Below are 72089 nucleotides of genomic sequence, written 5' to 3' on the forward strand. Positions count from 1 at the left end.
AAGTTGGGTGCCTCAACAAAAGGGTTTAAGTTTAGTCCCTCGGGAAAGAATTTATGTTTAGTCTCTTAGGCATCACTTTAAGTTATGTTGTCATACCCCAAAATTTAACCGATACAACCGACGTACATCAATCCATCAAGACTATTAAAATAAGGGTCATGGGGTTTAACATCTCTATTGTTAAACCCAATCTCTTATAAGGGTGTATTTAAAAATTAGGAGGTCTATTGGGCTTGACATTCCAATTGTCAAGCCCATTCTTAAATTACTTCCCAAAATTCAGAATAATGGGGGTGCATTGTGTAGAATTTCTTTTTAAAGCCCAATGTGAATTTAGGCCCATCAAACTTGATTTTAATTTTTGATATTTTTCTAACTAATATGTACCACTAATTATATTCAAATAGATTTCGTTTTTTATTTATTTATATAAAACTTGTTTTTAAATTTATTTTATATACAAGTTATATGTAAATTTTTATCTTTATTCTATTTGTTGGTTAAGTATTGTTATAAAAAAAAAATTTATATTAATATAACTATTAATCATTATTATTGTTTAAATCAATTTATTAATTATTTTTATTTTTTGAAGGCGTTGACCGAGTCAACTAAGGAAACTAGGGTTTCCTGTTCACTGTCTTCCTCACGCCGTTGCGGCCTGTGCAACAACTAACCCTAATTCCAAGTGAGATCCAAAGCCCAGTCAAATGAGATTGAAACAAATCAGAAACGAATCAAATCAAACAAATAACAAATCAAATATTTTAATGAATGTATGAATCAATTACAATACGGATCAAATCTAATCAAATCTAATCATCTAATCATCTAACCTAACCCTATATAAACTAAGACCTAATCTAACAGAAGGGGATGAAAAAGTAGAGTCCTAATCTAACACAGAAACGAAAATTGGAGAAGCCTTCAATCTTCATCCTCCTTGCACCACTGTGACGAACCTGCAAACATAAGAATAGGAAGAAGGATTAGCAAATTGGGAGGGAGCTTACACGTTCCTGAATTCAAGACAAAAGGTATATATCGAACTTAGCTTAGGGTTTTTATGCATGTTGTTGTTTCGATTGCGTTTCTGGGCTTAAAGTAAGGTTAGGGTTCTTAATTGTTAGGGTTAGGGTTCTTGAAATTGTTGTGGTAGGGTTAGGGTTCTTTAACTTTGGGGTTAGGGTTCTTAAACGTTTGAATTTCTGGATTTTCTGGAGATAGAAATTGAGATTCACGGTTGAAGTTCAACCGGAAACTGGGGAGTGACGGCGGTTTAGGGTGGGGTAAACGGCGGGGCGAGGTTGTTGCTGGGTTTGAGGGGGTGAGGGTCACGGTGGTGGCGGTGGGTTTTCTGAGCTTGTTTAAGAGAGAAACGAGAGAGAGAGAGAGAGAGAGAGAGAGAGAGAGAGAGAGAGAGAGAGAGGCAAGAGAGAGAAAAAGAAAAGGAAAATGAATTAGAGTTTGGAGAGATTGAGAGATGACTCTCTCTTAGCCGTTGGACTCGCGCCATGTGGCCTTCTGATGGCCACGTGGTTTGCAGAAGGACTTTGATCCTATGCACAACTCTTACCATGTTCCTTCACCCAGGGCAGCATACAGACCATCAGATGGTGAGATCCCAGATCAAACGATCACCAACCTCGCAGTCACATTGTAACACCATACGCACACCCACACAATATCGAAACGGACTCCAAAGCCTTTTAGGCATGTGATCGGTAAAACAGCAAGTGTACTATTTTGCCTCTGTAGTAATAAAGAAGAAATTCCCCAAATGTCGAATCTCAAGGACTGCTTGACGATACAGAGTTTTATCAGTATTTCCATTAAACAAAAGTTATAAGAGGTTTGGTTTAGTTTTGAATAAAAAGCAATTACAGTAAATAATTAAAGTACGAATGAATTAGACAGATATGAGTAGGATGCTAGGGATGGTGAATGATTTGATCATGCAACAAATATAACTATATCTTGCATTAATGGTTTGTCCAATTGACTATCAGTTCTTAAGGTTTATTATTCCCAAGTCCTCAGGTAATAATTCTTTAATCCCTCAACCTAATCACTATGTCCATAAAAATTATGGTTGAGATTAAGCTTTCCAATACCAAGAGTATTATGATTATTGAAGGGTATTCTTAGTCCTAGGTAATATCTACTAAAATATGTTCTCAGACAGATCACGAACAACAGCTGGTCCGGCTTAATTGTATCACACAAAATCAATTTCCGTTTTTCTGACCGAAAAAGCAATAAGACAGTAAGAGAACAAATCAATGTAGAACAAACCAAACTATCATTGCAAAAATATAAATTTATTCATTACAGATAAAAATCAAGGTCACCCCCCTAGCATTGGGGGGTTTAGCTACTCATAACAATAACAAAAATCATAGTTTTTATTGCAGAAATTACAGATAAATGAAGGAATCAGATCTTCAATGGCAAAAGCTCATGGAATTCTTCACTCCTTGCATCAATCTTGAATTCTCTAGCCTCTCTAATGTATTTTCGCACCCAAAATTGTCCAACCCTTGTTCAGAAGCATTCTCCTCCTTTTATTTCTGCCTGACTGGGCTTTTCAGCAAGAAAGCCTAACTTTTCACGTTTGGTGCTTCGACACGCGACCTGGGACGCGTCCTGGCAAGGGAAGGTATTTCTAGTACAGTTCTGGTCTTCTAGACGCGTGTGGGCATGCATCTAGGTCAGTGACACGCGTCTGGATGCGCGTGTAGGCCGAGGGGATGATTACTTGCTCCTTCCATGGCCTGAGACGCGTTTAGGGACGCGTTTAGGCAGCCTTCTGCATTTTCTTTGGTTCACACGCGTCTGGGGACGCGTTTTCCCAGTTGGCCTGATATTCCAAGCTCAAACGCGTCTGGAAACGCGTTTGGCTAGTTGTTGTGCTTTTCTCCAGTTTTTCACTTTTTCGCACTGATTTTCTCTACTTCATTCATCTGAGTCTTCAAACACTGAAACACATAATCAAAGCATAAAATGCGGAAAAAGGAAATAAAATACTAAATAAAATAACTTAAAGATAACTAAAAACAACGGTAAAAACATATGTAAAAACCACTGATCAAACTCCCCCAAACTTAAACCGTTGCTTGACCTCAAGCGACAATTACAAGAGTTAATGACCTTCAAGGCACACCGGTGTTCATACGTGAGATTTCTGTTTGTATTGATCAAGAAACAGTTGGTCCGGCATTCACATGACGCGACGAATTTCTGCTAGAACATTAAACCTTAAGCCCCCTTTTGGACACTTCTCCAACTAAGCTTTGCACTTAAGTCTCTTTCCGATTTTTCCTCCTCTTTCATTCGGACAATCACATTAAGGCATTGTATTTCTTATAATAATCATCACATGCATGAGACAAATCAAAGCTTTTTATTTTCTTTTCTTGGCACCAAACGAGCAGCATTTGCTACCTTTTTATTACCGATGAAATTTTCAAACTTTGCAGTTATATATTGTCCTTTCGGACGACGTTTGGGGATCAACCTCCTTTGGGATGAATAACCGGGTGAGGGTTACCCAACTTAGCGAGCCAGTTGCCTTTTACCGCCTTTTAATCATTTGGTGCCAACTTTGTATATTTTTCTCAACCAGTCATCTTGCACGTGAATCTGAGTTATGCCAGACTGTATCAATAAACTACTGGAGGAGTACTTCTCAGGAGACAAGTACTATTGTGCAAATCTACACGTTAGACTCGTATTCTTTTAGGGACCAAGGTTTTTTAAATAAACCTCTTCTTGTCACATTATTCCGAACTTCCTGTCCTCAAACAATCCTCCCTTCATCTCTATATACTATTTCCGATCACTCTTTAAGATCAAAATTCTTCAAAAATTAAAAATTTCAGTCAAAATTTGGGACAAATATGATTTTGTAGGTCTTACACATATTTAGCAGCAATATAAATTAAAATACAAAGAGTAAAACCTCCCCCAAACTTGAACGAAACATTGGCCTCAATGTTTTAGAACAAGCCCGAGAGAGGTGACTCACAGTGGGTAATGCACTCCATGGCTTCCACTTGAAATGCCCCTTTTATTTCCTGAAATAAAATAAACAGAAAGACAAAGTAATTATTAAAAGTATGGGTTTCCTCCCACGAAGCGCTCCGTTTAACGTCGCATGGCTCGACGGTCCATTACCCTTTATTATGGAGGGTATTTTCTCTTCCACACCTGGTTGCTTTTCACCTCCGCAACCAAGAACTCATGAAGATGAAAAGCGTGGACAACTTTTCTCTTCAATTCACTTCCCACATTTTCTTCTAACCCTGCTCTCTCTCTTCCACCTTCTTCTTGACTTCCTTAGCCTTCTTAGGACTTTTGATAGCTCCATGAGTTAGTTCCACCCGAGAGGCTATGCTTGAAACTTTTTCTTGGAGATGCTTAGGGTTTTTTTCTTTTTTCTCACTTTCTGTCATGCCAACAGAAGTTTGACCATTTAAAACCGCCCTATGTTTCTTAACTCCTAACATCTTCAAGGTTACTTCTTCATCAAATGATTTCAGCGTTAGTGTCCCTTTTTCAATGTCAAAATTGCACGGCCTGTTGACAAAAATGGTCTCCCAAGAAGGATAGGAGTTTCTTCGTCTTCCGGAATGTCCATGATGTGGAAGTCAATAGGGAATACAAACTTATCAACCTCCACTACCCCATATGATTTCTTAATGGTGTGATCGGCGAACCTTAACTTTGTCTTACTTTCACCAATCTTTTCCAATTCAAGCTTTTTGAAAATGGACAATGGCATTAAACTCTCACTAGAACCAGAATCGATGAGTACCTTTTTTAATGTTATATTCTTGATATTGCATGGTATCGCCACCGCTCCAGGGTCTTTCCTCTTGATAGGGATCTTTCTTGCTGATGAGACTATACCACACTTCTCAGTTTCAATTTTTGGTTCTCCTCCCAGGGATCTCTTTTTCGCCGTCACCTCCTTCATAAATTTCCTATACAAGGGCATGTGCTCAAGTGCTTCGAAGAAGGGTAGATTTACCTCTGACTTTTTGAACAAGGCAGTAAACTTCTCAAAGTCTTTCTCTTTTGAATCCTTCTTTGTTACTCTAGAAGGGAAAGGTAGTTTGATCACCAGTTCAACATCTTTCTTATTTTTTTCTTCAAATGGTTTAACCGGTGGTACTAGAGCTGTCAAAATGGGCTACCCGGCCCTAAACGGGCCGGCCCATGCGGGCCTCGGGCTTTTCAGGGCCGGGCCCAAAAAACCCGTTTTTAAATGGGCTCCATTTTTACTACCCAGGCCCAGCCTTGTCTGGGCTGCGGGCTACCCGGCCCTAAATGGGCCTCGGCCCTAAACGGGCCTATTTCTTAAAAAAAAAAATTTCTCCTTATTTTTCTAATAACCATACAATTGCATGCAATAATAATTATATATATATATATATATATATATATATATTTAAGATTACGATTTCTAAGTAATCTATATAAGTTACAATTAAAATGTAAAACAACATATTAATTTAATTTCAACAATTCAAAATACATTATAAATTATATTTAATTTTGCACACAAAATTAAATAACTTGTTCCAACAAATTTTAAAATATAAATATTCATGACAATTATAATTTTATAACAATCATAACAACACACTGTTATAAAATTTTATAACAATTATAATTAGATTGATGAGATATTATTTTATAGCAAATTGTTAAATCTCATTTCAACCTTATTTAAACCTCATTTCAACCATAAAAAATTACATCATAACTCTATCCTTACATCATAACTTTTTAAATCTCATTTCAACCTTATTTTTAATTAGAATATATCATGGTGTCTTTTCTATACTATCTACATAATTATATTAGGATGAAACCTTTTAGTTTGAAATTAAGTCAAACCATCAACTTTTGTTTGATATTTATACCTTTATAATACTAAAAATAAATTAAAATACAAAATAAGCAAATTGTTTATAGCATACCTTTATGAATTAGGAAAGGATAATTTCTAGTTATATTAAAAAATTTAATTTTTTTCGGGCCGGCGGGCTACCCATGGCCCATACGGGCCGGCCCATATTTTTTATGGCTTTTTAGGGCCGGGCTTAAAAAGGCCCGAATGTAAATGGGCTCGAAAAATAAGGCCCAAGCCCTAATTATTTTCGGGCCTGGTGGGCCGACCCATGGGCTTCGGCCCATTTTGACAGCTCTAGGTGGTACCATAACTTCTGGCTCTTTCGGATTCTCTCTTATTTCCACATCCACCTCTATTACCATGGGGTCATCTATTTCCTCTTTTTCTTTTTCAGATTCTGCCACTTTTTTGCTCCTTGTTGTAACTGCATTAATCTTCTCTTGGTCTTTCGGATTTTTCACAGTTGAGCTCGGAAAGGCACCTTATGCCTGTAGAGTGAGGTGCTGTGCTATTTGACCCACTTGAACTTCCAGATTTTTGATTGACGATGTCGTGTTCCTATGGTTGTTTCTTGTCTCTTATTAAAACTGAGAGCATTGTCCAGCCAATCTCTCGATAGCTAATTCCCACTCCGCCTTCTGGCGGCCTTGTTGTTGTTGTTGATCTTTCCAAGCGAAGTTGGGATGATTCTTCCACCCTGGATTATAGGTTTTATAATACGGATTGTTTTGCCTCAAGAATTTTATTTCTTCAATCTATTTTGGAGTAGCAACACAGCATACAGTTTGGTGAGGACCATGGAAAATTTCACAACTTAGAGGTTGAGCTTGTGGAACTTGAGCCACCTGTTGTGTACCTATGTTCATAGTTTTTAGTCTCTTTTCAACTTCTGCAGCTATAGCATCTTCAACCCTAATTTTTGAAGTTTCCAGCTTAAGATTAATGATTCCTTCCGGTTTGCTAGCACACCTGTCGTATAGCTCCAAATGCTCATTTGCAGCTATTGCTTCAATGATTTTTATGATGCCGGAGGCTGTTGTAAAATTTGTTGAGCCTCTAGCTGCTGTATCAATCAACTGCTTTGTTTTCATTCTGAGCCCATTGACAAATACTTGCATCTGTTCAGTCTTGTCCATATTATGAGTGGGACATGCTACTAGAATTCTTTTGAATCTTTTGTAGGCATCTCCTAAGGGCTCACCCTCTTTCTGCTTGAAGTTTAAGATGTCATACCTCTTCCTTATCAATACAGATGCGGGAAAATATTCATTCAAGAAAGCTTTTTCCATCTCTTCCCATGATGTAATGCTGCCCGCTGGAAGAGAATAAAACCACTCTTCTGCTTCTTCTGCGAAGGTGAATGGGAACATTCTCAGCTTCTTTGCTTCTTCTATATGACCTTCAATTTTTAAAGTTGTACTCATGGTCAGAAACCTCTGTAGGTGCTTGTTTGCATCTTCATTAACCTTTCCGGTGAAAAGTTTTCTTTCAAGCTGATTTTTCGTGCTCGGATGCAACTGAAAGTTGGCAGCATTCACCCGTTGGTTGACAATAGTTAGTCTACCCCCCGGCGTGTTTGTAGCACCATAGTCTCCAAGAAGTCTCTCCGGTGGTGGTACCTCTCCCATGATCTCTTCTTCACTTTCGGTGTCTTAACCAGAATGAACAGTAACCACTTCTTCCTCAGATTCAAATTTAGCTTGACGAGCTTGTCTGCCCCTTGCGTGCAAAGTCCTTTCAATTTCTGCGTCAAAGATAAATTCAGCTGAGGCCTTACCTCGCATAAACAGATTAGACAATTATCATAATAAGGAACAAAAGTAAAAATATGCTGAAAATAAAATTTTAGTCGCAGAGCAACAAAATTCTAATTGAAAAAAATCTAAAAACTCTATAATCTTCGGCAGACCCCGGCAACAGCGCCAAAAACTTGATCGGTAAAATAGCAAGTGTACTAATTTGCCTCTGCAGTAATAAAGAGGAAATACCCCGAATGCCGAATCTCAAGGACTGCTTGCCGATACAGAGTTTTATCAGTATTTCAATTAAACAAAAGTTATAAGAGGTTTGGTTTGGTTTTGAATAAAAAGCAATTACAGTAAATAATTAAAGTACGGATGAATTAGACAGATATGAGTATGGTGCTAGGGATGGTGAATGATTTGATCATGCAACAAATATAACTATATCTTGCAACAATGGTTTGTCCAATTGACTATCAGTTCTTAAGTTTTATTATTCCCAAGTCCTCAGGTAATAATTCTTTAATTCCTCAACCTAATCACTATGTCCATAGAAATTACGGTTGACATTAAGCTTTCCAATACCAAGAGTATTCTGATTATTGAAGGGTATTCCTAGTCCTAGGTAATATCTACTAAAATATGTTCTCAGATCAAGAACAACAGCTGGTCCGGCTTAATTGTATCACACAAAATCAATTTCCGTTTGTCCGACAGAAAAAGCAATAAGACAGTAAGAGAACAAATAAATGTAGAACAAACCAAATTATCATTGCAAAAATATAAATTTATTCATTACAGATCAAAATCAAGGTCACTCCCTAGCATTGGGGGGTTTAGCTACTCATAACAATAACAAAAATCATAGTTTTGATTGCAGACATTACAGATAAATGAAGGAATCAGATCTTCAATGGCAAAAGCTCATGGAATTCTTCATTCCTTGCATCAATCTTGAATTCTCTAGCCTCTCTAATGTAATTTTGCACCCAAAACTATCCATCCCTTGTTCAAAAGCATTCTCCTCCTTTTATTTCTGTCTGACTGGGCTTTTCAGCAAGAAAGCCCAAATTTTCACGTGGGCACGCGTTTAGTGCCGTGACACGCGTCCTGGGACGCGTCCTGGCAGGGGAAGGTATTTCTAGTATAGTTTTGGTCTTCTGGACGCGTGTGGGCACGCATCTTGGTCAGTGACACGCGTTTGGACACGCGTGTAGGCCGAGGAAATGATTTTTGGCTCCATCCATGGCCTGAGACGCGTTTAGGGACGGGTTTGGGCAGCCTTCTGCATTTTCTTTGGTTCACACGCGTCTGGGGACGCGTTTTCTCAGTTGGCCTGATATTTCAAGCTCAAACGCGTTTGGCCAGTTGTTGTGCTTTTCTCCAGTTTTTCACTTTTTTGCACTGATTTTCTCTACTTCGTTCATCTGAGTCTGCAAACACTGAAACACATAATCAAAGCATAAAATGCGGAAAAAGGAAATAAAATACTAAATAAAATAACTTAAAGATAACTAGAAACAACGGTAAAAACATATGTAAAAACCACTGATCAGCCTGACCTGTAGCTAAACACACCCCCCCTGAATTCCTTACAGAACTAACAATGCACCCCCTGCATTTTTTTATAAATTAACTAATTGTTTTTAATAAAAGATTAATTTTAAATTAATATTTGGTTCGATTATATTTAATAATCGCGCTGATTATTAATATTTCTCCTTATTAAAAAATATGTAAATATTTAATATGATTTTATATGCACATGAAAGGTTTAATTCGTTAATTGTTTTAATCAAACCAATTGATTACGATAATTAGCGACAAAATTAGTTTTGTCAAGCTAATGTAGGTTAGCGTCGATTTATTAATTGTTTTAATCAAATCAATTGATTGCTATGATTAATAATTTTAATCATTCAATTTATTTTAATCTAAATAATTTATTTAAACTGGTTATATTTACTAAAGGTTTTAATCAATTCAATTGGTTACGATAATTAGTAATTTTTATTAATTTGCTAATTATGTTGATCAAATCCATTGATCAACGCGATTAACAAAATTTCAAAAATATTAGACAGGGTTGTATGCTATTAATAAATCTTCAACATCTTCACAAGCCACGTTACATAAAACTGCGACAATTACCAAACTGCGAACGGTAATTTAAAACATACATTAACATACAAACTTCAATGGATACAACCTCTAAAAAACACCAACATAATCCCGAACTACGTAGACTCTGATCCTCCATAAGGAGGTACGTAGGCATTTGGTAACAAGGCGAGTCCCCTTCCCAAAAACTTCAATAGATTTAAGGTTTGCCCTATTTAACTTTCTATCACCTTTCTTTACTAGCCATAAACTTTTACCTTAGACAAAACCTTAGGAAAGGGTTAAGGGTGCCTAACACCTTCCTTTGACCTGATTATAATAACTTATTCAGATCTCTAAAACTACGTAGGGTTTCCTATGTGCCTTGGCAGAATAGGTGGCGACTCTAAAATCTAATTTTTTTAGGGCAGGTTGCTACATATGTCCATCAGGATAAACATTAAGTTGAGTCCCTTAGAAAACAATTTAGTTTGAGTTTTTACGAAAAATACTTTAAGTTGGTTTCCACATGCGAGACTTTAAGTTGAGTCCCTCTGAGAGGCTTTTAAGTTTAATCCCTCAGGCCAGAGATTAAGTTGAATCCCTCAAGATTGATTTAAATTTGAGTGCCATGGGAGAAACATTAATTTGAGTCCCTCCGGCAAGAATTTAAGTTGATCCTTTAGAGATTCTTTAAGTTAAAACCCTTAGAAGAAACCTTAGATGTGATCATCATAACTAAAGTTCCGAGTTATACATTTAACAAACAAGATATTCTAAAGCTCAGAAGATCCAACATAAAATTAAATACAATTATTATAGGATCAAGAAAGGACCGTTTGAAAAAATTACCAATCATATTGCATATCATTATTTTTGGAAAGGAAATTATTCTCAATTTATCATCCTTCCAAAACCAGCAAATGCGTCTCTTAATGGATCTTTGAATTAAACTTATTTATAAATGGACTACGAAGAAGAATCATTTCATGATCCTACGCATACAAACAAAGAGTGCTCTAAAACATTTTCATAGATCAACTTATCTCTTTCTTTTTATGCTAAAATTTATGTAAACATCACAGTTGTGATAAAGCTTTCAGAAGCAATGGTAAACATACATTGTATAATTGTTTAGTGTCGAACCAGGATAACCAACTTATTTAAAGTTTTATTTTTGGAAAACCCCAATTAAACCCCCCACCCTTATTGTGTTTTTCTACACTTCATTCTTGAGGCGATACTTTAATTTGGATCCCACGGGAGAGACTTTAAGTTAAGTCCATCAGTTGTGAATTAAAGTTTAACCCATTAGGCTATACTTTAAGTCGAGTCCCTCGAGCAAGACTTAAAGTTGAGTCCCACTGGTAATATTTTCATTTGAGTCCCTCAAGGGATAATTTAAGTTGAGACCCTTAGTGGTTCTTCAAGTTGAATCCCTTAGGTGAACCTTTAAGTTGATCCCCTCAGATGAGACTTTAAGTTGAGTTCCTCGAGAAATAATTTAATCGGAGTTCCTCAAGAGAGATTTTATGTTGAGATATTAATCTTACTATGCAAAAAATTGTTTACAAGAGATGTCAAGCAATCCAACCCCATATACCCTATGTTTGATGTTGATCCTTGCACTTCTCTTTCATTGAGCTGAGTTTGATAAAGTCACCCTGTAGCGGGGAAAATTTGAGATTAAAGGCATTGATTGACTTGACTCATATATTTTAGTGAAAGTCGCCACTACGCTTTATTGTTTCTAAAGGAAATGGGACAAGGGAGAAATAAACCCAAATAAGTTTTTAAATCAAAACTAATAAAAAGCAGAGATCTTAGGTACGTGGGTTGATTATGCAAGGGGAATGTGTTAGCACCCCTCACATATGTGGTACTCCACAGGAACCTTTTTGAAAATCTGGGTATAAAGAGAATTGTGTGCAAAAGAAAGTTTGTTTGATTTTAAAATGATGCTCGGCAAGACGTTTACATCTTATGCCTATATACCTCTTTAATGTAATGGAGAAGTCAGAGCAAATGTAGTTCCTTTTAAGAGGAAACAAGAGTTTTATTTTAAAATCAGATAGACACTTTGTCGTCTTAGAGGAGAAAACTCAGCTAACCATACTTGAACATGAAAACAAGTGGGCTCTTTGCGTCACAAGTGAAACAAGGGCTCCAACTCGGATAGAGATCAATGAGTATGCCACTAACTTTTTCAAGTGGTAAAGAATCAACTATATCAATCAATATCAAGGGGATAGGATATTACATCTCGACTATAACGATTACTTGTGCCTAAACTTTAAAAAGAGATTTTAAGATAAAGCCACAAGGGAAAATGGTTTTAAAGGAAGTTTTATTAGAAAAGTTTAAGAAAAGTTTGCAAACATAAGAAACTTTTTGAAAAAGGGAGAAGATTTTGAAAATTAAAGAAGGGGAGGAGATGAAGAGACTATCCTAAAGCATAAAATAAAAGTTAAGGTAAAGGATCTGTCTAACCAACAAGAAGTCAACAGTTGACATAAAGAATTCAATGTAGATTTCTCATCCTTCGGATTACCATAACCAAGAAAACTCAATACCAAGTACCACATGAAATAAGTCTCAGATGAACATAACATCTCCATATGTATAACTTGCAAAAAGCTTTAGAAATGCACCATAAGAACTTGAGATGAAAATTGGGCAGAGTAACAGTTGTGTACAGATAAATTCCCAATAACAAAGGGAAATTTGACATAAACATAAAGATGATTATGGATAATGAATGGTAAAATAAAAGCATAAGCTAAAATATAGAATATAATAAAGCAAAATAATAAAAGAAGCATAAAAATAAAAAGTTAATGGTTAATTGTTAGAACTTAGTTGCCAACACGAATGATCAATGATGATTGACTAATGAACCTTCGGTCAAAGTTTATGAAAACTCATCAGAGGATTGATAAGACCAAAGCCTCCACACAATAGGTTTGCAAAGGTATTGAGCCAATTGTCAAATTATCAACCATCCTTGGGCTTATAAATATAGGTTTAGGCCACGAATGATCAGTTTTCCGATATGGGACAATTTTTGATACGGGACAAATTTAACGCTATATTAAGCAATCGCCAAGTAACTTATATAGAAGTCATTCTACAAAGAGGCCAATCAATAACAATTTATATGTTCAAAAACAAATTGGAGAAATGATATGCAAATCATTCTCCTAACATTTGCAACACATGTAAAAAAAATAAAAGAATTCTCTTAACCATCACAGGACATCACTTTGATGGTTCATTAGAGTAATGATAAGACCATAACCTCCACACAATGAACTCCTTAAAGCTTGCACCCATAAATTAAGAGAGATGAGATGAAGAGGGATATTGAAAAATCATCACAAACTCTCACCAAATGGATCATCAAGTATTAAATCAAAAAGAAAAATAAAACAATTTTTGATATTTTGATATATAAAAAAAACTAATATTAATATTTTTTTGTATTTTTGAGTAATTCAAAATAAAAATATATAAAAATCTAAAAGAAAACAAATGGAAACAAGTAAAATGGCTGTAAAACTAAAAAAGATAGGGGTATAACTTGATGAAATTCGGTGGGCTTAAAATGCAAGCCAAAAGTCTTTAGGGTTGCAAAATTCGTACCCCTACGATTGTCCGTGTACCCCTACAATTTTCAAAAAATGGCAAGTTTACCCTTTAGGGTTTTTAACAATTTTACCATTTTACTTTTTACTATTCACCAAAAAGTCAAAAAATCTGAAAACTGCACCCCTACACGCGTAATTTTTGGAACACTTCATGCAAGTCTTCCGGTATGTAAAAGAACAAACCGGAACACTTTCAACAACTATTCTGGTTTGCATTGGAAACATTCCGGAAGGCTTTTTACAACTGTTTCGGAAAGATCACAACCAAACCGGAACACTTTTGTAAAGTGTTCCAGTAAGCTTTTTGCAAACCGGAAGTGTTTACTGTTCCAGAAAGATCACAACCAAATCGGAACACTTTTGTAAAGTGTTCCGGTAAGCCTTTTGCAAACCGGAAGTGTTTCTCAATGTGTTCCGAAATGCATTTCGGAACTCTTTCCCATTGTGTTCCAGTTTGGTTTTCCATTTTTTGAGTTTATTTTGTTTTTTTTCAGGTATGGAAATTCCGCTCCAGATTTGTCAGAAAAACGAGAAAGTTGTAGATACTACCCCAGCTTTCACAACTTCTCAAAGATTTGTCACACGGGAAGAGGTTATCCAATGGGTTAAAGAGACCGGAATCAACAATAAATTGACTGTTATCATTGAAGGTGGAGAAAAACACAAGAAAAGGGGGATTGAATTGTCTTCTTTATCAATTTAAAATCCCTTTCTTTTTATTAACGTCTTTTCTTTCTTTTGTTTACTTATCTATTGGATTATGCTTTTATGTTACGGAAGCATGATGAATACATAACCAATAGGATGTTCATTTTAACTTCTAAAGGATATCAGAACTTCTGAGTTGTTCAGTACAGTTCTACGGATTAAGGCTTGGAAGTTCTATGTCAAAATGATACGTGTAGAAAGTAAAAGACACATTCATTTTTATCCTGGTTCACCTTCTAATTAAGGCTACCTCTAGTCCACCTTCTTCAGGTGATTTTCCTCTCAACAGAGGTCTTAATCCACCTTCTGCACGATCCTCCGTCGTGACTAACAACCTGCACAGACAACTGTTGTGACTAACCATCTGCACAATGACCCATTCGGTGATCTCCGCGAGATATAACGTCCATTGACTCAGGAACCCTGCACAGTCTACCCACTGTGACTAAACTTGCACAACCAACCTATTGTGACTAACCCCTAGCTGACTGAACCGTTCAGGGATCCCAGCAGGATATATCGTTCATCACACTAGTAACGTGCACAACAACTCATTGTGACTAACTCCCTGCACAGCTGCCTGCTGTGACTGACTACAGATGATGAACCGTTCAGTGATCTTAGCAAGATATAACGTTCATCTATCTTCCAAAGATTATAGGTGTGCTTCTTAATTAAGAAGATGATCTCCTATTCTCAATACATATGGTTACGACTCACTAACTAGAAGTCACTTTTGGAGCCTAAACAATCTATCAGAAGTTTCCTAAGATATAACACACTACGAGCAACAACTCTATGTGTTTTACAATTAATGACAAGAACAATACATAGTTGTCGCACGCTCGCGAAAAATGAACAGAGTCTCCACCAATATATTTATCCCATAAGGGAAAGGAATATCAGAAAACCTAACAAAGGAAGGAACAGGGTCTTGCGACCAGAGAATCAAGGTACGGGAGTCGGTTACGCAAGGGGAAGGTATTAGCACCCCTCGCGCCCATCGTACTCGATGGTATCCACCTAAGTTTGTTTCTATCTAAAGGGTGTGTACTATGTCTATGTCTATATGCGAATGAATGCAAAAGAAATACGGGGAAAAGAAGGAATTATTTACAAATGTGCTCGTTCAAGCCCCGCGACTTGATGCCTACGTATCCTTTTCAGGAATCAGAGCGCCGTAGTTCGGCTCCATAGTTTTGTTTGTTTTTGAGTTTTTTAGTTGGGCGGAGTTAACGTTCGCGCTCTTGCATAAGGGATCGACCTAGGATGCAATGGAGCGAAAATAACGGTGCCCTTAAGAAAGGAGAGATGAGAGAGACTTTGAGTGTTTCGAGGAACTCGAGTTACTCTTTGGTTTGTATTTTTTAGAAGTTGGGAACTTACGCCTGAATGGGACCCTTAAGCAAGGGAGATCCAAGCACTCGAACATTCCCTTAAGCAAGGGACGTTCAAGCTTCCATTCCCTTTTTAAAAATTTTCACTTTGATTATTAGTGTTTTTTAGTGTTTTCTTTGTTTTTTTTAAAGGGAATTTATTCAAGTATTTTTAGATGTTTTATGGTTGCAAAAGAAAAAGAAACTAGCCTAAGTATGAAGGGAATTTCTACCTAATGTTATCATGGTTTCTACCTAAGGTTAGGAATAAAAGACACATGAAAAATAAAGCAAAAAGTGGAGTATATGAAAATAGCATGAAAAAGAACAAGTCAAAATATAGCACAAAAGTGAATTAAAAGTACTATTATTTTTATGGTTTTTATGAAAGAAATGAGTTCAAAAGATTAATGTCAAAATTAACCTAAAATATACTTATTTTTATGAGCTTTTATGTGAAAATTCTAAGGCTAAAATTAATTCAAAAAGTGGCCTAAAAATCTAACAAGTTTTATCGATTTTATTGCTTTTACCACTAAGAAAAAATAAGATCAAAACTATGTCAAAACTAAATCTAAAATGAAGGAAACGGGCTCAGGGGGGTGTGAACTCAGTAATAGGTGGAAGAGGATTAAATATCCAAGTACCAGAAATTTGTCCTAAAGAGAAGATGGTTTAAATGTTATCCTTATTTTTTGTTTTTGTTTTGATATCTGCTGGGGAAAGAGAATTTGGTTTTGTTTTTCTAGTGGAGAAATATGAATGAATGGTGGTTGTCAGGCGGGAACTGACTTCACCATCAGGCGAGGATTGAAAATGATGGAAAGGATTTGCCAGAACGGGGACTGGACTTTGAAAAAGTTTGCCAGGGCGAGAACTGGACTTTGAAAAAGTTTGCCAAGGCGGGAATTGGGCTTTGAAAAAGTTTGCCAAGGCGGGAATTGGACTTTGAAAAAGTTTGCCAGGGCGAGAACTGGACTTTGAAAAAGTTTGCCAAGGCGGGAATTGAATTTGGAAAGATGATTACCAGGACGGGAACTGGGTTTTGAAGTGATTACCAGGACGAGAACTGGATTTGGAAAATGATTACCAGGACGGGAACTGGATTTTGAAAATGATTACCAGGACGGGAACTGGATTTTGAAGTGATTACCAGGACGGGAACTGGGTTTTGAAAATGATTACCAGGACGGGAACTGGATTTTGAAGTGATTACCAGGACGGGAACTGGGTTTTGAAATGATTTGAAGGTCGGAAGGCAAAGGATTCACAACACGGGGGTTGGATCCGAAAAGTTTTCCCGTACGGGGGAAGGGACCACGGAGACTAGTGACGGTTAGACTCGATCAAAAGACATCGGTAAACATTGAAGAATCACGAAGACGTTGATGCTTGCGAAGCATAAGAATTACATTAATCCCTCAGGCCAAAGGCGGGGTGTAGCTCTTCAAGAATGGCAATCGTTCGAATTGCCACACACCAAGTATGGTTATTCAAACGATTGAAAAATAAGATGGGTTGAATGCCCACCCTCATTCGCACTCTAATTTGCACGCAGCACACGGGAAATAACCACGACAAGACTAGTAACGACTAGACTCGACAAGAAGATGATAGTAACCATTGGAGATTACGGAGATATTGATGCTTGCGAAGCATAAGAATTACATTAATCCCTCAGGCCAAAGGCGGGGTGTAACTCTTCAAGAGTGGCAATCGTTCGAATTGCCACATACCAAGTATGGTTATTCAAATGATTGAAAAATGAGATGGGTTGAATGCCCACCCTCATTCACACTCTAATCTGCACGCAGCATACGGGAAATAACCTCGGAGACAACGATTCTGACGAAGAAAGACATTGCGTCCGATCCACATTGGAGAGAGAAAATGAGACTTCTTTTGGGGATTGAGGATACCAGGTATCGGCACCGTGGTTGGAAGAGGTTTGTGATGTAGTAGCAGATATCAATCGGAGTTTGTAAGGACAACCTTTTTATGTGGGGAAGTATCATTGTCTTGATTGAGGGATGATTTATATTATCTGGCTTATGCTTTGTATGCATGTTTGAATTTTTCTATGGCGTAATGATCCGCTTTGACGGATATGCTACGCTTTTGAGGATGCAATGTTATATGTAATGGATACTATATGCGGTGTGCCAAATAAAGGCATTAGTGAGGTAAACACCATGGAGAACCCCCTTAGTGTTAAGGACCATGTACAGATGCCAATAGATATTGGACTTTGATTTGTAAGATGCACCTTTCTTTGACTTGAAGAATGATTCCTGACTTTTCACCATGTGCCACTGCTTGGTGGATTTTCAGCTTGAGGAGATTCCCTCGATTCACCATGTAGGAGATGAGAAATCCAGGTAACGAGCCTTGGTTAGGGAAGTAGGACAACTCCTAGGAGAAATAAACTCCTATGCTTGAGGAATGGAACAAACTCTCAGGAGAAATAAACTCCATGCTTGGGGAGAGAACAAAATAGCTCAAAAGATTATGCCCCAAGTTTCATGACCCATGGAGGAAATTGCCCCACAGGATCCTTGGAGAGATTTGTCAAATCTCGACGTAACTGCCCCAGATTGGTTGAACTCGAGAGAGATTCCTCGACATGATTGCCCCAGAGTGATCAACGCTTGCAGAGATTTATCGACATGATTGCCCCTGATACGCTGAATTTGAGAGGTCAAACATCGATTCAATTGCCCCTGATTAGGTACATCTTACTAGAATCCTCAAGCTTCCATTGTTTTGAAGTCAAACAAATATGGAAACAGCTTTACCACGCTCAAAGGAGTCTTCAAACTCTTCCCCTCAAGGTAATCAAAGGAAGCATTAACTGTTCATGCCCAACGGAGTTTTTTAGAGAACCTGCCCCTTGATGGTCAACATTTGAGATGACTAGCTTTTCCTCCTCGGAGTTCTCAAGTCTCTTGTACTTTGACATGATCAAGTTACTCACTGATTCTCATCCTGAAATTTTTTTGATGTTTAAGCAGATGTTTTGTATGCAAAAGAATGTTAATTCTAAGAATGATGATTCTAATGCAAAGCCTATGTTAGTCTTGAAGTTTAAAGAAACTTTTTATTGAAATGAGGTTGTGACCTCTCGTGAATGGATCACTAGTTGACACAACCTCGTTTTTTTGCATATGAAAGATAAAGCAGGCATACGATACCAACATAGATATGAGTCTCGCTTCATTGAGAGTCAGTTAAATGCTATCTCATCGGAGCACGCTTTCAAAAATAAACCCTACTTCAATTAGGACTTTTAAGGGTTGTAATTTGGCTGTGTTCACGGTTTTTTAGAAAACAAAGGATTTTTAGGCTCAAAATTATTTGGTGCCCACCCCCTTCGTGATGTTCTCCATTCCTAGGTTCAATTAACTCGACATGAGTGTTCATTCCTCACAAGGAATTTGGAATGGTTGAGGAATCAATGAGGTTTTTTGGACATGACGGTCGCTCACCTTTTATTCTTCTGATTCATTGTCACACGACTTTGTTCTTGCTTGGCCATTTCATTATTATTTTTTTCTTTTGCCATTTTCTTTTCATCTTTTTTTTTTATTTTCATTATTTTTTTGCCATTTTTTTTCTCTTTTTTTTGAACAAGTCGTGTGACCTCGCATAGTCTTTGATTTGTTGGAGGTGATTGCGACTACCTCACTCCTTGATTGATGAGGGATAACCATTGTGGCATCGTCATCTTTTGACCTCTTGATGGAATAAGGATAATCATTGCGGTTTTGACATTCCTCAACCTTTTGGAGGATAACCATTGTTGTATCCTTAGATGCATACCCTTTTGGTGAGTTTTGAACACTCGATCAAGTTAAATGAACGCTACCCTGCCCCAAGGTTAAAATAAGGGTTTTTTATGATTAGAAAAGAAACTCCTACTTCAAGGCTCAAAGGGGTTAACGAGGGTCTATCTCCCTTATATCTCCGGTGTTTGGGGATTTGAAACAATGCCTGTACATCCTCAGTAGGGTTTTTTATTCAAAAACACATGATCAGAGATTTTGCATTTTTATTTTTCATCATTCTCCCTCAGCTTTTTGCCTCAGCAAGCAATTAATAAAGTTGGTATCGTAATGCCAAAAACATTTTATGAGTGAAAACGAATGGGTTTCTTCAAGACAAACATAAACAATGTATTTTATTTTCATTCAGAAATTAACAAGTTTTTACATGCTATAAATGCTTAAACAAACAATGAAATGTTACAAGTGAGAATGCAATAAAGACACTAAATGAATGTCATTGCTGAGGAGACTTGACTCCGTCTGGACTTGTTGATCTCGAATACTTTCTGCAGTTCCTTCCAAACCCTTCAGATTACTTCAAAAGAAAACCCCAACAAAGTCACCCAAGAGTTGTAAATTTTTGCCTCGCTTTAGGGATTCGAGCAATGCGGGTGATGCAATGCTCAAGATAAGAGTACGTCTTGCTTATCCCTCGTGCGGGAGCCCCAAGCATAGTTGCTAGAGTAGTAATCTCCATCCTAAATGGAAAGAATCTTGTATGATCATCAAACTCAAGAGAGCTACTTGTGGTGAAGAAGACCCAATACTAGAATCTTCACCAATTGGAATTCCAACAAACAAGGAAATGAATGGGCACAAGGTAATAGAATCACGTCAATTTGTTTCTCATATTCTTCTTGTCTCTATTAACAAGCCAAGGCCACTGAGAAGGAAATTCCGCGAAAAGGAGACTGAGATGTGAAGTAGAACCTTGAGAATGAGAAGCATTGTGTAGAACACTCTTGATTACTACACGGAAAGAGATTCTGACAAAGTCACCCAGGAATTTATAATGCTTTTAAGGGATTCGAGCAACGCAAATGATGCAAAGCTCAAGATAGACCAGGTCTTGCTTATCCCTCGATCGGGAGCCCCAAGCAACTTCCACACATGTGCAGGAGATGATTACCTTTTTAGCTTCAATGTCCAAACTATTTGGAGTGAGAGTGGATGATCCTTGCATTTCTTGATATCAGGCATTAGGCACAAACCAACAACATCTGAATCAGTGGCGTCACGACTTTTTATGGCTTTCAATCTTTTCTCCAAGAGGTGGAACCTTTTGTCAGTTTTAATAATTGGAAACTTGCAGACTTCAATGATGTGAATTCTCCTTACCAAGAATAGGAATCTCAACAATACTTCAAACATTCTGATTCATAAGACCTTTTCATGGATGAGATTAACATTGACATTTGGCCTCTGAGGAACTTGTCTCAATTCTTCTTGTCAAAGAGAAAAGGCTTGAATAACCTCCATACACTGATTCATGTCAGCCTCCATTTCTGTTCTCATCTTATTTAAAACCCACAGAGTTGTTCCAATATTAACTTTTGAGCACATAGCGGTGAGAAGTCAACTTTGTTGCTAAAGTCGGAATTTGAGAGGAAGGGCTCCCACAAGCTTCTGATAGAACCATGAAATGCATGATAGTATGAATGCATGTTTCATTTCCGAGGAATCCTAAAGTTCTTTCACACACTTTTTGTTTTGTTCTTTTTTTTTTTTTTTGAAATCAAAGCTTTCTTTTTTTATAGAATATCTTTTCTTTTCTTTTTTCCTTCTTTTCTATTTCCTTTTTCTTTTTGTTTTTTTTTTTGAAATAGACTTTAGGATCTCCCATAAATGAAGTGGATAAAGCAATGATGTTATGCGATGCAACAACATGGGATCAAGGTCCTTATAATCTTAGTAACCACCGCACAATCCTCTGAATAACTGATGTGAAACCTCTGTACAGGCCAAATGTCACAGGATCAAAGGTTCGACGCCCTTTTTGAATACCAGAATATCAAGCACCATGAGAACGGACCAAATAAAGGTCCGACCTCAAATATGAAGAGCCAAAGGTATGTAGGAGTCAAGGTTTCCTGTCCCACCCCAATCTCACGGGTATGTAGTCTAGACACGGACAAGTGGTCCCTAATGGTCACTAGGGTCTACAGTTCCCATGGGGTACAAAGTGTTTGAGGCAACAAGCGTGCCAGACACAGTGTTCCATGAAAGAACCTCGCCCAGTTGTGGTACCCCATGTCAAGCTCGATCGTAGCAAGAGCCACGGGAGTCAACATGAGCATCCACGCTAATCCTATGTGTCACTGGCCTGGGTAGTGGGCCTTTTACCTCACAAAAACCCCCCACCTGCAAAACAAAGCAGAAAAATATGTGGCCCCCACGGGGACCCATAATATAGTCCAGATGCATGATGTGCAAGCAGAAATAAACATGATATGCAAGCAGAAAATAAACATGCAAACATATATACAAGATATAGACATAAAAATAAACAAAGAAACACCCAATAAAAGAAACAAACAAAGGCTAGGATCGACTTGCTTAGGTAATCCCCAGCAGAGTCGCCAGCTGTCGCACGCTCGCGAAAAATGAACAGAGTCGCCACCAATATATTTATCCCATAAGGGAAAGGAATATCAGAAAACCTAACAAAGGAAGGAACAGGGTCTTGCGACCAGAGAATCAAGGTACGGGAGTCGGTTACGCAAGGGGAAGGTATTAGCACCCCTCGCGCCCATCGTACTCAATGGTATCCACCTAAGTTTGTTTCTATCTAAAGGGTGTGTACTATGTCTATGTCTATATGCGAATGAATGCAAAAGAAATACGGGGAAAAGAAGGAATTATTTACAAATGTGCTCGTTCAAGCCCCGCGACTTGATGCCTACGTATCCTTTTCAGGAATCAGAGCGCCGTAGTTCGGCTCCATAGTTTTGTTTGTTTTTGTGTTTTTTAGTTGGGCGGAGTTAACGTTCGCGCTCTTGCATAAGGGATCGACCTAGGATGCAATGGAGCGGAAATAACGGTGCCCTTAAGAAAGGAGAGATGAGAGAGACTTTGAGTGTTTCGAGGAAATCCCTTAAGCAAGGGAAACTCGAGTTACTCTTTGGTTTGTATTTTTTAGAAGTTGGGAACTTACGCCTGAATTGTAACACCCCATATTTTCTAATTTTAATTTAATCGGAAATTAAATTATTATTTAGGATTATTTGGTATTTTGTTGAATTATTGGAAAATTATGGATTAAGGGCCATTGGGCTAGAATCGTGAGATTAGTAGTATGGGGGTGCTAAGGGAGTAAGCCCATTACTAATTATTTTATGTTTTCATAAAATAAAGGAAATAAGGAAAATTGGGAAAAAGGAAAAGGAACGTGAAAAGCAGAGCAGAGGAGATGAGAGATTGGAAAGCTGATACGTGAAAGAGGAACAGAAGAGGAAGAGGGCTAATCAAGATCCTTGGCTAAGGTAAGGGGGGACTCTTCCGGTTAATATCTTTTATCGTATTATAGATAATAGGACTGATTTAGATGCATTGTTTGTGTCAATTGGTTATATGATGGATTGGGGTTTTGGGATGATTTTGCGGGGAATTGTATGATTATATGATTGTTATGATGATTGAATGATCCTCTTTGTGTGTTATATTTGTGTTATAACATGTATGTGGCTGATATGGTGGTATTTGAGGTTCATGACATAATTTGGTTTGGTTTTGGGGATTTTGGGGTAAGTCCCGCAATGCTGTCAAATGCGATGAAAGCTCTAACTTTTGCCAGTTCGCGCCGCGAAAGTAGGTGCGCGCCGCGAAGGCGTACTTGTTTTCTCGCATCGCGCCGCGTGCATAGGTTGGCGCCGCGAACGTGTTTGTATGCTTCAGGTCGCGCCGCGAACTCTGGTTGCGCCGCGTGCTGTAGCGATAATTGTTTTCTTGTAAAAAGTTAAAGATGTGTAACTTTCAAACCGTAAGTCCGTTTTAGACGCCGTTTTGGACGTTGTTCCTTAAATTGAATGTTCTACCATATGAAACGAATAAAACAATAATAACTTGATTTTATTTTAAAAATTATCATTTACTTCAAATGTGGTTTATTCTGGTTTTGCATAGTTGATGAGGTGCAATGGTTGCTGTGTGTAAAATTGAATGTGTGCAATGATGTATGCTGTGATAATGTGGTAGCTTCTGTTAATTTTGAAAATGGGTGTTGTTCATGGTAAATACGGTTATCATGTGTTTTGATGAATGATGAGGTAAATACTCTGTCGTTGATGAGTTGATGAATGGGTGTTGTTGATGTAAAATATGTATTTTATTATGGTTGAGAAATAGCATAACTGTGTGTGTGGCTATTGATTATTGTGGTGGTTGATGATTATGACATTTGGTTGATTTATGTGGGTGATAAGCATGTTATGGTTGATACATGCATTCATAATCATTATGTGGCTGATCCTTGACGATGGTGGATCAGTGGTAGCTAATTCCCATTGTGTGGAATTAGTGAGTGGGTGTTGCCGTATCCTTGACGATGGTGGATCGGTGAGTTGGGTTATCCCAGATTTTGGTACCACATGCATATAGTTGCATTTGCATTAGGTTACTTGTGTTATTATAACATGAATGGAAGATTGTCCAATGTTATAATATGTGATGATTGTGTAATGGTTATGATTTGTTTGGATGAATTATGGTGTTGCCTCTTGGTAATGTATTCTATTTGTGTTGTGTGTTGATGAGTACTTCCTGACAATCTGAATATAACGAAATTGGATGAATAATGTGACTATGATGTGTTATTGTTTATGATTTGATAACATTTGTTAATTGTGAATGAGACTCACCCTTACTTTGATGATTTCAGATTGGCGAGTAGCGGCTTTTGGCTCGGTGAGGATTAGCTCATGAGTCAGTTTATTTGGTATAGCGTCGGTGTCATGCTCTGATATTGTAACACTGGGGGAACGTTAGTTTAGAGTTTATGATGATACTCTATTTTGTTGTTCTTGGAGTAATTTTGTGAGATATTGCATAGATGATGTTATGCTTATCTGTTGATTAATGTTCCGCTGTATAGAAACATGATTTTGTTAAATGGATGATTTTCCCCTAAGTGAAGCATGACAATTGATTTATGATAATTTGTTTTAAATTGAATTGTGGCACCCTTGTTTTCATGTTTTACTCTGAATTATTTTATTAATTTCCGCGGGGTTTAGAAGGGTGTTACAATAGTGGTATCAGAGCAGGTCGGTCCGTCCGGCCAATTGTTGAGTCAGTTGAGTTGCGCGACAGTTGTATATTGTCGGCATTTTATTCCTTGGTACGCGACATGTGAGTGAATCACTGTCGGTACTTGGTTGTTTGTTGCAGGTGTTGGATTGAAACAAGTGGGGGAGAAGCTTCGCTTCTCGGTTATGTTTCAGTTGCAAGAAGATTGATTCAGTAGGCTGTTGTTGGCAACAGTGCGAGTGTTGTCGGAGTTTGTTGTTTTCCGAATTGAAGGTGACTTGGAATTAAGACTTCACTGGGAATTGAGTTGGAACATCTTGAAGGAAGGTGATTAGAGGTAATTGACAGTTATTGTAAGAGAAGGAAATTGGAAAGTTGCAATGTGTCAGCTCTGCTGGTGTGCTGCGAAGCTGTCAGTTGAGTAGCCTTACGACTCAGAAGAGGTTCAGCTGCAAGTTTGCGAAGAGGATTGATGTAGTAATGTTCCAGAAATTGCGCTTCGGCGATGGGAAGTGTTGCTCAAGTTATAATAATGTTTGGAAGTGAAGAGATACGTTAAGGGGCTGTTTGGAATGTGATAGGGTTGAAGAGAATGAGTTTTGGAGAGAGGTTTTCGTAAGCAAAACGCAGGAAAATTGCTGAATAGCTGCGGAACTCCGAAAATTCATAACTGGAGTTCAGGACGTCCGATTTGAGTTCCGTTTGAAGCGTCGGAAAGCTAACGAGATGAACTTTGTTAAAAAAATGGTTGCAGCAGCTGTAACATAATTAATTGTGACAGGATGACGTTGGAAGGAGGCGAAGTTACGGTTACTCTTGTTCTTATAACTAGACTTGTTTATTGGTACTGCACGGGATGTCAGTGTCAGTGTTGAATGGATTGAAGGAATAATTAGAAGGTTTGTTGAGAAGTAAATTTAAGAATTGAATTTACCAATTGAGGAGTTTTGGGTATATCGTATAGAGTGTCGCTGCATGATGTCAGTGTTGCATTTTTCGGGCAATGATTGAAAAATTCATATCTTGGGTTCCGAGCGTCGGATTAATGTGCCGTTTGAACCTACGAAGAGGAGAGATTATGTTCTACCTTATGGGAGAGTTATAAATACAGTAGATTGATCCTATAAGGAGATATTCTGAATTCGGTTAAGGAAGCGTGAAATTTGTTGAATAGGAATGCCTACTACCGTGATTATTCGAAACGAAGTTGAGTAAGACATGTTGTTGATGAATAAGTCGATGAGATATTCGGTAATAAAGATGATTGGAGTACCGATGGATTCTAGTGAGGATTGAATTAGTAGCAAAGATGGAATGAACTTTAGAACTATTGGAATCGTATTTGTGATGGCAAGGTAACGATAAGTATAAAAGAAGGATTGTAGGGAATTTCTAACATTGTTGACGTGAGGGAGACTTTGTTGAGATTTCGAGTGGGATGATAATTGGACGTGAAGGATGTAATAGAATTTGGATTAAAACCACGAGTTATGAATGTTGTGCTATTGTGTTGCGTAGGAAGTCTTTAAATATGTCGGTGCTAAGGATGAATGAGTTGGATTTAAGTGGACAATTTAGAGACTTGAGTTGGTATGTGAAGGTGATCCTAATAGTGTTAGATTGAGTATGCTAGAAGATGACTAGTGGTATTCTTAACGAGATTAGAGAAGGTCAGAAAGATGATGTTGAGTTGATCGATAAGTTGACTTTGAATTACCAAGGTAGAGGCGGTGGATTCAGAATCAACGAGAATAGTATAATGAGGTTGAGTGGTTGAATTTGTGTTCCTGATGTTTTGAGCTTCAGAAGGATATTCTAGAAGAGGGACACCGTAGTGGATTATTGAACTATGACGATGTTAATGAGTTTGGGTGCAAACTCGGAAATGGACACTATTATGTAGTAACAACGGTTTATGCTTAAATATGATTTTCAACTAATATTGACAAATTGAGGACTTGATCACCCTTAATCTCTTGTTGGTAGTAGACGGAAATCATATAAATGAGATGAACTTGTTTTGTTACCTTAATGGTATAAGATGTGATGAATACTAAGCCGTGAGAATAATCACTCACTATGTTGTGTGGACTTATGAAGAAGTGAATATGAAAGAGTGCAACATATTGGACGGTGACTTAAGACGAGTAATCGGAGTCGCACAACAAAAGTATGATGTGGAGTAGTGTGCAAGTACTATTCATGAGCAGTGAGGAATTAATATGTCGGAAGCCTACATAGAGGATATGTATTGATTTATATGTTGGATTTAGAATCTAGTGGAGGTAATGATGTCGTATCGAAGAATTAGGACTCTTTTGAATAATTGCCGAGATGATGAATATGTTATTACGGTTGTACGTAGTTAACGAGTATGTATTTGGCAAAGTTAAGATGACGAGTTGATACTATATGATGCTATAATAATTTTGTTCGTTGTTAAGGTGATATTGTGGATTCCAAATATAAAGAGGAATTATAATCTATGAAGGGGGAAATTGATTTAATTCTTAAAAGAGAGTGGGACTCAGTTGAGCTATTTTGTAAGCGATGGTATATTGAGGTTGATGAATGTGATTATAACTACTTGGGTGTACTCGTTCCGATGGTTGGAATGTTTTAATAGACGTAGTGAATCAGGAATTTGTTTTTGAGTGCGAGTAAGTATTACTGAGTGGTAAATTGGTACCATGAATGATGAAGAATGATTCTTGAAACGAATGAGTAAAGAGAGTCGGAATCGGGTAAAACTCAAAAATCTATTTGGTATAGATGATTGTGATGAGTAGTCAGAGCAGTGCGGAAAAAGTGGAATGTAAAGTGTTGGATAATCGATGGCTTGACTTAAGAGGAGTCAGATAATTGGAATTCAATGGTATAGGAATATGAGTATTGAGTTTCTTGAAGGAAGCGGTTGGTGAAAAGTGTAAGTAGTATTTTATCGCTCAGATGGAAGAGTATGTCTAAGGTTGGTATGTTTGGTAGATGGTATGCATCACTGTATTGTTGATCAAGTGTGATCATACTATAAATTGTGTAATTGTATTACTCGTTTGTTGGGCGTATTGTATAGGTTGTACCTCAATGTTCTGTTGTTGTTAACCTGTTGGAGATAAAGCGAGTGGTATACTTTTGGATAGTCAAATGCGACGCAAGAACTGGGATTTGAATGTATGAAACATGTTTCCTGTTGGTTATGTCGGATGGATTTTTGAGGATTGACTGACGGTAATGTTGATTAGGAGCTGGAGAGTCAAGTGAAAGACTCTTATACGAGCTGGTTACTTGAGGTATGTTTTCGAGGACGAAAACTCTTTTAGTGGGGGAGAGTTGTAACACCCCATATTTTCTAATTTTAATTTAATCGGAAATTAAATTATTATTTAGGATTATTTGGTATTTTGTTGAATTATTGGAAAATTATGGATTAAGGGCCATTGGGCTAGAATCGTGAGATTAGTAGTATGGGGGTGCTAAGGGAGTAAGCCCATTACTAATTATTTTATGTTTTCATAAAATAAAGGAAATAAGGAAAATTGGGAAAAAGGAAAAGGAACGTGAAAAGCAGAGCAGAGGAGATGAGAGATTGGAAAGCTGATACGTGAAAGAGGAACAGAAGAGGAAGAGGGCTAATCAAGATCCTTGGCTAAGGTAAGGGGGGACTCTTCCGGTTAATATCTTTTATCGTATTATAGATAATAGGACTGATTTAGATGCATTGTTTGTGTCAATTGGTTATATGATGGATTGGGGTTTTGGGATGATTTTGCGGGGAATTGTATGATTATATGATTGTTATGATGATTGAATGATCCTCTTTGTGTGTTATATTTGTGTTATAACATGTATGTGGCTGATATGGTGGTATTTGAGGTTCATGACATAATTTGGTTTGGTTTTGGGGATTTTGGGGTAAGTCCCGCAATGCTGTCAAATGCGATGAAAGCTCTAACTTTTGCCAGTTCGCGCCGCGAAAGTAGGTGCGCGCCGCGAAGGCGTACTTGTTTTCTCGCATCGCGCCGCGTGCATAGGTTGGCGCCGCGAACGTGTTTGTATGCTTCAGGTCGCGCCGCGAACTCTGGTTGCGCCGCGTGCTGTAGCGATAATTGTTTTCTTGTAAAAAGTTAAAGATGTGTAACTTTCAAACCGTAAGTCCGTTTTAGACGCCGTTTTGGACGTTGTTCCTTAAATTGAATGTTCTACCATATGAAACGAATAAAACAATAATAACTTGATTTTATTTTAAAAATTATCATTTACTTCAAATGTGGTTTATTCTGGTTTTGCATAGTTGATGAGGTGCAATGGTTGCTGTGTGTAAAATTGAATGTGTGCAATGATGTATGCTGTGATAATGTGGTAGCTTCTGTTAATTTTGAAAATGGGTGTTGTTCATGGTAAATACGGTTATCATGTGTTTTGATGAATGATGAGGTAAATACTCTGTCGTTGATGAGTTGATGAATGGGTGTTGTTGATGTAAAATATGTATTTTATTATGGTTGAGAAATAGCATAACTGTGTGTGTGGCTATTGATTATTGTGGTGGTTGATGATTATGACATTTGGTTGATTTATGTGGGTGATAAGCATGTTATGGTTGATACATGCATTCATAATCATTATGTGGCTGATCCTTGACGATGGTGGATCAGTGGTAGCTAATTCCCATTGTGTGGAATTAGTGAGTGGGTGTTGCCGTATCCTTGACGATGGTGGATCGGTGAGTTGGGTTATCCCAGATTTTGGTACCACATGCATATAGTTGCATTTGCATTAGGTTACTTGTGTTATTATAACATGAATGGAAGATTGTCCAATGTTATAATATGTGATGATTGTGTAATGGTTATGATTTGTTTGGATGAATTATGGTGTTGCCTCTTGGTAATGTATTCTATTTGTGTTGTGTGTTGATGAGTACTTCCTGACAATCTGAATATAACGAAATTGGATGAATAATGTGACTATGATGTGTTATTGTTTATGATTTGATAACATTTGTTAATTGTGAATGAGACTCACCCTTACTTTGATGATTTCAGATTGGCGAGTAGCGGCTTTTGGCTCGGTGAGGATTAGCTCATGAGTCAGTTTATTTGGTATAGCGTCGGTGTCATGCTCTGATATTGTAACACTGGGGGAACGTTAGTTTAGAGTTTATGATGATACTCTATTTTGTTGTTCTTGGAGTAATTTTGTGAGATATTGCATAGATGATGTTATGCTTATCTGTTGATTAATGTTCCGCTGTATAGAAACATGATTTTGTTAAATGGATGATTTTCCCCTAAGTGAAGCATGACAATTGATTTATGATAATTTGTTTTAAATTGAATTGTGGCACCCTTGTTTTCATGTTTTACTCTGAATTATTTTATTAATTTCCGCGGGGTTTAGAAGGGTGTTACATGAATGGGACCCTTAAGCAAGGGAGATCCAAGCACTCGAACATTCCCTTAAGCAAGGGACGTTCAAGCTTCCATTCCCTTTTTAAAAATTTTCACTTTGATTATTAGTGTTTTTTAGTGTTTTCTTTGTTTTTTTTAAAGGGAATTTATTCAAGTATTTTTAGATGTTTTATGGTTGCAAAAGAAAAAGAAACTAGCCTAAGTATGAAGGGAATTTCTACCTAATGTTATCATGGTTTCTACCTAAGGTTAGGAATAAAAGACACATGAAAAATAAAGCAAAAAGTGGAGTATATGAAAATAGCATGAAAAAGAACAAGTCAAAATATAGCACAAAAGTGAATTAAAAGTACTATTATTTTTATGGTTTTTATGAAAGAAATGAGTTCAAAAGATTAATGTCAAAATTAACCTAAAATCTACTTATTTTTATGAGCTTTTATGTGAAAATTCTAAGGCTAAAATTAATTCAAAAAGTGGCCTAAAAATCTAACAAGTTTTATCGATTTTATTGCTTTTACCACTAAGAAAAAATAAGATCAAAACTATGTCAAAACTAAATCTAAAATGAAGGAAACGGGCTCAGGGGAGTGTGAACTCAGTAATGGTGGTGCATGTAAATGGGATGCAGGGCCCATGGCAGAACTTGGCCCATCAGATTTGTTTTATTGTTAAATTCTTGTGTCAAAAAAAGGAAATGGTGATGAGATCGGGCCTATGGAGGGGGTGTGGACAACAAATTCGGAGCAGGCCCAATGAGTTTCAGTCCAGTTTCCATTCACAATTTGTTTATCAGATTTTATTTATTAAGAGTAAAAAATTAAAAATGAATTAAAAAAATAAAAAGAGCAATTGAGATTGGGAATTAGGGTAACCTCTTGAGACGATTGGACTTCCAAATGAACTCTCAGCTTCTCTCTTCCTCCTTCGCGACGGCGGATTTCTCTTCGTCCGGCGAACACTCATCGTCGTCCTTCTTCCGGCAACCTCATAAACGACCTCTCCCCCGTCTCGCCTCTTATCCCTCCTCTCTTTGCAATGCCTCTCTCGACTCGCTTTGCTCTCATTCTCTCATTACTCCCGATCTCCGCCGTGAACAAATGAAGATTGCTATGGAAATTTCTATGGCGTTGATGGTGATTGAAGATTACGTGATAGTGATTGTTGTTGTTCTACGAATTTGGAAGATGAAGGAGTTCGATTGCTGAATTGAAGTGAAGAACAATGCGGAGATAGCGTCGTCGTTTGCGGTGGAGAAGAAACTGAAGATCACTGTTGTTGCGTATTGCTGGCGTTGAAAGCAGAGAAAAGTGACAACGAAGATTGAAGTTATTGCGGACTCGAAGATGTCGGTAACTAGAAATTGAAGTAAGTGTTAACTCCAATACTTTATTTCTCTTATCCGATTCACGTTTCTTCTTCTCCTTCTTCTTGATTTCTGTGGTTTTCTGATCAATTTTTCTTGTTGAATATGAATGGAGGTTGAGCTTTGTCAAACTGTTTATTGAGTTTGCTGTTGTTTATCGATGATTCAGTGGTGATGAAGATTGAAGAAGGTGGAGTTTTAGAGAGTGAAGATGGTGATGATTGAAGAAGGTGATGAAGATGGATTCTTGAAGAGGATGAAGAATGAAAGTTGATGAAGATTCAGAGAAACGATTGAGAAAAGGTTCAAGCGATTTTTTATTCTGTGAATTGAAGAAGATGGAGAAGGTTGAATGAAGATGAAGATGGTGAATTCTGTGTGAGGAATGAATAGAGAGAGAGCTTTAAGAATGAAGAAGACCTCTGTTATATAGAGATGAAGAAGATCGGTTTTGAAGGTTAGTTACTTCTGATTTCCGTTGAGATTCAGTTATAGGATCCGTTTCTCATCTCCTCCTCTTTTCTGTTTTCATTCAGAAATTCTGTTAGGAAATGTAACTGATTTTTTGTGGTTAGTTTCTGTTTGAGGAAGTTAGTTATGAACTGAAACTCAGTTAGTTATGACTGTTGACTCAGTTAGTTAGACTGAGTTGGAACTGAGTTAGTGATTATGTTAGGCTGGTTTCTGGATTTTCAGGTTATGGTTAGTAAATGTATGTAGTTAAACTGTTAGTGAAACTGTGGGAATTTTCTGTCATAGCTCATACTGAAAAGTTTGAACTGTTTTTGTGGTGGACTGATATGTTGCAGGGCTGAGCATGAACAAAAGCCAAATGGTGTGAGGTCATGAAGATGGGACAAAGGGTTTGAAGGATAATGTTTGAAGAGTAGGTTTAGGGGTGGAGAACAGATCCATGATCAAAATAGGATGTAGTTTTTTGTGTAAAATATTTTTGGTGATGTAATGTGAAAGTTTTCTGTAATGGTTTATGACTTGTGCTCATTTGACTCATACAGTAGAATAGGACTTTTTTGGATATGATTGAAAGTGTAATGTGAAAGAACTTTGCAAAAGGGCACTGAATGGTATATTCTTTTTTGTATGATTTTTCTGTATTGGGTATTTGACTTTTGTAATTTGAATGTGGACCTTTTTGAATATAATGTAACATGAATTGAACTTGTGTATTGAAATTTTGACGTGGTTATTTTGAATTGGAATTTGATAGTTTGAATCGAACGCTTGAATGATGATCGGTATTCACATGGCTTGGGCTTGAAACTTGGATGATAATGAACATAAATGTATAGATTTTGAATGCACGGTTGAATGAATTTGAATGGAATTGCACCAATGCCTAACAAATCCTTTTGATGAATAATCATGCACGTCTTAGTCTTGTAACGGGAATACCAAGCACTTTCGATTACTCCTCTTTTTTTTTTATGCAAATCCATTTCAAGTCTTTAAGAATAAACTCAAGTCCACTCTAACTTGTATTGCAAGCAACAAGTAAAAATGATGAGAACCAAACTTCTCTGATCAAAATGAATCCACAAGTTCGTCTCTCATGCCATGAATCACATCGGTATTTCAATCCACCATAACAATAGTGCATCGAAGAATCCTCGAGGAAGAAAGTATTTAAGCACATAAGGACACCTCGACATGAAATCCAACAAATCTCTGATGAATCGACGATTGTAGACATTGTGTATAAGAACCAGTCTTTTTGCCTCTGATGAACCTTCATGGAGGAAAACCTTGTAGCTTTAGGAGAAAGAATTTCACCCTGAACGACATACAAAAACCATAGCTTCCAAGATCCTTGATCCCACGCTTCTTTTTTTTAGATGTTTTATTTGATGAATGAATGAAAAGTCATGTTAATGGCCTAGTGAAGGTATGCAGATGAAATGTAAAGTATAAGCCAGTTAGAAATAAAGGGTAGGACAAATTTGGGGTATGACAATAGTCTTTTGGTCTTATATTCTTGAACTTCTGGATGAGATCTTCTTCATTTTCTGATAAGCATATTAAGAGACAACACTCTTGTGTTGAAGGCTTCTTGTCATGATCTTCATCTTCAAATCTACTTAAGCAGATTTAGAGCAACAGCTCAATCGTTGATTGCTTCTGATTTGATCTGCACTTCTTCTTTCTCCCAAGCAGATTTAGAGCAGCAGCTCTATGTTGATTGCTTCTTGTGGTCTTGTCTTCTCTTATCTGAGTAAGGAGATTAGAGCTTCAGCTCTTGAAATTAATTCCTTCTTGTAAGACCATCTTCTTCTTATCTACTTAAGCATATATGGAGCATCAGCTCTCATCTTGATTGCTTCTCGTGAGTAGATCTTCATCTTCTTCTTGACTACTGATCATAAAGCTTGTTACAGCTGATAACACATTTAATGATCATAAGCAAACATGAAACACTTCTTTGAGCAACAACTCAGTGTATTCAGTTTCTCAAGTCATTTAATGTGAACAATATATGCGTTGATCAAGTATCAGTGAACTTCTAATAAATCCAGTGGAGAATACTACTTAACAGCAGAGATTTCTTCTTGCTTATATTAGGCATTTGGTTAGTGTATCACAACACAGTGGATTATCACATACTAAGTATGTGTTGCCTCTTGTGGAACTTCTGATGCATGGTTTCTTGAAAATTCTTATCAACTTTTCATGCTCAACTCCTTCTACTAATTTTCTCTCTGGATCTCTCATTTTTCTGCTCTCAGTAGATGTATCCTTGATACATGCTTTGATGCTCATTCTGGATGCATGTTTTAGATGCATACCCAGACACATACTAGAATGCATACCTTCACATTTTGAAGCTTGGTCTATTTATAGAGCTTGGTATGTTACCTTTTGGATCTAGCCATTGAGATTTGTTTGAATATTGCTTTAAATGCTTCTTCTAGATTGAGCCTTTTGTGAGAAGTGTTGTTCTTTAGCAGAACCTTATCCTTACCTTGATGATTGTAGTGGATGGCGTGTTTCTTTTGGTTAAGCTTGTCTTTCCAATGCACTGCATGTGGGTTGCTTATTCTTTTCACCTTGGGAGTTGTTCCTTTTAAATCGTTGCAACTGTTTTGCATGTGATAATGTTTCTAACGGCTCTCCCTTAGATTCTAATCTCTTTGTATTGTATTTAATTTGTATGCTAAGTTGTAGATTCTTCATTTGCGTGACCTCTCAAAACTTGTGGCTTCAGAACTTTTGATCTTCATACTTGCGTGATCTTCTGATGTTTGCAAAGCTTCTTGCGGTTGATCTTTCTTGTTTATTTTCTTGCAGCTTCTGATGTACTTTCTGATTGATACTGTTTTATGTAGACTTTGATATTACTTATTCTTCTGAGTAGTCTTGTCTCTGATTGTTGCTTCTTTTGCTTCAGATCTGCGATCTTTGGCTTGTTTGACGTGTTCTTAATCCGAACATCTGATAATAATATTTAGCTTTGACAGTCTTCTGGATATAGTTGTTGTACACTTTTTTTGATGAATCCTGTATAAGATTTATGACATAGCATCTGCACACTAAATGTCATCATTAGTAATAAAATTGTTACTTCACAAAATATATGTTCGTTTTCATCAAAACCAGATTCTGAACATAGATTCTCAATCTTGTTCTAACAATCTCCCCCTTTTTGATTATAACAAAAACCATGTATTTTGATGGAAAAATTTTATGAGAGGATAATAGTTAAGCAAGCAAACTTCATCTCATTTTACATGTTCAATCAAGCAACTTTAATTTTCATCAAAATGTACTATTCTTTCTCCCTCTTTTTGTTATTATCAAAAAGCGTTTAAGAGGATAGGATTAGACTTAGGAATAATTTTTCTGTTTAATTTAGCAATTGATTTGTCAAATATAAAGATCTATTTCTTTACTCTTTTCTCCCCCTGAGATATATACTCTTATGAATTTCTTTCAGACTTATGGCTCCCCCTGAATTAAGTAACCCTATTTATTTCCGATTTAGCTACCCTGAGTTCTAATAATCTTTGGAAGATGCAGTGGTTGACCATTTTCAAGTTTATAAATGAGAAAGCGATCTCTATTTGATAGGATTTGGTGGAAGTTCCCTCTAGGAGTTATATTGGACAAGACAAATCTAAACAGAACTTGTCTGAAGAGAGTCAGACGTTCATCATTGTTGACGATGCGTCTGTTATTTCTGCTCATAGTATGGTTAGAATTCCAAGGATCAAACGATTTGAGACTAGTTGCAGAAGGGTTAGGAGCATATCCTATGGTTTCAGCAATGGACTCTTCTGTGATGATAAATGGGATACCATAGATTTTGGAAGAGATGATGCGGTGATCTTCGCTGATGGATGCTTCTACCTAGAAGGTTTTCACGAGATTTGTAAAGACAGGACCACGAAGGAGAACAACATAATCAAACCATCCTTGCCTCTCTAGAAGACTCATGAAGTAATCATTTCTCTCAACTAATCCTATGTATTGTTCCTTGGTGATGGTAAGACATGGTTGAGGATCCATTGAGGATGCAATTTTGTCGTGTTGATAAGAGGGCAAGTTTAAGGAGGAATGAAAGATGGATGATGAGAATCCTAAGGATTTGAATTTATAGACTTTTACTTAACAAGGTAGAAATAATGATTTCAGGATTCATTAAATGAATTTGACCATTTGAAGGGTTTCAAGGGATTTGGAACATTTTCCTAGAATTTTTGTCTAGGCAGTTTGACCATCTATTTCTTTTTAGGAAGATTTTGATATCACGTGCTTCAGAATATCTTATGATTTAAGAATTAGGTCCTAGATTTTCTTAATCTTCAGATGATTCTTTAACAAAGATAATTTGATTTTACACAGAACATAGTTTACATTTTTTAGAGCAGAGTGTCTCATCTCTTCAGATAATACCTAAGAATTCAAGAAGAAACTGCAAATCATTTTTAGGGAATAAAATCATACACGTAGATTGATTTCACTAGCTCCTAAAGATGTTACCCTTAGTCCATAGTAACATATTTTCATGTTGGGTTTCAGTTTCAAATTCTTCTATTATATCTTTAATGAGATCTATAATATCTTCTCGAATGAAGATTTCTGACAGGATTCTTCCAAAAGGAATAGAGAACATTGTGCTATTTCTGGAGACGGAGATTGAATTCCATAGATGATTAAACATAGTTTGAGGCAGGTTAATGCGTATGTCATTCATCAAAAGATAGATAAATACTTGATCTCCATATGTTAGGACATTTTGGTTTTCTCTTCTGGGGAGGAAATTTGAGACGACAAGTTTGAACCAGGTTTTTGGGATAGGCAAGAGACTATCGGGATCAGTTGGGTTGTAGCCTAGTGAAACATCATGAAGAGATTTCAACTTCTCAGGATCAATGAATTGAGTTTCAAAAGAGTTAACCGTAATTCCTATGTTTTCACATCCAGTTGCAAGAACAAAATGAGAAATCGTTGATGGTGATTGGAATATCAAATATGAAGGATTTGATGTAGTTCTCTTCAGGGATGAGAGATGCATGTTTCCAAAAGTCTTTAACAAGATTCTCATAGACAGGTTTGTCCAGAATAGAGAGATATCTTGACCAATCTTGATAGAAAGTTGCACCCATGAGACTACATGCAAAGGTGTCATCAACCGCTGAGACTTCAACTTGGTTTTCTGAGATAACTTCAAGAAGGTCCTGGTTTCCTAGATAGGTTAATGGAGGCATAATGAGGGAGAAGAGTTTTTGGGATACTTAGAGCCTATTTGAATAAGAGCTTATATAGAAGAGAAGGAACTAGGTTACTGAATGCAAATTGGACGAGTTAATGAAGTGGTTAAACTATGTTATCGAGGAAGGGTGGGAGAATGTGAGCATGCAAGAACAGACAAGAGATACTGACACAGAGATAGATTTTTAGCTAACAGACACTAAATAGCTACAGTAGTTAATGTTTTAAACCGATATGTTGTACATGCATGAGTAATTATGACAGATAGTAGGGTAGGTACTTAATTAAAATATACAGAAGAAATTTATATTAATAAACTAATTTTGGTAAAATTATAAAATAGAGAGTTTTAGAAAGATCTGACCGTATTGAGAGATAAGCCTTCCTTCTTGATTTTGTCTAAGCTTGAGCATCTTCTAAGGAAGAGATTTTGTCTTGAAGTGTCTTCATTCCTTGATCTAATCTTGAAATCTTGTTCTTCCTTATCTTCTTCTCTGACTGGTGCTGATGAGTCTGAGATGATCATTTGTCATGAATCAGCTACACTTATTTATCTTTGATTATTTCCATTGAGCGCATATTCTTCTTTTTGATGTCTTGAGTCTTGTCGAATACTTCTTTGTTGATTCTCAAACTCCTTTGATATGTAGATGATGAGCTCAGAGTCTTGAGATCTTGCCTTGACATCTTCTGATTATACTGAGTGGTTAAATTTGACTTTGATTTCAACTCAGTGTGGTTTTTCTCCTTCTGGATCTCTCTACACTATCAAGTGTTTGATCTTGAAATCAATACAGAGCCACGCTCTGATACCAATTGAAGGTGGAGAAAAACACAAGAAAGGGGGGATCGAATTGTCTTCTTTATCAATTTAAAATCCATTAACGTCTTTTCTTTCTTTTGTTTACTTATCTATTGGATTATGCTTTGATGTTGCGAAAGCATGATGAATACATAACCAATAAGATGTTCATTTTAACTTCTAAAGGATATTAGAACTTCTGACTTGTTCAGTACAGTTCTGCAGATTAAGGCTTGGAAGTTTTATGTTAAAATGATAGGTGCAGAAAGTAAAAGACACATTCATTTTTATCCTAGTTCACCTTCTAACTAAGGCTACCTCCAGTCCACCTTCTTCAGGTGATTTGCTTCTCAACAGAGGTCTTAATCCATTATAACCAAATCATGATTACACCTGCACGATCCTCCGTCGTGACTAATAACCTGCACAGAAAACTGCTGTGACTAACCATCTGGACAATGACCCGTTCAGTGATCTCTGCGAGATATAACGTCCATTGACTCATGCACCCTACACAGTCTACCCAATATGACTAACCCTGCACAACCAAACAATTGTGACTAACCCCTAGCTGACTGAACTGTTCAGGGATCCCAGCAGGATATAACATTCATCAAACTAGTAACCTGTACAAAACCCGTTGTGACTAACTCCCTGCACAGCTGCCTGCTCTGACTGACTACAGATGATGAACCGTTAGGTGATCTTAGCAAGATATAACGTTCATCTATCTTCCAAAGATTATAGGTGTGCTTCTTAATTAAGCAGATGATCTCCTATTCTCAATACATATGTTTACGACTCACTGACTAGAAGTCACTTCTAGAGCCTAAACAATCTATCAGAAGTTTCCAAAGATATAACACACTACGAGCAACAACTCTATATGTTTTACAATTAATAACAAGAACAATACATAGTCTTGTGGTCTTATATTCTTGAACTTCTGGATGAGATCTTCTTCATTTTCTGATAAGCATATTAAGAGACGACGCTCTTGTGTTGAAGGCTTCTTGTCATGATCTTCATCTTCAAATTTACTTAAGCAGATTTAGAGCAACATCTCACTTCTTCTTTCTCCCAAGCAGATTTAGAGCAGCAGCTTTATGTTGATTGCTTCTTGTGGTCTTGTCTTCTCTTATTTGAGTAAGGAGATTAGAGCTTCAGCTCTTGAAATTAAATCCTTCTTGTAAGACCATCTTCTTCTTATCTACTTAAGCATATATGGAGCATCAGCTCTCATCTTGATTGCTTCTCGTGAGTAGATCTTCATCTTCTTCTTGACTACTGATCATAAAGCTTGTTACAGCTGATAACACATTTAATGATCATAAGCAAACATGAAACACTTCTTTGAGCAACAACTCAGTGTACTCATTTTCTCAAGTCATTTAATGTAAACAATATATGCGTTGATCAAGTATCAGTGAACTTCTAATAAATCCAATGGAGAATACTGCTTAACAGCAGAGATTTCTTCTTGCTTATATTAGGCATATGGTTAGTGTATCACAACACAGTGGATTATCACATACTAAGTATGTGTTGCCTCTTGTGGAACTTCTGATGCATGGTTTCTTGAAAATTCTTATCAGCTTTTCATGCTCAGCTCCTTCTACTGATTTTCTCTCTGGATCTCTCATTTTTTTGCTCTCAGTAGATGTATCATAGATGCATGCTTTGATGCTCATTCTGGATGCATACTTCAGATGCATACCCAGACACATACCAGAATGTATACCTTCACATTTTGAAGCTTGGTCTATTTATAGAGCTTGATATGTTACCGTTTGGATCTAGCCGTTGAGATTTGTTTGAATATTGCTTTAAATGCTTCGTCAGGATTGACCCTTTTGTGACAAGTTTCATTCTTTGGCAGAACCTTATCCTTAGCTTGATGATTATAGTGGATGGCGTGTTTCTTTTGGTTAAGCTTGTCTTTCCAATGCACTGCATGTGAGTTCCTTCTTCTTTTCACCTTGGGAGTTGTTCCTTTTAAATCGTTGCAAATGTTTTGCATGTGATAATGTTTCTAACGGCTCTCCCTTAGATTCTAAGCTCTTTATATTTAATTTAATTTGTACGCTGAGCTGTAGATTCTTCATTTGCATGACCTCTCAGAACTCGTGGCTTAAGAACTTCTGATCTTCATACTTGCGTGATCTTCTGATGGTTGCAAAGCTTCTTGCGGTTGATCTTTCTTGTTTATTTTCTTGCAGCTTCTGATGTACTTTCTGATTGATACTGTTTTATGTAGACTTTGATATTGCTTATTCTTCTGAGTAGTCTCGTCTCTGATTGTTGCTTCTCTTGCTTCTGATCTGCGATCTTTGGCTTGTTTGACGTGTTCTTAATCCGAACATCTGATAATGATATTTAGCTTTGACAGTCTTCTGGATATAGTTGTTGTACACTTTTTCTGATGAATCCTGTATAAGATTTATGACATAGCATATGCACACTAAATGAAATCATTAGTAATAAAATTTTTAATTCACAAAATATATGTTCGTTATCATCAAAACCAGATTCTGAACATAGATTCTCAATCTCGGTCTAACAATCATCACCTGTTCGGACACCGAAACAGACAAAAGAGGAAGAAGTAACAAAGTGATATTTGGTTGCGATAAAGGGGGAAATATAAGGATAAAAGTGAGATTCAAAGTGCTACTAAGAGAGTTGGATGTCCATTCAAAATCAGGCCGAGTCCGGCAAAAGATGGGTCTGGATGGAAGGTAGATGTAAAATGTGGAGTTCATAATCATGGTTTACCAGATAGATTAGAAGGTCATTCCTTTGTTGGTAGGTTGACTACATATGAGAAGCAACATGTTACTGATTTGACAAAGACACATGTTCCACCTAGACACATATTGATTTCCTTGCAAGAGCGAGATCCTGAAAATGTCACTCGGATCACGCAATTATACAAGCATAAGAGTGTGATAGAAGCAGAGATAAGAGGTCCAAGAAGTGAGATACAACATTTGCTAAAGCTTATAGAGGAGGCGAACTATGTTTATTGGAGTAGGAAGAGGGGTGATTTGGAAGTAGTGAGAGACAGTTTTTGGGCTCATCCAGATTCGGTAAAGTTGCTGAATCTTTTTCCAACTTCTTGATTATGGACTCCACATATAAGACCAACAAATATAGACAACCTCTATTTGAAATTGTTGGCATGACTTCGACCAAGTTGACATTTGCGGTTGCATTTGCTTATATGGAGTGTGAGCAGACAGAGAGTTATTGTTGGGTCTTGGATAAGCGGAAACAATTGTTTATGAAAAAAGATGTGGGTCCACAAGTGATTTTGACGGATAGAGATCTTGCTTTGATGAAAGAAATTGAAGTTATGTTTCCTACGATGCATAACTTTCTATGTCTTTTTCACATTAACAAAAATGTTGGGATGAAATGCAAGGAATATGTGTTGAAAGACATGCAAGAGACGATAGACACATTGTGGAAAGATGTTGTATGTGCTAGTAGTGAGGTTGAGTATGGTGTACGGTTGAAACATATTGAGCAAGCATGCTTTGCTTGTAGTGACTTCATCGATTACGTGAAAAATACTTGGTTGATCCCATATAGGCAAATATTTGTAAGCGCATGGATTGACCGAGTTCTTCATTTTGGTAACACCACGACTAATCGGTATGTCACAATTCTTATTCTTTTTAGTATGTATTAATTTTTACGGTGTTATTTTTTTATACTTAGTTAATTTTATTTCAGGGTTGAGTCTGCACATTGGAAGCTAAAGCAGATGATAGAGAACAGTCTTGGTGACATGGTAAGAGTTTGGAAAGCTATGAATTCTAACCTGAAAATACAAATAGGTAACATTCGAGCTTCGTTTCAAAAAAGTTTTTATGAGGTTGAGCATGCACACATTAGTCCATTTTATGTTAATTTGCGTGGTTCGGTATCGAGGTCGGCTTTAAGACGCATTGCTGAAGAGTTATTGAGGCTTGATTATGTGTTAAATAGTAGGGAAAATGTGGTTGTACTATGAGAACAAGTTATGGGTTACTTTGTGCTTGTGAGATGGGGAAATTGATTGTTGTTGGAATCCCATTACCAATAGAAAGTGTTCATCTTCATTGGAGGATACTATCTATGGAAGGTGAGTTGCCTTTAGATGAGGAAGCCGGTTCAGAGGTGGATATAAGTAATGCAATTGATGAATTGTGGAAAAGTTTTAAATCATAAGATGTTGTTGGGAAAAGAGCATTGAAAAGTAGGGTTTGTGAACTTGCATATCCCACAACAACTTCGTTGTGTCCACCACCTGAGAAAATAAAAACTAAAGGAGGATTTGAGAGGAAAGGGAGGAAACCAGTTGGGTATGATGTTTATATGGATCCTTCAGGTTATAAGTATGTTGCGGTGTCAAAGGGAAATCTGACTGTTGCGGTGTCTCTAATCACATTCGCCACGCTCTGGTCATATCCAATCCACTCAACAGCAATGTCATCAGAGCTCGGTGTATCAGCAGGAGGTGAAGGCGGAATATACTGACGATAACCAAACTGACGTAAACACCTGTTAGGCAAGTATGGTACATGTAAGTCACCCCAAACAAGAAAATCTCTGTACATAGATAGCTCGTCAAAAGCACGATGACGTTTGTGATCCTCGAATGGTCTCCATACGACGTCAGTAGGTGTCAATTGGTCCAGAACTGGTCTAAGCTCATCCACCTTCATGGCCCCTTGCCTGTACGACCATCTCATCGCCCGAGGAAGCCCTTGATTATCAGCTGGGTGCCAGTTCTCTCCTTTCCTTCCAAGTGTGGGAAAGTACTCATGAATCCAACACTATTAACAAATATATTATATCATATAAGTTAATATACATATATTAAATAATATAAATAAAAATATATAAATTAACATACAATTAATTAAAGTATAAAAATTAAATTACATAAATACCTGTAGAAGAGTAGGATAACCACCTAACTGCTTGCAACTAAACATAGATGCATCTCCAAGATGACGATAGAGAGTGACTAATGCAGCAGAGGCCCAGCTATAAGCACTAAGTCTCTCTAAGTCTCTAAAAAGCAACAGATATTAGGCCTCAATAAGAGTAAAAGTCTTGATGGCAAATATCGTACAACCCACCAACATCATCAGATATGCCCTGGTCGCAAATGTCCACCTACTAGCAGCTCGATGCTCAACAAATGTATCATATAACCACTGTAATGAATAGTAAGCTCCCCTGCACTGACGCACATGTCGAGCCATATGACCTCTCTCCACACCCAAGTACTGGATGCCAAGCTCAACCGCCATGTCCTCAGTGACATGCTCCTCCGGATGCCAAAACAAACCTCCAATAGGCAAGTGAAGTAGAGCGGCAACATCATCAAGTGTAATCGTCATCTCACCAAATGGCATTTGAAATGACGATGTCTCTATATTCCACCGCTCCACAAATGCTAACACAAGATTTACGTCTATCTTGGTCAGGCTAGTAAACTGGAGACAACTGAGACTTGAACTAGACACCACTGCCTCTATCTCAGGTGGGAGCATATGAGGAATCCTCTCCTTCAGCTTCGACCCGTGACCTGCAACTTTTAGTTCCTTTTTGGGACCTCTTTCCTGAAAATAAATAAAAATTCACATCATAACATATAAGAATAAATTAATTTTAAAATAATAAGAGTATAATAAAACAGACAAATTTATATTACTTACCTCCCCAAACCATAGATGTCGAGCACCGTGGTGCTCATATCGAACAAACAATGATAAATCGGAAGGTCCTCCAGGATACCCAGCTGGCTCCTGTGGCTGTGGTGGCTGTTATAGGTGTGGTTGTGGTGGCTGTTGTAGTTGTGGCTATGGAACTGGTATAGATGGACCAGCTTCATCTATGATGTGGCGGCGTCGTCCAGAAGGCCTCCCATTTGCTCTAGAGTACGCATGTTGCTGATCTTTAAAAAAAAATTAAAACAACATTAAAAAAATAAAAAAACCGGAACAGTTGGAAAATGGGTTCCAGTGTGCAAAAAATAAGAACCAGAACGCTTTCAAAAAGGGTTCCGATATGCAACCCATCAAACTGAAACCGATTCAAAAAGGGTTTCAGAATTTAAGCCTACAAACAAGAAGAGTTTCCAAAAGTGTTCCGGTTTGCATCGCATCTGAACCGGAACAGTTTTTGAAAGCGTTCCGGAATGAATTATGTGAATCGGATGCCTTATCAAATGTGTTCTGGTTTGCCTAAAATGTGAACCGGATGAGTTTTGCAAAGGGTTCCGGTTTTGAGTTTCTGGTGCAAATGCAGAGCGTTTCAGTAACTTTTCGTGAAATGGTGAAAATGAAATTTTTTTTACCTTTTTAAATGAGGGTACTTTGGTCCAAATTTTTCAATTGTAGGGTTACAAAGGCAATCGTAGGGGTACGAAGTAAAATTTTACAACAAGGGAGATGTAGTCCACTGAAAATAAGGTGATGCTAAGCAAAAGCAGATGGACCTTTAACATCCATGAGCCCAAAGATGAGCAGCAAAAAAAACAAAACCCTAAGTCAAACTGAATTTGTCCGCCCCCCATCTTCAGTTTTCACGTTTCTTTGCTTTCCACCTATTCACGATAAAATTTCACCATGGCCAAATAATGTTCGATTCCTCTCCTCTTGCTTTTTCGGTTCACACTCAAATTTTCACGCAACAACATCCGGTGATGTTCGAAGATGATGATGGAAAGTGTTGATTGATTTTGTTGCGATTCACTTCGAAGGACGTTGATGATGCTGCGTCGCGTGCAGCTTGGCTTCATCGGTATGATGAAGAGTTAAAGTTGCATTGTTGATGATGTTGTTGTGTTGTATTTCAGGTAACGTTGAGATTGGTTTCGGAGGTTTGCATTTTGAAATGTTGACGATGCAGTGATGAAGCTGTTGGATTGTGTTAATCAAAGGCGCAAGCGGAAACGATGCGTGAAGAATAGGTTCAGTGGGGTTTGATGATTTGGATGGTTGAAAGTTAAGTGAAAATTGAAGGTTTGAAGGTGATTATTGTTGGTTTGCACAATTTCTGCAAGTGAAGAAAAGGTGTAGGTCGGAAGAAGTAGAGGTAATGATGTAAGTCTTGATTTTGCTATAGGCTGAAACGTGAATACATCTTGTTCAATTGGGGTCCCACTAATTTCTTTCTCAAAGAATGGCTTCATGGCTTATGTAAAATGGCTCAAGTTTTGGACTTAGCTTGAAGAATTCAAAAGGCCTCATGACTTGGACTTTGACTAACTTGGACCAACAAATGGGCTTTGCAATTATCTTGACATAGGCCTTTCCATTGATTTGCACCCTACTAAAATAAAATGACAACAAAATAATAACAAAAAGAAAATATAACAAAGATATTTGATTTAAAAAAAAAGAATTAATAAAATTCAATCTAAAACTAAATTGAATTCAAATTAATCTTTAAATGAAAAAGTTAGTAAAAATGAACAAAAATGTTATTGATAAAAAAAAATCTAATAAAACGTGCAAAATGAACATACACATATTTTTTTGAATTTTTCAAATGAAATGTAAATGGCCACATAAAATGCGGGGCAAAAATTAGGGTATGACAGATGCCCCTTTGCAAGAAACTGTCGTTCTTCAGAGCTTTCACTCGGTCAAATCTAAATTGGAAGTTATTGTCAGCCAATATTACTACTCAATTCACCGTATCACGCTACTGCTTTGCAAGAACCACCCTTTCTTGAAATCACTTTACTAGATCAAATATATTTGTGTAACTCTTGTCGAAAACCCCCAAACCAACACCTTGATATTGAAGTAATAACCCTCACTATTTTTCGGACGAAACACCCTACGATTCTCACCCACTTTTAGGTTAAAACCAAACCTAAATTGAACGTTATCAAGCAAGTACAGATGGGCACCCAAATAATGAATGATTATGTATACTTTTTTGTGTATATGCATAGAGGTTGAAGATGATGAGCAATCTTAATATGTGTTTATAGCTTCATCAAATTGAAAAAGATGCTTGTATGATGTGTTTTTAATGCTGCAAGTTGGAGGCAAAAGGAATGCTTAGAGATTGAAAAAATATGCAATTTTTCAAAAAATCAGTTGCATGTTTCAAAACATGTAAATCATGTGTCGACCTATGTAATGATATGAGTCGACACATAGAAACTTAAGCTAAATGCTTTAAAACTGCAACACATGTGTCGACCTAAAATATGCATAATGACACTTTCAAGAGCATGTGCTGACCTGAAAGCTTGTATGTGTAGACAAATTCAAACAGAAGCTACAACTTTAATGTTCTTTTTAGCTAGAGCCTTAGCAGCATCCTCTACTGTTGTCTCAGCTGCAACTTTCTGAGCTACTTCTTCTTCAGCTGCTTTCTGAGCAGCTTCACGCTCAGTAGTATTTTGAGCTTCTGCATCTCTGAACCGTTCTTCAGCTTCCTTAACCAGGATGTCTCTAACCTTCTTTGAAAGATTTCTGATCTTTTGAATCTTAAATGATATTCATCTGTTAAACCTGTTTCAACTAGCAGCCACTTTAGAAGAGTCATTGGAAGTGCTAGACTCCTTGTTGCATTGTCCTTAAACATATAAATTATTTCATCTAGGTTTAGTTTAGGCGGTTAAGGTTTAGAGGTGTGATCAATAGATTCTGTTTCATCATCAGAATTTGTTTCATCAGAAACAGTCTTATCAGAGTCAAAGGAAATTGGCTGATTTGTTTGGATAATTTTTAGTCGAATTTGAAATTTGAAAAATATGGACCAATTTGCATTTTTTTTTTAAATTTAAAGGGACCAATTTGTATATTTCAAAATTTATTAAGGACTAACTTGCAACTATTAAAAGTTTTAAAAGTCAATTTAGACCTTTTATTAATACGAGTACCAACTTGCAAAAAAATTACTTCATAGATTTCTATCATTTCAATAATTCTCCATATCTTTTACCAAAACAATGGATTTTGGTCTATTCATTTTAAATTTCCTTAAAATATTACTCTCCCTCGTTAAAATCTCTCATCCAAACATACTCTTGGTGAATTGCACTATTGTATTAAATGATTATAACCCATAACAATTAAAAAAGGTTTGGTAATATAGGTCTATCATTGTGAAGGTCGCACTTCCAATTTTAATTTTAATTTTCCAAGACGATAACCATAAAACAATTGTTCACTCATTTAGCTAATCTTAAAATAAAATAAATTTGATATTCAATTACAATATTTATGGAAAGTGATTATTTTATTATGCGGATTAACTGTGCACTTAGATGGCTATCAAATCATATAAATAAATGTTTAATACATATCACAATTATCATAAATTATGCAAATATCAATGGACGAGATGAGAGTTCCACACTAAAAAGAATCTCATTCGCAAGATGAAAATGAAGAAATTACGCCAAAAAATAACACTATTAATGGCGGTAATGTTAAATTTAGATTTTTTAGCAATAAAGTAATAAGTTAAGGATTTTATAACAATTATTTTTTTTAACGAATTCCTTTAAAAACATATGTATTATTCATTGCATTGGTTTAAATGATTCATTTTGCACAGTGAATGAACATTGAATCAATTGTTATGTTTTTTTGCTCTGAATTTGTTATTATAATTCTATCAATTTTATAAATTGTGATATATGTACGTATTTTAATATCATTTTGACCATTGAATTTTCATTAAATAATAAAAATTTAGTATTTGGATTTATAAGTTGCATTCCACATTCAATTATACCACTATAAATATTGTTACTCTCTTTCTCAAGGAGGATCAGACCACACCATCTTTTAAGATATCCATGGATAAACCTCAAGGCTCTATGAACAAGCCTAAACCCCCTATTAAGATTGAGGAAGACACTAATACCACTATGAAGCAAATTCTTATCAAAATCCCTGCTGGAAACGATGTAGTGGAGTCCATCGTCAATGTTGCTTTACATCATCAAGCTAATATCACAGTACTAAAGGGTAGTGGTCTTATCTCTGATATTACTTTTCATAACCCAGTGTCCCATGCCTATGTATTCACATTACATGGACCCTTTCAAATGACATCTATATCAGGAGAATATGTTAATACCAACTATGGTTGTGTTCCTTCCGGGCTCACTGATGAACCTACTTATTCCTCCTTTTCCATTTTCCTAACCCGTGGTGATGGAAAAGTGTTTGGTGGGGTTGTTCAAGGAAAGGTTAAGGCTGCAGGTGATATTCTAATCGCCGCCACTCTTTCAAAGAAGTCCAAGTCTTTTAGGGGAGGCCACAATCATTTGAAGTATTCAAGAATTTAAAAAGATGATTTGAAATGTTTTTGACCTGAATGCAAAAACACTCAGATTATGTCTGGTTATGAGAATGTCATGCAGTGGAATTATTCTACCTGTATCACTAGTTACTAGATATCAAAAGGAGTCTTAAAGGTTTTCTAATTTGTTTTTTAAAATCCTTTTTCATTAATGTTTAAATAAAATTGGCTTAATTTCTTATTTTATTAGTTTCATCCATTTATCATGTGTTTCAGTCCCACTCCTTCATTTTGTTTGACTCACATTTTTTTATTAGACATCTATTTGTCGTCGATACACAAAAAAAGTTTAATGTGTTTTTTATGGTCTGTAATTTTTTTAGACATACGAATTAAATAAAAAAATATGTGTTTGATAAAAAAATATATAAATTTTCTTATAGTTATATGTTGTATGAATTTATCATGTTAATAATCCCCCCTTATTTATCTTTGTCTCGTATTCTTTTAGTTAACAGATGTTTGGCATTGATACAAAATATTTTTATTGAGTATTTTACCATCGTTAATTTTATTAGATGCACGAATTGAATAATTCTGAAGATATTAATTTATGAATTATCGAATGGGGGTTAAAGACAATATAATAATATTAGATTTATCTTTCTATTGATAGTGTCATAATCGTATGTGATTATGAATGTTAATTCGTGTTTTTATAAAATGTAATTCTTAAAAATTTGGCAAGTAAAATCCATAAATTTTAAAAGAAATTATAAGACAAATATATATATATATATATATATATATATATATATATATATATATATATATATATATATATATATATATATATATATATATATATATATATATATATATATATATATATATATATATATATATATATATATATATATATATATATATATATATATTAAAAGAGTAGGGGCTGGAGCCCAGGGCCCATAATATTAGGGACACTAAAAAAATTCTTTTTTAACCTATATATTTTAAAAGATAATTTTTTCTTATAAAAATATTTGCTAGATTTTTTTTTTTTTTTTGAAAATTATTGCCTAACAAAATTATAGTGGCACTGCAAAGTTAAAATTAATAAATGAATGTAGTTTCCCATAAATAAAACATAGAGTAGCATAAAATCAATTCATTCCCTTAAAATAAAATCAACTAATATATCCATATTTTTAGCAACTTCAATTTTTAATTGAGGCACTCAAATTAAAATAATGATATGAAGAGTATTTTATATTATTGATGATGTTATCTTATTGGTTAGAAATCTTCTAATTGTATCAAATTTGGATTCAAGTTGTATTCACAAATTTTGGAAATCTTTTATTAACCAAGATGTCATTCAAATTTTGTGACTATTAAAGCTATTAAATATATATCCAACAACATTAATTTTATTTTAATTGAATTTTATGATTATCAATTGAATTATCCAACAATGTTAATTTTAATATCGATTGAATTTTATAAAGGTTTTATGAATTTTGTGACTATCAATTAAATTATCCAACAATATTAATTTTAATATCAATAAATTTTATAAATTTTTTATGAGAGAGTTGAAGAAAACGAAAAAATATATTGGGTTACAAACTTACAATATCACATTAGAGATAATTTTTCTGGAGAGTTCTGTATCCTCATTATTTCGAAAAGTGTCTATTATATCTTGGAGGATTAGCACAATACGCGAAAAATTCTCGTTCTTTCAGACTAGTTCTTAACTTTTTATTTTGCAGGTCTTCGTAGCAATATCAACAACTTATATATAGTTATTAGTCAAAAATTAAATAAAAAAATATTTATAAGATGCTAATTTTCATGTTGATTTTCAATTTTCAGGATCAAGTTTGATTTGGTGTTCAAAGACTTTTGGAACAAATTGATCAGATTTTAAGTTGAAGGTTAAAAATATCAGGTATTATTGTTTCAATTAGCTGAACAAGATAATGATCCCAAAATTAGTATTGAAAGGCTTGGATTTGATAAGGACTTGAAAGCATGTTGTAAACATCTTGAAACTTGTTTAAAACATGATGGTTCTCTTGATCTTGATGGTGAATTTTTTTTTGAAGAATTGAAAGTTATTAGAGAAGTTTTAATAGTTGAATAAAAATCAACCGATATGATATTGAGTTCTTTAAAGACTTTTAATTGTTTTCCTAATGCATGCATAATTTATTGAATAATATTGATTATTCGTATCAAAGTTGCATCTCTACTGAAAGTATTTTTTCCAAATTTAAATTATTAAAATCTTATTTGAGATCTACTATGTCACAAGATAGATTAAATAGTCTTGCGTTGATTTCAATTGAAAATAAAATTTTGAAGAACCTTGATTATGAACAAATTATTAATGATTTTGCAATAAAAAAAATGCTAAGATGATGATATTTAAATAATTTTAAACGTTTGGTCAATTTCTTTATAGGGAAAAAGATCGGATCAAGAAGAATAATAATAAGAATTATGAACCCCAATTTTTGACCACTGAGATCCCACCCCATTTCAAATAGTAGGATCATCATCATTATCATCATGCATATTTTAATTGCTAACTAAAATACTAAAAATATTGTTGCTTGTTACTTGTGTTCCAAGACAAGAGACTGGTCAAAGAGAGACTAAGCAAATTAGGGTTTTGAAACCAACAAAGGAGTTCAAGCATTCTCATATGCTCAAATGATTTTCCCCATAAAAATAAAATTCCAAGGGTGGCTCAAATCAAGATCAACAACTTCCAAATTGATCTGGCGAACAAACTAGGGTTTTTGACCTAATTATCTAGGAAGTTGACTTTTAATCAAGGCATGACTTCATGGCTCAAACTATAATTCAAGGATCTTCAATTCAAAATTATAATCCACTCACATAATCCATTTGAAGAGAAGAGCTTGATTCAATTGGAATCCACAAAATTGCAGTTCATCTGGAAAAATTAACTATGTAGGTTAACCTTTGACTTTTGAGAAATTTGGACAACTATGGACTTTTGAAGATCAAAATCATCAAAATATGATTATTCAAGTCATTTGATCAAGAAAAATCAAGAAAATCAATCAAGACTTAGAAAAGTTCAAAGACTTAGAAAAATTCTAAGTATTTTCAAGTGTTTTAGTCATAACTTCATGGGGAAGTAACTTCGAATTTCAAGTATGCAACTGAAAAAACTTCCAACATTAAAGTTGTAGACCTTAATCCAATGAACAACTTTGTCAGACATAAACTTTTCCCAAAAAATGAATTATTTGAGAGATATGGGCTCATGAAGATCTGTCCAACACTTAGCAAAATTTTTAAGACTTGAAAACCTAGTTTTCTTCCAACTTTGTGGCCAATTTTTACCAAGATCCAAAATGAGTTTGAGAAAACTTCCAACAAGTGGATTGAATTATATAGAAAAGGCTTTCCAAATAAACCATTAGCATGAAATTGCAAGCCATAACACTTGAATTCAAGTCATGAACATGAAGAACAAAGCTTCAAACTTATCCAAATCTGTAAGAATCTCGAAGTAAAGCCCCTCTTGCTTGTTATAAACACCATAATCAGAAGATTCCGCCTGCTTTTGAGCTATGGACCAAGTGGTTCAAGTCTTAACCAATGCATAATGCTATTTCAAGCATAAAGCCATGACTTCCATTTTGGAAAAGTGACTTTAATCACAAAGTCCACTCTCCCTGAGCTTCCAACTTGTTTCTTCTGCACCAAAAGCAACACAAATCCAACAAGCAACCACCTAAAACTCAAAAAATCTTCCCTAAGTTATGATTAAAGCTATCCAAGTACCATTGAGACAATTACTTTCTCATCTCTTCACAAAGAAGTAAAGTGGTATAACTTAAGTTTGAAGCAACCTTTTGATCTGATTTTTCTCTCCACAAACCACATTTTGTGCCTATAAATAGAGGCCTTTGCTTCTGAAATCTAACACACCACAATTCTCCAAGTCACCCCCCACTTGAGATTCTCATTTTTAGCCATTTGCAGTTTGAGAGCCATTTCAAGTTCTAAAGATTGTGAGTGTCAAACAACTATTCAAACGACTTCTAAACATCATTTAGAATTTGTTCATCCTAATCACCACCCTCAACACACTTCAATTCTCAAATCCACGTTCTCATTCAAAAACTCCATTTTATCACTTTACACAAATTTGCAAGTTTTGAGTTTCTCTCAAGTTCTTTGCAAACTAACCATCCAAACCCTTCATATACATCATATAGAAGCTATCCAAACCCTTACATTACATCTGTAACATCTCTATTACCACCCTTCATCCTCATCCGTCGTATTTACGTATAGAGTTGGGCAGAGAGATTGGGAACGATTCAAAGCAAAGTAAGCACATCAATAGCACCAGGGGGGTTCAAGGAAGCTCATAGGATCATTCATTTAATGCTGGAACATCATTCAAAGGGGGCTTCCATCTCCTTCTGTTTGGTAAAAATATTGAACTTGTAACTCATAATTTAAGCTATCATTTGTGTTCATATTTGATCCATTATTGTTCAGATGATTGATGTGATCTGAAGTCCTATGAAAAATAGGCATTGGTTGAGCTTGATTGTTATTTAATTTAACTTTGGAAAAACTAGTTTGCTTCTGTGTTTATCAAAAATTTGAAAGCTACAGTCAATATTAATTTGGTTTAAGCACATGGTTGAGTTCCTTGTGAAATTCTAAGCAACTTTGATGTTTAAACTTTTGCATTTGATTGAGAAACAAGAGAGTTACCATTTTCAAGAATTGAAAGCTTGAAATAAGATGTGATTCTGCAGCAGAAAACTGGTTTTTTCGAGGGGGAAATCGGTTTCTAGGAAGTGGGTAACCGATTTCCACCACTGACTTTGACTTATGGAAGTGATTTTTCAAAGGGGAGATCAATTTCCCCATTATGGGAAATTGATTTCCTAAAGCAAAAACTGAAGAAAAAAAATTACTAAATGGTTTTAGGGAAATCGATTTCCCCATTTTGGGAAACGGATTTCCTGAAGCCAACTTTAAAAATATTAATTGTTTTTCCATCATTTTCTCAAATTGTTTCTATGAGCAAACTAACTCCTTTTTAGCTAATTTTTTACATACTCCTTGTTTATGTGATGTTTTTTTTGAATATATTTTGAAAATTCCAAAAATATTTTATTTTAATCATTTTAAATTAAATTGAAAATAGTGTTTTTATGCCTTTTAATCAAAAACAAAAAATGTTTTTTTTGCCCAATGTCTTTATTAAATTTGTGTGATTCCTTTTAGGATTAAACTTAGCTTCCTTTAAAGTTAATGACATGTTCCCTTAGAGCACCTCCAGCGGAGGTTCTTTCTCTCAGTACGCCAGCATGGATTTTATAGCAATACTACTTTTTCAATAAAATGCCATTGGAGTTGGACAGCATGGTACAACCGTTGCATCACAGTGCAACGCTACTTTGAATATAATAATAATAAACACAAAAATTAATTGGTTTTATAGATTTTATTTCATTTTCTTTTTATTGTTTTTATGTTATTCTAATAATTCTTTTGTTTCTAAATTATTATATTTAAATTTTTTATTTTCTAATATTTAAATTTATTTTTTTTAAATATTTTTAAAAATATATATAAATAAAATATTAATATATAAAGTAAAGTTGTGAGACCCAATATGAGTTCTTTAGAGTTGCATCAAATGAGTGAAAATTAGATGAGTTACTTCAAAATGATGTGGCTGAATGGATCCCATAAAGAACCCAAAGATGGGTAGCACCATTGGAGATGCTCTTCGTCAATCCACTTAGTGTTTTGTTTAATCAATTTTTAATTAATTAGGCTTAGGTGAATATATTTAAAAAACCCTAAAACCCTAATTGTGTGACCCTAGATATTTTGATCCCAAAGCAATGCCATGTTGATATAACTTGTTGCTATGATCTCTTTGTTTATCCACTTGTATACACATGCTTGTTGATTTATATTTTGTACTTTATGCTTTAGTTATGTTATTATCTTTGTATATATGCATTGTCTACTAACCCCACATGCATGAGATATTTATCCCTCCATCATCCATCATATTAATTCATACATGAAATGGTCTTGAGGTATGTCACCCTTTTATCCATCAAGCTTTTATCTTTGAGCTTACATCTTGATATTGTTGAACTCACCCTTGATTGTATCCATGATGCACACACACACTTGAGGTCATCATTGATTGCTTAAGTTGTTGCCTAAACTCCAAAGGAATGGGAATTATTGGCTAAAATTGTCAAGGTACTCAATCTCTCTTCCAATCTCTTTTATCTTTGTGCTTAGTATTGTTAAAGCTTTGCAACCCACTTGTTTTGAAAATGGTTTTGTATTGTTAAAGCTCAACCTTTTTAAAATTAACCCTTTGTTTTGTATTGTTAAAGCTTGGCTCCTTTTATTAAAACTTGTTAAGTATTGTTAAATCTTAACATTTTAAAAACCCGTTGAGTATTGTTAAAGCTCAGCACCCAAAAAGATTTTGCCACTTGGCCCTTTTATTTTCATTTTAAGAGGAACTACAAAAGCTATGACTTCCCTATTGCACTTAAGGGGTATGTAGGCCTAAGATGTGATATCTTATCGAGCTCACTTTTAAAACATTCTTTTCTCATCCTCCAACTCTATTTAAACAAAACACAAAGGCATTTTATAAACAACAATAATAACAATATTTTCAAAGAGGTTCCTATGGAGTACCATATATGTGAGGGGTTCTTAAAACCTTCCCCTTGCATAATAAACCCCCCTTAGCCAAATCTATGATATGTTTATTAGTTTTGATTTTAAAAACTTCTGTGGGTTTTATTTTCTCTTTGTCCCATTTCCTTTGGAAACAATAAAACGCGGTGGCTACTTAGTTAAAACATATGAGCTAAGTGAATTCAATGGCTTTAGTCTCACAAATTTCACCGCTACAAAGAAGAAGAAGAAGAATAAGTCTCTTTATAGTGGTTTATGTTTTTATGTAGTATAAACATTAATTTAAAGATCCATACTTGTATTCTTTTTGCACATTGTCAAGTGAAAATGTGTTTTTTATCCTTATGTATTTATTATTTAAAAAAATTATAGTGGCACGTTTCTTTTAATTTGCCCAAGGCACCCAAATTCAAAGGACCGACCATATATATAAATATATATATATATATATATATATATATATATATATATATATATATATATATATATATATATACCAATTTCATAAATAGCGATATATGTACATATTTTTATATTATTTTGACTGTTGGTTGAATTTTCAATAAATAACAAGAAGTTAGAATTGAACAAATTGGTGAGAAATGGGAGCTCGTGCGAAAAGGGGACAAGGACGGCCACATCTGGTGCCATCGTTGCCGGTGAACACTCCATCACTGTCGATACCTGTGATGGGAACTCCGATTCACACTACTATTGAGTTTGTTAAGAAGGACAATGCTAAGGAAGAGGAAAGTGAAGGGAATAGGGTAACTGATGAAACCCTAAAATCAACTACTACGGAATTGAAGAGTGATACTGTAATCAAAGATGTGGAAGGAAATCGAAAGCTGTGGGTGGATGTACTTAGTGAGAATCGTAATTCGATGAAAGGATTATCGATCCATTATGTTGCTCCAAGCTTGGTTAATGGCTCCATGGAAATTGAGATTGAGGAGGATGTTATTGCATCAGAAGTGAAATTCTGGGAAACTGCGTTAATTCGGTGTGCCATGGGGGAAGAATTGAGCATGAATACGGTGAAGAATTTTATGGTGAAGACTTGGAATTTTATTAAGCTTCCAGATATGTACTATCATGATGAAGGTTACTTTTATTTGCGATTCCACTCTCAATCGGATATGGATGTTGTTCTGATGAAGTGATCATATACCCTTAGAAACATCCCTATGTTACTTAAGGAATGGAAACCAGGTTTAAGTCTGTAGAGAGACTTACTGAGAACCCTCCCCCTGTGGATCAAGCTCCCACAGCTTCCTCTCCATCTATGGGGGCAAAGAGTTTAAGCAAAATAGGAAGCACCATTAGGGTACCAATCGTTACTGATGAATGCACATCGAGTAAGTTGCGTGTCTCCTATGCTCAAATTCAAGTGGAAGTCGATATCACAAAGTCACTCATGAAGTTTCCATCAAGGACTGCGAAGGGAGGAAGCTAGCTCAGAAGGTGGAGTATGAATGGAGATCCTTGTATTGTGAACAATGTCAAAAAATTGGACATCAATGTAAGCACGAAGGGAAAGAAAAGGAGAAAAAGTGGCAACCAAAACCAAAACCAAAATTTCAAGGGCTTAATAAATCAAGTAAACTTCGAGAGATTAGCTCCCGTCTTTATAAGTTAAAACCTGAAGTTGTGATTTTGGTTGAAAATAGAGTAAATCAAGATAAAGCAAGTCAAGTTACAGGTAAGCTCAACCTTTATAAAAATTTTATAGATAATTACCAACATCATGCACACGGTAGAATCTGGATTTCTTGGGACAATAGTAAAGTTGATATGCAGTTTGTCTCGAGTTCTAATCAGTATATACATTGTGCTTTATATGATAAGCTGGGTAGTTTAACGTATTGGTTAACTTCAACCTATGCCCACAATCAACTTGATAATAGAAAAGCCTTATGGAAGGATATTGTCAAGCTGCACCAATCTATTAGAGGTCCTTGGTGTTCTATGGATGATTTCAACAATGTGGCTAGGGCTAAGGATAGAATTGGAGGTAGGATGGTTGTTGAAACTAAGTACAAAGATATGCAGGACATGATGCTAAAATTTTGTTTGAGGGAAATGGATAGTGTTGGTGATTACTATACCTTGAGTAATTGTTGCACCTTGATTTTTACCCTACGATTCCATCTCATTTGTATCATCGCATTTCATCATATTATACTTTATGTCTACTAACCCATAATCAAAATTACAAAAATATGTCTTTCTTTTGTTGTTGTTAGACAGGGACTAAGTCAAAAAAGAGAGATTTGCAAGATGAATAGAAAATGTCGATGTAAAAGTCAATATTTCGAGTCTATTCCAAATTTGAGGTTTAAAGTTCCATTATCTTTATTTTAATTTCGTAGTTTTAGTTCTTCGTCAAAAATATAAAAAATATAATCGTTTTCATTTTTATTATTAGCATCTTTTTGTTCTAAATGTTAATTTTGATTCTTAAATTTTAGTTCTTAATTCAATTTGAGTCTTATTTAAGTTGAATTTTTAAATTAAAATTTAAAATCAACTTTAACTTGTTCCTTTTTCCATTTAAGTTCTAGTTTACTTTCTATTTTCCCTTTTTTACTAACCATCTTTATTACTATTACTAGTCAGAGACCCGTGTAACACCCCATAAATTTCTTTATTTAATTTAATTTAATTAAAAATTAGAATTAATCGAATTATTTGAGAAATATGGCTTAATGAGGCTAATGGGCCGGTGTCGCAAGTAGCAATTGGGGGGTGTGTCAGTTGCAAAGCCTTTTACTAAACTAAGGTTATATTTTCATAAAATAGAAAAGAGGAGATTTTGTGAAAAGAGAACCAAAGAGGAGAAGAGAAGATTGAACGTGAAATTGAGAGAAGAGCAAGAGCATCCAAGAATTCGACATCGAGGTAAGGGGGGGATTCTTCTCATTAACCTCTATTATGGGTATTATGAATGATTCGATTGAATTCGTATGTTAGGATTCTGAATTAGGTTATATGTCGGTGTTTGGGGTTTTGGGGTTTGTAGAACTTTAGGTTCAATTTATGATGTGTGATGCAATTGAGTTGTTGTGAATGATGTTTGATGTTGAATATTGATGTTAGAACCTGTTAGAAGTATGTGTAAATGTGCATTTTCGTGCTGTGATGAGAAATTGGACGTTTTGGTATGATTGGGTTCGCACTTGGGATGAAAACAGTGCTGCAGAAAAGTGATTTTTCTGCTATATCAGTAATGTAACCGGTTACATGAAGGAGGTAACCGATTACATGGTCTTAAACAGGCGAAGGACTGCATTTCGCGATGATGTAACCGGTTACATCATTTAGGTAACCGGTTACCACTGGGCGAAATTGATAAATAAAGGTTACTGTCAGTGATGTAACCGGTTACATCATTTAGGTAACCGGTTACCACTGAAGCTTTTTTGAAAAATATTTATTTTAACTGTCCGTAACTTTTAAACCGTTAATTCTTTTTGTACGCCGTTTCGAGGACCTGGTAGATGAATTAATTCCCTATTTTATGATGTATATTAGGGGATTATAACTTAAAAATCATTTGTTGATTTTGTGAATTGGCATTTGGTAGTAGATTGAGTAATGGTACGAACATGTTATGCGGTGTTTTAGCTAGTATGATTGTTGAGATGAGAACATATTGTCGTGATTAAATGTATTATGTTGTGGTGAATATCAAATGGTTGTGATATTATTATGCTTGTATGTTATGACATGAATGATTATGAATTATTGGTGGATGTTAATAATGAGCATGTCGTGGTTGATGCATGCATTTCATAATCATGTTGTTGGCTGTATCCTTTATGGTGGTGGGACAGCGGTAGCTAATTCCCATTGTGTGGAATTAGTGAGAGAAGTAGCCAAATCTTTATGGTGGTGGATCGGTGAGATGGGTTATCCCATGTTTGGTACCACGTGCATTTAGTTTCATTGCATTAGGTTGTTGTGTATAATTGTAACATGAATGGAAGTTGTCCAATGTTATAATTTGTGTGTATTTTGGTATGAATGACTGTAATTGATGAATGTTGCTATATTATCTGAATATAATTGATTTGGGTGAATAATGTATGGATGAAGTTGTATCGTTTATATTCCTATAACATTTGTTAATGCGAATGAAACTCACCCTTACTGTTGTTATTTTTCATATTGAGGAGTAGCTTGTGTACTTGGTGAGGATTAGCTCGTCAAGTAGTTCGTTAGAGTCAGTTGGGTCTGTGTCATGCTCTGGTCGTGTAACACCGGGAATGTTATTTTAGAATTGGCTGATAAACCTCTGTTTTGTTTATGGTTTATGGTTGAATTATGAGTCTTCGACTCCGGATGTTTAATTATTCAGTTGTTAAGAATATTCTGCTGTGTTAACATGCTACCTGAATAATTTTTGGTGTATCGTTCCTTTATGGCATGACATGAATATTTGTTTATTTTATTGGAGTTGTAATACCCTTTTTCATGTTTTACTCTGATTTTGATGTTAATTTTCCGCGGGGTTTAGAAGGGTGTTACAATAGTGGTATCAGAGCATAGTCGGTCGTTTGAGTCAGAGTCTTAGTGTCGGTTAACCCTTCATATACGATTAGTGTAAGGTTGACACTGTCGATACTTCTTGTTCTAATGAATATTGGTTGATATTTAGCAGAACAATGGCCGGAAGAGGAGGAAGAAACGACGACGCGTTCGCTGAGGCTCTGGGCATGATTGCTGGTGTGTTGGGAGGGAATGCCAATGGAGCTGGTATTGGTGCTGACAGGCAGCTGAACAGTTTTCAGAGGAACAATCCTCCGTTGTTCAAAGGCACACACGATCCCGAAGGCGCTCAGAGGTGGCTGAAGGAAATTGAAAGGATCTTCCGAGTGATCGATTATGCTGAAAATCTGAAGGTGAGGTATGGTACTCACATGCTGTCTGAAGAAGCTGATGATTGGTGGATGGCTAGTAGAGATGAACTTGAATCTGCAGGTATAGCGATTACTTGGGCTGTATTCAGGCGAGAATTCCTGAGGAGGTACTTTCCTGAGGATGTTCGGGGCAAGAAAGAAGTTGAGTTTTTAGAGCTGACACAGGGTAACATGACGGTACCGGAATAAGCTTCAAAGTTTGTTAAGCTGGCCAAGTACTATGTCCACTATAACAATGATGAAGCGAGTGAATTTTCAAAATGTGTTAAGTTCGAGAATGGTCTCCGTGATGAAATTAAGCAGGGAATCAGGTACCAAAGGATTCGTCGGTTTACTGATTTGGTAGATTGTAGTAGAATCTATGAAGAGGATAATCTCAAGCTGAAGTCATCTCACTCTCGCGAGTTAGTTGACAAGAAGGGGAAGAAGCCTATGGACCGTGGTAAACCATATGGTAGGGGTAATTATAAAGCTGGAGGTTGGAAGAAGCCTAGTGGGGGAGACTCTAGTGCCCCTGTTAAGTGCTTTAAGTGTGGGGAACTTGGACATCGTGTTCACGAGTGCAAAAGTGATGAGAAGAAGTGCTACAGGTGTGGTAAGGCAGGCCATATTACTGTTGACTGCAAGGGAAAGACTGTGACTTGTTATAACTGTGGCGAAGAGGGCCATATTAGTCCGTAGTGTCCTAAGCCAAAGAATAATCAAGTTGGGGGTAAAGTTTTCGCTTTATCAGGTTCAGAGACTACTCCAGAGGATCGGTTGATTAAAGGTACGTGTTTTATCCATGGCACTCCTTTAATTGAAATAATAGATACTGGAGCAACTCACTCGTTTATTTCGTCGGATTGTGCTAAACGTCTGAACTTGGAAATATCTGATATTCATGGAAGTATGATCATTGACACTCCTGCGTCGGGTTCAGTGACTACTTCGTTTGCCTGTTTGAACTGTCCGATCGATATTTTTGGTAGAGAGTTCGGAATGGACTTAGTGTGCCTTCCGTTGGAACAACTTGATATTATCCTGGGCATGAATTGGTTGCAATTTAATCGGGTCCATATCAAATGTTTCATGAAGACAGTTATTTTTCCTGAAGATGTCAGTGTCGAGGATTCAGCAATGACTGCTAGACAAGTGGATGAAGCAATGAAGGACGGGGCTGTCGTGTTTATGTTGATTGCATCCATGGAAGTGAAGAAGAAAGCGGTGAGTAGTGACTTACCGGTAGTATGTGAATTCCCAGAAGTTTTTCCAGAAGATGTAAGAGAGTTAGCGCCAGAGAGGGAGGTAGAATTTTCTATTGAGTTAGTTCCTGGAACTAGTCCTGTGTCGATGGCGCCGTATCGTATGTCGGCATCTGAATTAGCAGAGTTGAAGAGTCAGCTGGAAGAATTGCTGGAAAAAGGGTTCATTCGTCCTAGTGTGTCGCCGTGGGGTGCGCCAGTGTTGTTGGTAAAGAAGAAAGAAGGCTCTATGAGATTGTGTGTGGATTATAGACAGCTGAATAAAGTTACTATCAAGAATCAGTATCCATTGCCGAGGATTGATGATTTGATGGATCAACTGGTGGGTGCGAGCGTGTTCAGCAAAATTGACTTGAGGTCGGGATATCATCAGATTCGGGTGAAGACGGACGATATTCAGAAGACGACATTTAGAACGAGGTATGGTCATTACGAATATACAGTGATGCCATTTGGAGTGACTAATGCGCCAGGTGTTTTCATGGAGTATGTGAATAGGATCTTCCATCCTTAACTGGATCAGTTCGTGGTGGTATTTATCGATGATATTCTAATATATTCTAAGAGTGAAGAAGAACATGCAGAGCATCTAAGGGTGGTATTAAAACTATTGAAGAAAAAGAAACTTTATGCGAAACTGTCAAAGTGTGAGTTCTGGCTAAGTGAAGTAAGCTTTCTTGGGCATGTAATTTCTAGAGATGGTATTGCCGTTGACCCAACGAAAGTAGAAGCAGTGTCTCAATGGGAAGCTCCGAAGTCAGTTTCCGAAATCCGTAGTTTCCTTGGTCTTGCGGGTTACTATAGGAAGTTCATTGAAGGTTTTTCGAAGCTAGCGTTACCGTTAACTAAGTTTACTAGGAAGGGTCAAGCATTCATCTGGGATTCGAAATGTGAAGAAGGATTCCAAGAGTTGAAGAGGAGGTTGACTAGTGCGCCGATCTTGATTTTTCCGAATCCGGAGGAATCTTTTGTTGTGTATTGTGATGCTTCATTGTTGGGATTAGGAGGTGTACTGATGCAGAATCAACAGGTAGTCGCTTATGCATCGAGACAACTCAAAGTGCATGAGAGAAACTATCCGACTCATGACTTAGAGTTGGCAGCAGTGGTATTTGTGTTGAAATTGTGGAGACATTATCTGTATGGTTCAAGGTTTGAGGTATTTAGCGATCACAAGAGTCTGAAGTATCTCTTTGATCAAAAAGAGCTGAATATGAGGCAAAGAAGGTGGTTAGAGTTCCTCAAGGATTATGATTTTGGACTGAATTACCATCCGGGTAAAGCAAACGTGGTTGCCGATGCTTTGAGTAGGAAGTCCTTGCATATGTCTATGCTTATGGCGAGAGAATTGGATTTAATTGAACAATTCAGAGATTTAAGTCTAGTATGCGAAGGCACTCCTGTCAGTGTTAAGTTAGGTATGCTGAAGCTGACTAGTGGTATTCTGGAAGAGATTCGAGAGGGTCAGAAAGTTGATGTAGAGTTGGTGGATAAGTTGACTCTGATTAACCAAGGCAAGGGAGGTGAATTCAGAATCGACGAGAATGGCATTATGAGGTTTGGTAATCGTGTTTGTGTTCCTAATGTTTCCGAATTGAGGAAGAGTATTCTCGAATAAGGACATCGTAATGGATTGAGTATTCATCCTGGTGCTACCAAGATGTATCATGATTTAAAGAAGCTGTTTTGGTGGCCTGGAATGAAAAAGGAAATAACTGAATTTGTCTATGCTTGTTTGACTTGCCAGAAGTCGAAGATTGAGCATCAGAAACCGTATGGAGCTATGCAACCGTTGTTTATTCTAGAATGGAAGTGGGATAGTATATCTATGGATTTTGTTTCTGGGTTACCGAAGACGATGAAGAAGTATGAAGCCATTTGGGTTATTGTAGACAGGTTGACAAAGTCTGCTCATTTTATACCAATGAGAATGGATTACCCGATGGAGAAGCTTGCTCAATTGTACATTGAGAAGATAGTGAGTTTACATGGTATTCCTTCGAGTATCGTGTCAGATAGAGATCCAAGGTTTACATCTAAATTTTGGGAAGGTTTGCAGAAGGCTTTGGGTACTAAGCTAAGATTGAGTTCTGCTTATCATCCGCAGACGGATGGACAGACGGAAAGAACTATTCAATCGCTAGAAGATTTGTTGCGTGCTTGTGTGTTGGAAAAAGGCGGTACTTGGGATAGTTATCTACCCTTGATCGAATTTACCTACAATAATAGTTTTCACTCGAGTATTGGTATGGCTCCGTTTGAAGCTTTGTATGGTCGGAGGTGTAGGACGCCTTAGTTGGTATGAATCTGGCGAAAGTACTGTGATTGGACCAGAGATTGTTCAAGAAACGACGGAAAAGATTAAGATGATTCAGGAGAAGATGAAGGCTTCTCAAAGTCTTCAGAAGAGTTATCATGACAAGAGGCGGAGAACACTTGAATTTCAAGAAAGGGATCACGTGTTTATGAGAGTTACTCCTATGACTGTTATCGGACGAGCTCTAAAGTCAAGGAAATTGACTCCGCGTTTTATTGGTCCGTTCCAGATTTCAGAAAGAGTAGGAGATGTGGCGTATCGCATTGCGTTGCCACCGACGCTTGCGAATCTGCATGATGTATTCCATGTGTCGCAGTTGAGGAAATACATTGCTGATCCATCTCATGTGATCCAAGTGGATGATGTACAGGTAAAGGATAATCTGACAGTTGAAGCTTTGCCTATGAGGATTGAAGACCGGAAGGTGAAACAATTGCGTGGCAAGGAGATAGCGTTGGTTAGAGTAGCTTGGGGAGGACCAGCCGGTGGAAATGTTACATGGAAATTGGAGAGCCAAATGAAGGACTCCTACCCGGAACTCTTTGCCTAAGGTATGTTTTCGAGGACGAAAACTTTTCTAGTGGGGGAGGGTTGTAACACCCCATAAATTTCTTTATTTAATTTAATTAATTTTTTTTAATTAAAAATTAGAATTAATTGAATTATTTGAGAAATATGGCTTAATGAGGCTAATGGGCCGGTGTCGCAAGTAGCAATTGGGGGGTGTGTCAGTTGCAAAGCCTTTTACTAAACTAAGGTTATATTTTCATAAAATAGAAAAGAGGAGATTTTGTGAAAAGAGAACCAAAAAGGAGAAGAGAAGATTGAACGTGAAATTGGGAGAAGAGCAAGAGCATCCTAGAATTCGACATCGAGGTAAGGGGGGGATTCTTCTCATTAACCTCTATTATGGGTATTATGAATGATTCGATTGAATTCGTATGTTAGGATTCTGAATTGGGTTATATGTCAGTGTTTGGGGTTTTGGGGTTTGTAGAACTTTAGGTTCAATTTATGATGTGTGATGCAATTGAGTTGTTGTGAATGATGTTTAATGTTGAATATTGATGTTAGAACCTGTTAGAAGTATGTGTAAATGTGCATTTTCGTGCTGTGATGAGAATTTGGACGTTTTGGTATGATTGGGTTCGCACTTGGGATGAAAACAGTGTTGCAGAAAAGTGATTTTTCTGCTATATCAGTAATGTAACCGGTTACATGAAGGAGGTAACCGATTACATGGTCTTAAACAGGCGAAGGACTGCATTTCGCGATGATGTAACCGGTTACATCATTTAGGTAACCAGTTACCACTGGGCGAAATTGATAAATAAAGGTTACTGTCAGTGATGTAACCGGTTACATCATTTAGGTAACCGGTTACCACTGAAGCTTTTTTGAAAAATATTTATTTTAATTTTCCGTAACTTTTAAACCGTTAATTCTTTTTGTACGCCGTTTCGAGGACCTGGTAGATGAATTAATTCCCTATTTTATGATGTATATTAGGGGATTATAACTTAAAAATCATTTGTTGATTTTGTGAATTGGTATTTGGTAGTAGATTGAGTAATGGTACGAACATGCTATGCGGTGTTTTAGCTAGTACGATTGTTGAGATAAGAACATATTGTTGTGATTAAATGTATTATGTTGTGGTGAATATCAAATGGTTGTGATATTATTATGCTTGTATGTTGTGACATGAATGATTATGAATTATTGGTGGATGTTAATAATGAGCATGTCGTGGTTGATGCATGCATTTCATAATCATGTTGTGGGCCGTATCCTTTATGGTGGTGGGACAGCGGTAGCTAATTCCCATTGTGTGGAATTAGTGAGAGAAGTAGCCGAATCTTTATGGTGGTGGATCGCTGAGATGGGTTATCCCATGTTTGGTACCACATGCATTTAGTTGTATTGCATTAGGTTGTTGTGTATAATTGTAACATGAATGGAAGTTGTCCAATGTTATAATCTGTGTGTATTTTGGTATGAATGACTGTAATTGATGAATGTTGCTATATTATCTAAATATAATTGATTTTGGTGAATAATGTATGGATGAAGTTGTATCGTTTATATTCCTATAACATTTGTTAATGCGAATGAAACTCACCCTTACTGTTGTTATTTTTCAGATTGAGGAGTAGCTTGTGTACTTGGTGAGGATTAGCTCGTCAAGTAGTTCGTTAGAGTCAGTTGGGTCTGTGTCATGCTCTGGTCGTGTAACACCGGGAACGTTATTTTAGAGTTGGCTGATAAACCTCTTTTTTGTTTATGGTTTATGGTTGAATTATGAGTCTTCGACTCCGGATGTTTAATTATTCAGTTGTTAAGAATATTCCGCTGTGTTAACATGCTACCTGAATAATTTTTGGTTTATCGTTCCTTTATGGCATGACATGAATATTTGTTTATTTTATTGGAGTTGTAATACCCTTTTTCATGTTTTACTCTGATTTTGATGTTAATTTTCCGCGGGGTTTAGAAGGGTGTTACAACCCGTGCTGTCGCACAGGTAATTTTCTATTGATGTTGTGTACAACAGCAAGAAATCAACGGACAAAATGATATATCATTAGTATAGTTAAATGTCATTCAAATGAAGGAGTTTTAATGTATGAATCAAAAGATTTGTTTTTAAATAAATAGTACAATACAAAACGTGTTACAAAGGGTTACACCGAGACCAAAAAAATAATTCTCCAAAAGGTTTGTGAAGAAGTTATAATTTATCGCACACGTTCCTCATTGAAGTGAATGAAATCATCCTGAAATAGCAAAATAAAAGAAAAAAAATTATGATCCATAACATTTGTAAATTCAAAGTGGTAAATTACTATTGTTAATGACATGATAAGATTTAAGGGTCAATTCACACCTTTCAAATGTTATGGAAGACTTCCTTGAATACAACATTGGTGGTAGAGATCACAGGTTCCTTGTCTTTGTCATGAATAAGAATCCTTAATCCCTTTTTGGATTTGACTCTTGAAATAGCCACATATAATTGCCCATGGCTAAAAACCTCTTTTGGCAAATATAATCCAACATTGTCAAGTGATTGACCTTGAGACTTGTTAATAGTCATGGCAAAGGAAACAATAATTGGAAATTGGCGTCTCACCAATTTAAATGGCCATGGGGACTGTGATGGGGACAAAGACATTCTAGGAATATAAAAGAGGTTACTAATATTTTTTCCATAAATGATCTTAGCTTCTATGACATGAGCAGCAAGCCTGGTTACAGTAAGCCTTGTACCATTGCACAATCCTTCAGACTGATCTAGGTTGCGCATCAACATGATAGTGGCCCCAACTTTCAACTTGATTGAATGGTTAGGCAATCCCGAAGTTTTAAGAGCATTTAGGAACTCGGGTGTCACGTGCTCATACGCATCAAAGGTGGTTGCATCAGATTTATCAATAGAATCACTACTAAAGTATTCTTTCTCTTCTCCTACAACAATCGAAAAAGACGTATATTTAGTTGATAATTTCTGTAAAAAATAGTTCAAGTTGTTTTATCAGAAGGTATATAATATTGACATGCATAATTTGTACTCAGTGCAATTTTACTACCTGGAAGAAGGTTTGTGATATATTGATTTATATCGTCAACAACTTCAATTGTTGAAGCCAATATCGCACGACTTTGTAGATAGTTGGAATCAAGATAATTATGAATGAGATCAGGGTATGTATCTTCAACAATTGCCTTAATTGGATCAGAAAAGTTAGAAATTAAGAACTCATCTGAAATACAAATATCAGCATAACCATCATTTGGCTCACACATGGTCCCATCTCCAATATTTAAAATCCACTCAGAAAAGCTCCTTATGTCATCAACTGTAGAATCAGGTGGACCTGTTTGCAAGCGCATGTTCTTTGTAAGCCTCAATACTCTACAATGATCCCAAATATAAGAAGCATTGATTGTGGCATGGATAATATCAGATCTTGTACCTCTTGGTATAACAGGGAGAATTTGTCTGAAGTCACCACCAAAGACAACAACCTTACCTCCAAACACTGTTTCAGATGGCTTCGTGGGTCCACTCATAATATCCTTTAAGGATTTGTCCAGAGATTCAAAGCAAAACTTGTTAGCCATAGGAGCCTCATTCCATATGATTAGATCTGTCATCTTGAGAAGCTCAGCAAGATCATCCTTTTTTTCAATGTTGCAAATTGAAGTTTCTAAGGTAGGGACAGGAATCTTAAATCTAGAATGAGCTGTTTTTCCACCTGGTAACAACAAACTTGCAATTCCACTTGAAGCAACGGGCAAGACTATTTTTTTTTAGACCTAACTGCTGCTGATAAGGTGTTCCACATAAAGGTCTTACCAGTCCCACCGTATCCATATAAAAAAAATACCCCGCCCTGTTGCTTTTCTACAGCATTCATGATTTCCTCAAAAATGCTTCTTTGCCTATCTGTGTATAAAAGAGTAAGCCAAGAGATTGTTAAACAAAAGTACCAACTCAAATATTTTATGACGTTGCAACTATAGAGTGATATTACCTGTAAGAGAAGAGTACAAATTTTCATAAATCTGTTGTTGAGCAACAACATCATATTGGCGTTCATCATAGAGTAGCCTATTTCCTGTAAAGGAGACGACATAATCTTTTGGATATGGCATTGTCTTGAAATCTTTCAGGCTTCGATTATTATTTTGTAAGAGTGTTTCAATTGCCATTAGAGTCCGGTCTTTTAGCTCGGCATCGCTCATTGTAAGACCTGTGTTATTAAAGCGAAAAAATAATGTAAATATGTAACCATTTATCACAATATTAAGAATAAATGAATGTAAGCAATGAGAGGAAATTTGTTGGATATAACAGCATGCATACTAAAAAAGTAAAAATGATGTTTGGATGTAGGAAATTCTTAAATAACTAATGGCACTTGGCTGCTCTTCCAAAACCGAAACTGACTACACAATATTATAGGCACACTATTTGTAACAGTGGCTATGATCTTGGATATTTCCTCATTCACTATTGTAACATAGATGATGTCAATAGTATGTGAACCAATATGACAGTGTTCAGCACAGAATAAAACTAACCATGCTGCTTATATTCGTTTCTTTCGGCACATTTAGAATTCTGGACAAGGTCTTCCATTGTAGTTTTTTAGCATTCAAACAATATATGATAATCTAGCATTAAGCATTAATTGTTGTAAAGTATCGTACGCTAACAACTCATAATGAATATTTAAAAAAAGAACACCAAATTTAGCAATTAAGATAAAATACCTGGGTCTCTTGCCAATAACCGTTGATCATAAAGAATGCCATCCGATAAAAACATCCAAGTCTTCCTCCAGACATGTTCGGGTCTATTCATGGATGAAGATAACAACATCGTCACAAATAACTTGCGTAAAAATAGACCCGAACCCCATAGATGTGCCTCTTTAATTGCCTCGATAAATTCTCGATCATCTTGTAGAAATCCCATTGCAAAGCATGCATCACGAAAAGTTTTAAGTTGTTTACCATCAACTTTCTTGATGTCTTGATAGCACAAAGGACCTTTTTTTGATAGTGAGCATCATCCTTAAATAAAACAATTCACCAGTGCTTTGAGGAACCCAAATGAGTCGACCAATTGTATACCCTCATTTCCTTGGTTTCCAACTCCGGCTTCTTTTATGATAAACAAATTTAGAAAGAAATTCACCATAAGTTAGTGATCTTGCTTCTTCATAAGTTTTGTTTGCCTCGAACCATGATGTAAACATAGACTCGGTTACACTTGGTTTTAGTAAAACATCACCAACTTGCTCGTAGTCTTTGTAGTACACGGAGTTTTCACCTTCCATATGAAAAAACAATCTCTCCACGGCTGGATTCTTGCCATGTATAGAATAAGAGAAGATCCTCCAACATGCTTCACTTGGGGAGATATATCTGCAATCCAAATATTGCTTGATCTCGTCAACGTTGTTCTTGTCCTGACCTTGTATAATTGCAGAAATTCGATCCGAACCTTTGTTCATATATTTGAAAAGATATTTTATAGAAGTACTTTGGTTGCACCATTCCATGTTGATCTGGGCTTGGTATTTCAACAACAAACTTGGATTGTGAGGAACTACATGACCACTATGAAAAATGATGCCGTTTTTTTCAATTGTGTGTCCGTTGTTTCTTCTCCTATAAACCGGAAAGCCTTCTTGGTCCACTATAGTGGTAAACTGAAACTTCTTAGGGTAAAATTTGGTGCATTTGTTATCTTTCATGCAAGAAGACTTGACATTTGCCAAACCACAGGGACCATGAACCATGTGAGCTTTGACCAAATTGTACAACCGAGGGTGTGTTTCCGGATCGGGCACTTCAGCACTTATGATCTTGTCAATGTCTTCGGGTCCTGGATATTTGTTTAAAGGATGCAAAAAGATCAATATATGGGCATGGGGCAATCCTCTCTTTTGGAACTCAATGGTGTACATATCTAGCATTGGAAGAGCAAAATAGAATTAGGAACAATGTTAGTTGTAGTACTACAAAATTTGAGCAAAGAGGAATAAATAACTCACAAGAAAGCACTTTGCCAAGAACACCTTTTTTGGTTAGATCCGAAAGCAATTGGTCAAACTTGATTTTGAAAATTCTTGAAATAACATCGGGTCGATCTTGAGGTTTCAGATGTAGAGGTCCAAGCACTCTTTGAATCTCAGGCCAATTTGGGTTACAGGTAAAAGTAATAAACAAATCAGGAAACCCAACTTTACTGCATATAGCCATCCCATCATAGTATAATTGATTCATAAACCTACGACCACCGACAAAGGACGAAGGCAAAACAACTCGCTTACCTATGCTTACACCTGGAAGTTGACTCTGATCGCCCTCTTTCTCCAAAGAGTTGTACTTGGTAACCCGAAGCTTAGGTTGGTTTTTGCGTAGCCATTCTAGTTTCTCGGACTCCAACATTGTGTAACCATCGACCAGGAATTGCTGGAACAACCTTCTAGAAGATAACAGAGTCTTAGCTTCGGTTAACCTTGTTTGAATGCGAAATGCAAGCCATTCGCGTATTGTGAGCCTATTTCTTATGCTATTTTCTTTGAAAGGCAAGTCTCTATGTGCTACATAAGGTCTATAACCATCCTCACCATAAGGAAATATCAAAGGATACTAGTAAGCCATATAAGCCGCATGCAGTTCGTTGATTCTTTGAAGTCGTCCTCCCTTTGTCTGCATTATGATATACCTCATTTCAGCTGTGTCAATATCACCGACAACCAAGGCTACAACCTCGGATACAGTTGGTTGATTATACACTCTCCCATCAGTGGATCTGTTAGAAATGAGTCACAGCTTCAAGTTTGGAGTTTCCCCATTATTTAACCATTGCGTTGCCATTTGAAAACTCTTAGCATGAGGATTGAATTCATACAGCATATTGGATAACTGATTTATAACCACTGGATCAAAGTTTTCTTTGTTCCTTCACATGAGAAAACATTAATATTAATACAAATGAATGCACATGATTAGATATCACAAAAAAAGGAGATGACAGCATGTTAATAACAGTCACAGTAGTATGTCAGGGGCAATAACCTTAGTCCATGCATTCGGTTTTCAACTTCATTCTCCGTGTCATAAATGTATAATTGAGCAAACTTCGGTTTTTGACCTTGAGCAGGCAACAAACTTCTGATTCGATGACAGGTTTGACCTTGTATCCTTAGTGTTGGAGGCCCACGTTCATCGTTAAAACGATTATCCAACTTTTCCCCAGGTGAAGTAAATGCAAACATCATGTTGTAAACACGGATGTGTTGTTGAAATTTCCGGCTAACAACGTTCTCGTGATCAAACAATAGCTTTTCAAGTATTTCTGGAGGCTGTCTAAGCATTGGCAGTTCAACTTTCCCGTTCCCACAACACAACATAAACTTCGGGTTAGCGGAATGGGAAATCTTGTGCATCCTCTCTTGATACCACATCATTGCTTTACAATAACGACCTTCGATAAGAGGGGAACCGATATCGTAGTATTCTACATAAGAAACAAAAGAATCAATCATTGATTAGAAAATAATCATGCAGCCTATGAAGAGTTTGTTGACTGAAGCAAAATATATCAAAAACTGCATACCCTCGGAATTTCCGGTTGTATTCGCATGAATTGTAAATGGTGCTCCATCTTTTTCCGAGTCTGAACAGAACTCATCTTCGGATTCATATGCTGTTATGTTAATTCACAGTAAATGTTCACCAATTAGAATGAGTGCATCGCACGATTGGCTTAAAGGCAGAAAGTGTGACACAAAAATTAAACCATGTATTGTTATTATTGCTGGAAGAAAGTATTACACTTACTTGCAAAGGGGTCATATTCTCTATCATCGTCGGAGTTGCTATCAAAATCCATATTGACCGTAGGTGTAAATATAGGACATGTTGGTTCTGTTCTCTGCTTTGGAATATGTGTGGACTGTGATACCGCCGGTGCTTCGTGCATAACATGCTGGTTCATGTCCTCTGGTGTTTGCAGACCAGTGAAGTATGGTGTACTGCGAACGCTGTCGAACAATGGCTTTCACAATGAATATTCTATAATTATAAGTGAATTAAAACATAATGTACCATGTTGGTTACCTTGAAGCCGGTGATTCTGTTGGTATAGACTGCCTGTCCCTAATTGAACTTTGGTTAGGGACATGCTTATT

The 72089-nt window shown here is 36.3% G+C and overlaps 4 protein-coding genes across 4 annotated transcripts; 2 read left to right on the top strand and 2 right to left on the bottom strand.

Moving 5' to 3' along the window:
• The first annotated feature begins 40991 nt into the window (after positions 1–40991).
• Positions 40992–42082, top strand: LOC131659020 (protein FAR-RED ELONGATED HYPOCOTYL 3-like). Its single transcript, XM_058928265.1, has 3 exons — positions 40992–41524; positions 41606–41663; positions 41864–42082. The coding sequence occupies exons 1-3, from the start codon at positions 40992–40994 to the stop codon at positions 42080–42082; spliced, it is 810 nt and encodes a 269-aa protein (XP_058784248.1).
• Positions 42083–42243: 161 nt separating this feature from the next.
• On the bottom strand, positions 42244–47695 carry LOC131659021 (protein MAIN-LIKE 2-like). Its single transcript, XM_058928266.1, has 6 exons — positions 47672–47695; positions 46158–46373; positions 43582–43686; positions 43037–43485; positions 42808–42931; positions 42244–42690 (listed from the first exon to the last, which is right to left on the bottom strand). The coding sequence occupies exons 1-6, from the start codon at positions 47693–47695 to the stop codon at positions 42244–42246; spliced, it is 1365 nt and encodes a 454-aa protein (XP_058784249.1).
• On the top strand, positions 47694–48188 carry LOC131659022 (AT-hook motif nuclear-localized protein 23-like). Its single transcript, XM_058928267.1, has one exon. The coding sequence runs from the start codon at positions 47694–47696 to the stop codon at positions 48186–48188; it is 495 nt and encodes a 164-aa protein (XP_058784250.1).
• Positions 48189–66265: 18077 nt separating this feature from the next.
• Positions 66266–68860, bottom strand: LOC131659024 (uncharacterized). The gene is made up of 5 exons (XM_058928268.1): positions 68656–68860; positions 67914–68132; positions 67736–67825; positions 66966–67634; positions 66266–66843 (listed from the first exon to the last, which is right to left on the bottom strand). Exons 1-5 carry the CDS (start codon positions 68858–68860, stop codon positions 66266–66268), a joined length of 1761 nt encoding a protein of 586 aa, XP_058784251.1.
• Between the last annotated feature and the right edge of the window lie 3229 nt (positions 68861–72089).

Source organism: Vicia villosa, linkage group LG3, assembly GCF_029867415.1.
Source record: "Vicia villosa cultivar HV-30 ecotype Madison, WI linkage group LG3, Vvil1.0, whole genome shotgun sequence".
Taxonomy (NCBI): Eukaryota; Viridiplantae; Streptophyta; class Magnoliopsida; order Fabales; family Fabaceae; genus Vicia; species Vicia villosa.

Coding starts and splice junctions, on each gene's coding strand:
- LOC131659022 (XM_058928267.1), top strand. CDS start 47,694: ATGGATAAACCTCAAGGCTCTATGAACAAGCCTAAACCCCCTATTAAG.
- LOC131659021 (XM_058928266.1), bottom strand. CDS start 47,695: ATGGATATCTTAAAAGATGGTGTG. Junction 43,687..46,157: donor ACATTAAAGTTGTAGCTTCT/GTTTGAATTTGT, acceptor CACCTATAACAG/CCACCACAGCCACAGGAGCC. Junction 43,486..43,581: donor GACATCTATGGTTTGGGGAG/GTAAGTAATATA, acceptor ATTTATTTTCAG/GAAAGAGGTCCCAAAAAGGA.
- LOC131659020 (XM_058928265.1), top strand. CDS start 40,992: ATGGACTCCACATATAAGACCAACAAATATAGACAACCTCTATTTGAA. Junction 41,525..41,605: donor GGTAACACCACGACTAATCG/GTATGTCACAAT, acceptor ATTTTATTTCAG/GGTTGAGTCTGCACATTGGA. Junction 41,664..41,863: donor AGAACAGTCTTGGTGACATG/GTAAGAGTTTGG, acceptor GTTAAATAGTAG/GGAAAATGTGGTTGTACTAT.
- LOC131659024 (XM_058928268.1), bottom strand. CDS start 68,860: ATGGGATTTCTACAAGATGATCGAGAATTTATCGAGGCAATTAAAGAG. Junction 67,826..67,913: donor TTTGTACTCTTCTCTTACAG/GTAATATCACTC, acceptor TTTTATACACAG/ATAGGCAAAGAAGCATTTTT. Junction 66,844..66,965: donor TATCACAAACCTTCTTCCAG/GTAGTAAAATTG, acceptor CGATTGTTGTAG/GAGAAGAGAAAGAATACTTT.